The sequence below is a fragment of the Mandrillus leucophaeus genome, unplaced genomic scaffold, assembly GCF_000951045.1.
Source record: "Mandrillus leucophaeus isolate KB7577 unplaced genomic scaffold, Mleu.le_1.0 Scaffold1254, whole genome shotgun sequence".
NCBI lineage: Eukaryota > Metazoa > Chordata > Mammalia > Primates > Cercopithecidae > Mandrillus > Mandrillus leucophaeus.
The window spans coordinates 269,730-331,920 of NW_012100921.1; the positions used below are offsets into that span (position 1 = coordinate 269,730).

General features: G+C 36.4%; 2 protein-coding genes and 2 pseudogenes across 3 annotated transcripts in view; all 4 read left to right on the plus strand.

Moving 5' to 3' along the window:
• Positions 1–8,013, plus strand: part of TRIM22 (tripartite motif containing 22) — a 23,088-nt gene extending 15,075 nt beyond the window's left edge. Inside the window, exons 5-8 of one of the 2 annotated variants that reach the window (XM_011971979.1) lie at positions 3,873–3,895; positions 5,528–5,628; positions 5,930–5,956; positions 6,205–8,013. In XM_011971979.1, coding sequence (XP_011827369.1) covers positions 3,873–3,895; positions 5,528–5,628; positions 5,930–5,956; positions 6,205–6,800 — 747 coding nt within the window. In that variant the 3' untranslated portion in view covers positions 6,801–8,013. The remainder of the gene's footprint in view (positions 1–3,872; positions 3,896–5,527; positions 5,629–5,929; positions 5,957–6,204) is intronic. The other variant, XM_011971980.1, reaches the window with a different exon arrangement.
• An 11,043-nt stretch (positions 8,014–19,056) lies between these two features.
• Positions 19,057–19,998, plus strand: LOC105533504 (olfactory receptor 52H1-like). The gene has a single exon (XM_011971981.1). The coding sequence runs from the start codon at positions 19,057–19,059 to the stop codon at positions 19,996–19,998; it is 942 nt and encodes a 313-aa protein (XP_011827371.1).
• A 16,760-nt stretch (positions 19,999–36,758) lies between these two features.
• On the plus strand, positions 36,759–37,699 carry LOC105533511 (annotated as a pseudogene).
• Positions 37,700–47,101: 9,402 nt separating this feature from the next.
• On the plus strand, positions 47,102–48,020 carry LOC105533505 (annotated as a pseudogene).
• The last annotated feature ends 14,171 nt before the right edge of the window (positions 48,021–62,191 follow it).

The following is a 62,191-nucleotide window of genomic DNA, read 5'->3' on the forward strand; positions in this document are numbered from 1 at the left end:
CATATAACTAATATGCATAAAGGTATATATAAATATAAAACATACATATATATTGAAGTATAAAAATATTAAAAAATAAACATTTTATAAATATATAAAAATATATTTTAAAAATATAAATAACACCATACATATATATATAAAGGCTTAGTGCTTGCCCTGGAGTTTGTAATACGCATTTACAGCTAATCTAAGTCTACTTACAAATAACACTATACCCCTTCACATGTAGTGCAGGTACCTTAGAGCAGAGTATCCTCAATCTTGAGTAACATTGCTGTCATCCATTTCACTTATCCATAAGCTGTAATCACCTGCTACATTGTTGATATTATTACTTTAAACCATTATCTTATATATTAGTTGAGAATAAGAAAAATAAAATATTTTATTTTATTTTTATTTCTTTTTCAGTGCTCGTTCTCTCTTTGTGAAGATCTGAATTTCAGACATATAATCTTTTCTTCCCCCAAACGTCTTTTAACATTTATGGCAAAGTATTTCTTCATTATTGCAGGACAAAATTTCTGAATATAAAATTCTTGAATCATGGATTTTATTCTTTCAAAACTTTAATATTTATTCCACATGCTAAACTTTTACTAGTTTTAGTAGTTGTGTGTTTCTGTGTATATTCTTTGAGATCATTTACATACCTAATCATGCTATCTGTAAATAAATATAGTTAATTTTTAAATTTTCACTTTTATTTAAGATACAGGGAGTATATGTACAGGTTTGTTACATGCAAAGGGTTTGGGAGACAGATCCCATCACCCAGGTAATAAGCATAGTACCCAATCAGTAGTTTTTCAGCCCACACACCCTTCCTCCCTCCCCTAGTGTAGCCTGCAGTGTCTATTATTTCCATATTTATGTCCACGTATATTCAATATTTAGCTTCCACTTATAAGTGAGAACATGCAGTGCTTGATTTTCAGTTCCTGTGTTAATTTGCTTAGGATTATGGCCTCCTGCTGCATTGATGTTGCAAAGAACATGATTTTATTCTTTTTTATGGCTGTGTAGTATTCCATGGTGTATATGTACCACATTTTGTTTATCCGGTCTACCATTGATGGATACCTGGGTTGATTCCATGTCTTTGCAAGCAAAAAAACAAAGTGTCCCATTAAAAATGGGCAAAATAATGAACAGGCATTTATGAAAAGAAGACATACAGGCTGCCGACAAACATATGAAAAAATACTCATCATTGCTGATAACCAGAGAAATGCAAATCAAAATCACAGCAAGATACCATCTCACAACAGTCAGAATGGCTAGTATTATAAAGTCAAAAATTAACAGATGCTAGTGAGGCTACAGAGTAATGGGAGCATGTACTCTGTTGGTAGAAATGTAAATTATTTCAGCCATTGTAGAAAGCAGTCTGGAGATTTCTGAAAGAACTTAAAACAGAGCTACTGTTAGACCCAGCAATCCCACTACTGGTTATATACGCAAAGGAAAATAAATCATTCTACCAAACAAATATAGTTTTACTTCTCTTTCATGCTAGATGTCTTATTTCCTTTTATTTTTCCTTTTTTCTTTTTTATCTTTCTTTTTTGTTGTTATGTGTGTTTGTGTGTGTTTTTTTATTGCACTTGATAGAACTTCCACTACAATGTTGACCGTAGTGGTGAAACCACACACACTAGTCTTTTTCTTGATTTTAAGAGGAAGTAATTCAGACTTTCACTATTAATTATGATATTAGCTGTATATTACTTATACATGTTTCTTATCAGTTTTGAGGATGTTCTCTTTTATTACCAGTTTGTTGAGAAACCATCCATTTTATCTGAATGGATGTTGATTTTCTTGTTGAATTGTAGGAGTCATTTACAGATTCTAGATATTAATACCTTATTAGACATATGATTTGTAACTATGCTTTCCCATTCTATGGATTGGCTTTTCACTCTCTTCATAGTGTTTTTCATAACTTAAGAGTGATTTTTTTAAAGTTTGATATTGGTAAAGGTCTGTTTGTTTATTTTTTTCTCACATTGGCTTTACTTTTTATATCATAGCCAACAAATAGCTACCAAATCCAATGTCATACAATTTTCCCTTTTTCTTCTAGGAGTTTTATAGCTTTAGGTCTTTGATTTATTTTTAGTTATAGTGGTTATATGGTATAAATTACCTATTTTTAATGTTATTGTAGCCATTGTATTATATTGTGCCATTTTTTGGAAACAGTTTGGTAATAAGGGTGAAGAGGTGGCAGACAGCTGAGGAATGGACCATAGAGGACAACATTTGTTTGTCCAACCTCTATTCCTTTTGATTGTTTCTTTACAATAACTTTTGAGGAACCATCACTACCCTATCTCATTCCCTGTAGTTGGTTAAAGTAGACAAAATTAGTAGCATTAGGCATGTATGTTACTCAGTTCTGGTAAATCATTATAGCCAATTCTTATATTTTTTCCAAGCTTACAGTTATTATTTTACGATATATACTTGACTCAATTGGGGTCAATAGTTTGCATGCCTTAGAATTTTACTGTCATGAGTAAAAAGAGAATTTGTCTTTTCTGATGGGTATCATATCAGGGATAATAATTTAAACCAAGAAAATCAAGCTGATGCCATAATTAATCTGAAAATAAGTCAATATACTAGGTATAAAATATAATTTTTAGAAGAAAAACCAGATTCTGATGGCAAGATTTTAGTTTAAAAACCCAGCTATGAGTAAAATTATACTTAACCCCTTGAATTTGTTTTTTTAAAATTTAAACCAGTTTTAGTTGGGTTTTGTCAGACATTATAACAACAAAAAAGCTAATACAGGCAGTGAAACTATTTCTGAGGGTGTGAAGTCAACTGGAGGTCAATTCTTTGTTGGTATAAAGGAGGTCAGATCAGACAGCAGGGAGACCAAATACATTGGCACATATTTGTTCAAAAAAATAAAGGAAATAAAGGTCATGGTGAGAAAGAAAAGACAGCTAAAAACAGTTAAAAATGGAAACTAGTCTAGGTTAATAAAATGTTGGAATCCAGGATAAAATTTTATAGTTTCTAAGATGATGACTAAGTGGATATTGATACTATTCTGGACAGTGGGGTGTAAATAGTTGGGAAATAGTAAGTTACATTTAAGACCTACGCAGTTACTTGCTCCTGTGGCTTGTTTCATACTGAAAAATGGATGAGATCACCTACAGTAGAGTTTAGTCGCATGTAGAGTGAGTACATGGAGGCCAGACAAACTTTTACTTGAGATGCTTGCTTGCTTTTACTCTCATGGGAACAGCACACTTCTTAAGGACTTTGATTATTAATTTTCATCATTGAACCCCTAAAACCTGAAAAAATATCTGGCAAACATATTTCGCCATTTTGTGTCTGTTGATGTATAAAATAAAAACACAATGAATTAATGAGGTTATCTAATTAAAATGTATAAAAATATTAGAATTTCTCCCTCTTTTTTAAATATATTCCTTCTTGAGGTACTTGAAGCATCTTCCTAACTCCCTCATCTGAGTCCTCTGCAGTGGTCAGTCTGAATCTTATCTCCACACTTCGGCCCCAGTCTGTGACCATCTATTTATTCCCACCATATCCAGGGGTAGTAAGAGTGTGGGGAGGAAAGTGGATAAAACTTTGTAAGACAGGAGGGCTTATCACTCTTAAGCATTGCTAGACAAAATACAGGATGCTCAGTTTAAGTTTAATTTCAGATAAAAGAAACGTAATAGTTTTAGTATAAGAGTATCTTAAATATTGCAAGGGTCATATATATAAAACAAAAAAAGTATTGTTTATCCCAAATTCAAATTGAACTAGCCACTTTTATGTTCTAAATCTGGCAACCCTATCTTGACTTATGTTTTCTATCTTTTCCCCAGGATGTGATTGACGTCATGAAAAGGTATGTGTGGAAGAGAGATATGGTCTCATTTGTCTGAAAAGAGAATTATAGTCCTGAAAGATATCTTCCTTCAATCAGAACAACATAAAAAATCACAAGGCTGGGAAACTGTATTAAATTGTCCCAAACTGCTAATCACAGAGTGAAGTTTTCAACTGTAAGAAATTTAGGTGTTGCGAGGTCACAGAGTTAGGGCCAATGGAGGCCTTAGGAATAAGAGTTTGCAATATCAGAACCCCATGATTTCACTCACTTTATTCAAACCTTTGTCTCTGTTGTTTCCATATTGCATAGATGCCTGTCTTATTGCAGTGAGGGTCTGCCCTCTTTATATGCCAGACTCCAAATTTTCCAGAGACAGCGCCTTTATATTTATTTTCCTCCCTGAGAATAAAATAAACAATAACTTTCTAGGTGGTGCTTTTTAGATTTCTAAAAAAATATATTCGAGTCTTGAGGAATAGTGGCTTTGGTCCTGGTGCTAATATAACCTTTTCTTGTTCACATACTTTACTATCTTGTAGGAAAAAATAATATTCTTGTGTCTAAAATTGCCCACCTACTTGGCAGCATCAAAGTTTTTTTAAACACATGAAAATCAGACCACTATTAATTAATTTGGTCATCGTAATTTCTTCTCTCCCCAAAGAACTTGAAACCTCAGAGATTATTCTCTAGGTCTCATATTGGGATAACAGATTTTGGAAATCCTTTAGCTCTTCAATATAGGATTCCATTTTGATATCTCTCAAGCACTCAGTAGACAGATTCTATGGCCTCTTTAATGACCACCTGTCTAGGAACCCACATCTCTGGCCTCTTCCTGGTGGACCCACTGAGATGGCAATGACTTTTCTAAATATTAAATAAGTTTCTTAGAGGCACAGAATATCTTTTAAAAGCATTATTGGCTGGGTGTGGTGGCTCACGCCTATAATCCTAGCACTTTAGGAGACCGAGGTGGGCGGATCACTTGAAGTCAGGAGTTCAAAACTAGCCTGGCCAACATGGTGAAACCCTGTCTCTACCAAAAGTACAAAAAAAAGTACAAAAAAATTATGGTGGCAGGCACCTGTAATCCCAGCTACTCAGGAGGGTGAGGCAGGAGAATCGCTTGAACCTGGGAGGCAGAGGTTGCAGTGAACCGAGGTTGCTCCACTATACTTCAGCCTGGACGACAGAGTAAGACTGTCTCAAAACAGAAACAAACAAACAAACAAAAAGCATTATTATTTTATCCAATTTCATATTCATTTTTAAGAGGTCCAGACTGGGTGACAGAGCGAGACTCCGTCTCAAAAAAAAAAAAAAAAAAAGCATTATTATTTTATCTAATTTTATATTCATTTTTAAGAGGTAGAAAGCGTGGGGTTAATTACTACATTTTAAAAGTAAGAAAATGAACATCTTTGAGTGAAGACCTTCCCAAGGTTACACAGAGGGGAAGTGGGCAGACAGGTAGACCTGAGCACATTTCTCTGGGCTCCAGTGTCAGGTGTCTCCCCTCTACTGTCCTCAGGGAAGAGGGTCCAAGTGCATCAGTAAGTATGGTGAAAGGTGAGAGAGACAGTGATCTTGGATGGAGAGAAATAGGGCAAAGCTGTAAAGGTTATCAATTTTTGTTATCACTAGGAGTGAAAACTGGACACTGAAGAAGCCAAAACCTGTTTCCAAGAAACTGAAGAGTGTATTCAGAGCACCAGATCTCAGTAGGATGTTGCAAGTTCACAAAGGTAAGGGGATTCAGAGGAAGGCTGAGTGTGGATTTCTTAGTATCAGGGCTCAATAGGGAAGCAGGTGGTTTTTTTTAGGTTAGGACATAGGAGAGGAGGTGGGCCAGAGAAGGAGGAAAATCCTATGCGGTAGATGTGGTCCTATCTTAGGGGGAATGACCAGGTGTCTGATTCATCCTCTCATTCACCAGTGCATAGAATGCCAGTATTCCCCTTTCCTTTCCCTACTCTGGAGAAGAGACAAGTGTCAGTACTTACTCATTTGCTTCTAACAACATCACTGAAACTTTTGTCATTTCAGAGCTGACAGATGTCCAGTGCTACTGGGGTAAGATATGGGGTTTTCAAATCACCTCCTTTCAGAATTGTGGTTACTATTAGAACTCATAATCTGAGTCTCATGTGTTCCTTCCCAAACATGCTTATACCCTGTAGTTCTTAAACGTCCTACTAACCTCTATCAGCACAAGTTCCATTTGATATCGACACAAGTTCCACTTTCAATATGTCTCTCCTCAATGCCATAAGACACACCTATCCCATATTCTTCACTTGACTCTGTAATTTTTTCTACAGTGGACGTGATGCTGAATCCAGACAGTGCCATTTCGAATGTTGCTGTTTCTGTGGATCAGAGACAAGTGGCAACTGTATGCACCTTCACATTTACGAATTCAAATCCACGTGATTTTTCTGCTTTTGGTGTCTTGGGCTGCCAATATTTCTCTTCGGGGAAATATTACTGGGAAGTAGATGTGTCTGGAAAGATTGCCTGGATCCTGGGCGTACACAGTAAAATAAGTAGTCCTAATAAAAGGAAGAGCTCTGGGTTTGTTTTTGATCCGAGTGTAAATTATGCAAATGTTTATTCCAAATACAGACCTCAATATGGCTACTGGGTTATAGGATTACAGAATACATGTGAATATAATGCTTTTGAGGACTCCTCCTCGGCTGATCCCAAGGTTTTGACTCTCTTTATGGCTGTGCCTCCCTGCCGTGTTGGGGTTTTCCTAAACTATGAGGCAGGCATTGTCTCATTTTTCAATGTCACAAACCATGGAGCACTCATCTACAAGTTCTCTGGATGTCGCTTTTCTCAACCTGCTTATCCGTATTTTAATCCTTGGAACTGCCAAGTCCCCATGACCCTGTGCCAACCGAGCTCCTGAGTGTTCTCATTCCCTTACCTATTTCTGCATAGTAGCCCTTGTGCTGAGATTCAGATTCTGCACCTGAGTTCATCTCCACTGAGACCATCTCTTCCTTTCTTTCCCCTTCTTTTACTTAGAATGTCTTTGTATTCATTTGCTAGGGCTTCCAAAACAAAGCATCATAGACTGCTGATTTAAACTGTAATTGTATTGTTGTACTGTGGGCTGGAAATCCAAAATCTAGATTCCAGCAGAGTTGGTTCTTTCTGAAGTCTGCAAGGAAGGGCTTTGTTCCATGCCTCTCTCCTTGACTTGTAGACAGCATCTTCTCCCTATGACTCTTCACATTGTCTGTATGTACACCTCTGTGCCCAAGTTTTCCCTTTTCATTAAGATACCAGTCATACTGGCTCAGGGCCCACCGCTAATGCCTTAATGAAATCATTTTAACATTATATTCTCCACAAAGACCTTATTTCCAAATAAGGTAATATTTGGAGGTATTGGGAATAAAAACTCCAACATATAAATTTGAGGAAGTCACAGTTTAACTTGTAACAATCTTACCCTTTCTTGCAAGAGATGCTTGTACATTATTATTCCTAGTATCTTGGTTTCACTAGTAGTAAATAATATATATATTTTTTGTATTTGCAAGGGAAATACATCTAATCCCTCCTATAGAAAGAACAGTATTACTGTAATTCCTTTGCAATCTCTTTTCTTCCTCATTTACTCTGCCCCTTAAAAGATTGAAGAAAGAGAAACTTGTCAACTCATATCTAGCAAAGTACATAAGAATCCGTCACTAAATAATGTATCCTTGAGAATGTGTTGGTTTACCAGTGACACCCCATAATCATCACAAAATTAAAGCAAGAAGTCCGTAGTAATTTATTTACTAATAGTGGATTTTTAATGCTCAGAGTTTCTGAGGTCAAAGTTTATCTTTTCACTTACAAGCTCTATGATCTTAAATAGTTTACTTAATGCTTTTGGTGTATTTTCCTCAAATTAATATTGGTGTTCAAAACTGTATCTAATTCCTCTGATAACTTTGAGAAGCAAACTTTTATTAAATGTAAGGCACTTTTCTATGAATTTTAAGTATAAAAATAAATATTGTTCTGATTATTACTGAAAAAATGTCAGCTATTTCAATGTCTTGGGAAACAATTTTTTGTTTTTGTTCTGTTTTCTTTTTGCTTCAATAAAACAATACTTGGCTCTACTGAAGTCTCATTCTTCAGTTTCCAAAATCTGGCTGCAGGGAATATGAGTTTCCATATGTCCAGTAAAGAAGGTCATGTCTAGGCTCAGCTGTCCTTGATAAGAGATGACCTTATGCTGTTCAGATGTTTTTCTCATAATGAAGCACTTGAGTGCACCATTGCATTTACCATCCTATGTACTTTTCTTCTTTTTTTTTCTTTTTTTAAAGTCTTTTTTCAAACACAGGATGAGTAGTAGAACTACCTAGGATAGCAAAGACACAAAACATTCTTAAAGAAAAATATTGTATTAGTCGGGGTTCTCCAGAGACACAGAACAATAAGAGATACATATTTATGAGGAATTGACTCACTTGATTATGGAGGCTAAGACTTCACATTATCTGACATTTGGAAGCCAGAGACCCACAAAGTGATATAAGTCAGTGTGGCTCTGAAGTCTTAAGAACCAGGGAGCTGATGGTATAAATGCCAGTACAAAGGCAGAAAAAGATGAGGTGACATGTCTCAGTTCAAGCACTGAGGCAGGAAAAGAAGCAAATATCTTATTCCTCGACTCTTTCTCCTACTCAGGTCCTTTATGGATTAGATGATGTCCAGCAACTTGGGGGAAGGCAAGCTTTGGAGAGGCAGACATTACTGAGTCCAGCAATTCAGGTGCTAATCTTTTTCAGAAACACCCTTACAAATAAAACCAGACATACTCTTAAAAATAGAACCAGAAATAATGTTTAATCTGGACACTCTATGGCCAGTCAAATTAGCATGTAAAATTAACCATCAGGTATTCATTATAAATTAGGGCAGGTTATGCCACTGTACAGAATTCACATCAAGATTTGCAGGACTTTCAAGAAAGAGGAATAGTGTGAAAGTGCTTGGCTTGAGATTGATATTATCATGTATACACATTCATATATGTATACATACAAGTATAGATACATATAATATGTATAAATATATATACACATAGGAACATTATCCAAGATAGTCTGTACAAATATCATAAAAAAGAGATTTTTCTTTTTTTTCTTTTTTCTTTTTTTTTCTGAGATGGAGTTTTGCTGTTGTTGCCCAGGCTGGAATGCAATGGGATGATCTCGGCTCACTAAAACAGCACAATATCGACTCACTGCAACCTCTGCCTCCTGGGTTCAAGTGAATCTCCTGCCTCAGCCTCCCGAATAGCTGGGATTATAGGCACGTGCCACCATACCCGGCTAATTTTTTTTTTGTATTTTTAGTAGAGATAGGGCTTCTCCATGTTGGCTAGGCTGGTCTCGAACTGCTGACTTCAGGTGATTCGCATGCCTTGGCCTCCCAAAGTGCTGGGATTACAGGCGTGAGCTACCATGCCTGGCCAAGGATAAATTTATATAAAGGGGTTGAAGGAGTTGATAAACTGTTAGAGTTTTCCTGATGGTCTCAAAGATATTGAGTAGAAGAGGCAGGATTAATACCAGGCCTGTGTTACTAAGCACCTGTGCTCACTCTTCTGCACCACACCACCATGGAGAAGGCAGCAGCCGATTTCCCAGGAGATGGAGACAGAAGGGAGAGCCCAGGAAATGCTGATCTGCAGGAGTTTTAAGAAAAACTTTAGGTGCCATCAAATGTAAATTGATATTCTGAATACATATAGTCATAAAGAGGCACTTTATGACAAGTATGCTATTGCAGATGACATAAAGAAAATGTTCCCTCCTCTTGGTGTAGAGGGTGAACATTATAATTGAATGGTTACAAACTTGCATTCTGAAAACAGTTGGAATTTTACATAATGATGACACAGCCACCTAGTGGCCCTTATAAGACCTACCTGGCAGTGATATTATGAGAATTAAATAATAGTATATTTGTAATAACTTCTGCTATTTTATGGAACATATGAACTGACACAGAGTGGTATACATTATTTTTTTCTTGGATTCTTTTCTCTGACTTGAGATAAATAATTTTAAGAATGCATATTAATTTACTTTTGAAACAATTAACTCTGTTTTAAGAAATAGAATAATCTGAGTAAAGGATCACAGTCTTTAACATTTTCAATTCAATTATAAATAAATATTATATTATTGTACAGTATTTTACTCATGCACGTAAAAGGTGCATTAGCTTTCTTTGCTGCATAAAAATAGGCTATTGCAAATTTAGTAGCAAGATAATTGTAAGATAACATTTGTTATCTTACAGTATCTGCAGATCAGAAGTCTAGACCCAGCTTAAATGGGGTCTCTCCTTCACGATCTCTCCATAATGAACTCACAGTGCCAGCTGGGATGAGTCTTCATGTGAAGGTCAGAGTAGGGAAGGATCCATTTTCAAGCTAACTTAGGTTATTAGTAGAATTCAGTTCCTTGCTTGTGTAGGACCTAGGCCCTCTGATCCTGAAGACTGCCTGAAGTTTCTTGCTACATGAACCTCTTAATAGGTGGTTCACACTATGGTTGTTGCCTCTTCAAGGCCACAGGAGAAGGAGACTATTCCAGTGAGAAGGCCTCACATAATATTAGACAACCATGGTAGTAACATCCCATAACTTTTGCCACATATCATTGATTATAAGGAATTCAGAAATTTTGCCTACTCTAAAAGGGAAGAAATTGCATAAAGGCATGAGTATAAAGAGGTGGAAATTAGTGGGTGTCTGTTCGTTACGGAGGGGTTTGGAGAAAGCTAGTGAAACAGTTCTCTAGCCACTGCTTAGGGCCCTAAGGGAATAGGCAGTGGGCTTCTGCAAGCCATGTTAACTCTACTCAGGTCTCTCGCCCTGATAAATACTCTGTAGTGCAGCAAGTTGTTGCAACTTCAAAGGAACGAAAAGGAAAGAAAAGGTGAGATCACTTTGCCCAGCAGCCCTAATGAGACCTTAGAGACTTACTTAAATGCCCTCCAGAGATAATCTTGCTATAGTTAGTAAGCAAGACTAGCACAGTATAGGGTGACTTATTACAGACCTCATTCTTCAGAGTGCCCTGACAGTGGCTGCTGCCTTGATAACAGCACACAAGCAGCACAGCAGCAGCCACATCCTTCTGGGGGGCAGCGCCAGAAAGCTTGTGGGAAGCCTGAACTGAGCTCAAATCAGTTGTCTCTGCACGGTTCCCAGAAGTTCTGGCCATAAAACAGCCATCTACCTGGACCATGCTCTCTAATCCCTCCCTCTATCCCAGAAAACGTGTCTAAATCTTTATAGACAGCCTCTGTGACTCATCTAAGGTGCTTTCCCCCGCCTCTCTCGGTGGGTCTGGGGGTGAGTTAGAGGGCCCTGTTTTGCCCAGATTTCTCAGCTTTCAGAAATAAACAAAACTGGGACTTAAGGTGATGTTCCTCTCTTCCTAGGAGGTGCCAGAGGCTCTATGCCAAGGTTAACATTCAATAAACAGATAAAAGAAAATTGTACTTCTTGGACATTTTAGATACTGGTGCACAGTTGACTATGACCTGTGTGATCCCGAACACTAAGATGAGGGAAAAATAGATAATGCTTGCTGGTTTGGAGTCTGAGGCAACCACCACCGTTAAGAAAAAAATTTATGATACTTACTAAAGATGTACAGTAAGAAAGACTTTATTTAAAGAGTAGAAGAGATTGAACTCAACTGTAAATACAGCAAGTTCTCACTTAACATCACTGAGAGGTTTTTGGAAATGGTGACTTTAAGTGAAACAACATACAACAGATCCTCAATGTCATTTTGTTCAACTACGTTTTATTCTAACATTGATGAAAAAAAGAAAATTGTTTTTTTTAGATGTCATTTCACTTAGACCTGCAGTTTCCAAGAACCTATAAACAACCTTAAGTGAGGGCTTACTGCACAATAAACCAAGGTGCAGAGTAGGGGATCAGTGGATAAAAAACTACTAAGAGGTACGGTAATTTTTTGCTAAACTGACCTAATAGAATTTTTGCTGAAGGCAGGCCAGAGTGTTAAGATATCAAGGATGGTCAGACCAAGGGTGAGGAATTTTTGATAAACTGACTCAATAAGATTTTTTGTAAAACTGGATGATACAGAGAAGAACACAAAAGATCAAAAGTCAGGGCCCAGTTGAGAAAAGATTTCAGAGGAGCCTGACAGGAGTATGGTTAAGAAGAGAATATTTGTCACCACCCAGATTTGCCCAAGCTTGATTATGGGTGGATATCTTCACGCCCCTGTAGCCTTTACTGCTATGGCTCCTGCTGTTGAACGTATTATTGGTACTGGCTAATTGTCTATTTGCACCTCTGCTAGTCTTAACCCCTAAACCATAATGGGAATTGCCGCTGTTAGGTACATCATTTTAGCAGGGCATGTTGCAAGGCTGTAAACCTACCCGACTATAGCCAGGTATAGCCTGAGCTATAGCTAATGATGTGATCATTTTAGTAGGTCTTGGACTGGAATATAAAACGAGCTCCTTCAGTGGATATTTGGATAAAGCAAATTTGGATAAAATCAGTTCTCTTCCTAATAAATTTTATTACCCATGTAGATGCTCACTAGAGAGATCTCTACACTTGACAAAAAACAAAACAAAACAAAACAAACAAACAAACAAACAAAATCATCAACCAGCAGACCAGGCTTGTCAACCAAACATGGAGAATAAACTAAGTTTTTCTCCACTCCAGAATTAAAAAGCAAAAACTACATGATCATTTAAATAAATGCAGAAAAAGCTGTCAATAAAGTCTAACATTCCTTCATGATAAAAACCCTGAACAGATTTGGCATCAAAGAAACATATCTCAAAATAATGAGGGCCATCTATAGAAACCCCACAGCCAACATTATACTGAATGGGCAGAAGTTGGAAGCATTTCCTTTGAAAACTGGAACAAGATAAAGATGGCTATTTCAGGTCTCCTATTTGACGTTAATACTGGAAGTCCTAGCCAGAGAAGTCAGACAAGACAAAGAAATAAAATGAATTCAAATAGGAAAAGAAGTCAAATTATCTTTCTTCACTGATGATGTGATTGCATACTATGAAACCCTTAAGACTTGGCCAAAAGGCTACTGGAACTGACAAATAATCTTAGCAAGATTTCAGGATACAAAACCAATGTACAAAAATCAGTGACATTTCTATACGACAGCAATATCCAGGTTGAGAGTCACATTAATAACACAATCCCATTTACAACAGCCACAAAGAAAATAAAATACCTTGGAATACAGCTAAGCAAAGAGGTGAAAGATGTCCAGAAGGAGAGCTACAAAACATTGCTGATAGAAATCAGCAGATTTCAAGAGATGACACAAATAAATGGAAAAACATTCTATGCTCATGGATTGGAAGAATAATGTCATTGAAATTGCCACACTCCCCGAATAAATTTACAGATTTAACACTATTCCCATCAAACTACCAACATCTTTCTTCACAGAATAGCCAAAGAAATTCTAAGCAAAAAAAATAAAGTTGGAGGCATCACGTAATCTGACTTCTAACTATATAATAAGGCTGCAGTAACCAAAACAGCATGGTACTGGCACAAAAATGGATACATAGATCAATGGAACCAAATAGAAAACTCAGAAATAAAGCCACACACCAACAACCATCTGATCTTCAACAAAGGCTGACAGAAAAAACAAGTAATGAGAAAGAACTCCTTATTCAATAATGTGTTGGGATAACTGGCTAGCCATGTGCAGGAGAATGAAACTAGACACTTAACTTTTACCATATAAAAAATTAATTCAAGATGGATTAAAGGCTGGGTGCCATGGCTCTTGCTTATAATCCCAGCACTTTGGGAGGCTTAGGCAGGAGGATTGCTTGAGCCCAGGAGTTTCAGACCAGCCTGGGCAACATAACAAGACCCCATCTCTACAAAAAATTTAAAAATTAGTCAGAGTTGGTATCATGCACCTGTAGTCCAAGCTACTCGGGAAACTGAGGTAGGAGGATCACTCAAACCTGGGAGGTTGAGGCCGCAGAGAGCTGTAATTGTACCATTGAACTCTAGCCTGAGTGACAGAGAAAGACCCTGTCTCAAAAAAAGAGGAAATAAAGATTTAAATGTAAGATCTCAAACTATTAATATCCTAGAAGAAAACTAAAGAAATACCCTTGTTGACATCAGCGTTGGCAAAAAATTTTTGGCTAAGTCCCACAAAACAATTGTAACAAAACAAAAATTGACAAGTGGGACCTACAGAGCTTCTGCACAGCAAAAGAAACTGTCAATGGAGTAAGCAGGCAACCTGCAGAATGGGAGAAAATATTTGCAAACTATGCATCTGAGAAAGGTCTAGTACCCAAAATCCATAATGAATTTAAACAAATCAACAAGCAAAAAACAAATAACCAAAATAAAAAGGGGCAAAAGACGTGCACAGATACTTCTCAAAATAATACATACAAGCAGCCAACAAGCATATGAAAAAATGCTCAATATCACTAATTATCAGAGAAATACATATCAAAACCACAATGAGATACCACCTCACAGTCATCTGAATGGCTATTCTTAAAAAGTCCAAAAGCAAAAAACAAAAACAAAAACAAAACAAAACAAAACAAACAAACAAAAGCCCCAGCAGATCTGACAAGGCTGCAGAGAAAGGAGAACATTTGTATGCTGTTGGTGGGAATGTAAATTAGTTCAGCCACTGTGGAAAGCAGCTTGGAGATTTCTCAAAGAATTTAAAACAGAGCTACCATCGGACCCAGCAATCCCATTACTGTGTATACACTCAAAAGAAAAAAAAACAATAAAACAAAAAGACACATGCATTCAAATGTTCATTGCTGTGCTATTTATAATAGCAGACATGTAATCAACCTAGGTACCTATCAATGGTAGATTAGATAAAGAAAATGTGGAACATTATGCAGCCGTAAGAAATAATGATATCATGTCCTTTGCAGCAACATGAGCTGGATGCTATACTCCGAAGCAAATTAATGCAAGAACAGAAAACTAAATGCTGCATGTTCTTCCTTATAAGTGGGAGGCCAGCACTGAGCACACATTTACATAAACAAGGAAACAATAGACACTGTGGACTACTAGAGGGGGCAGGGAGCGGGGGAGATATGAGCTGAAAAACTACCTGTTGGGTACTACACTCCCACCTGGGTGCAATATGCCAAGTAGCAAACCTGCATATGTGTCCCCTTTATCTAAAATAAATGTTTAATTAAAAAAAATTAGAGCAATAAGTGTGGAAAATATATTTTACAAATGATGAAACTATGCAGAATAATGTCCTCCAGTAGAAATTCTCATCTAAAACCCCAGAACCTGTGATTATGTTGGGTTACATGGCAAAAGAGAATCATCAGATGAAATTTAGATGAAAGTAATTGATAAACCTTAAACTAATGTATAAACCAGAGATTATCCTGGTTTATTGGATGGCTCAGATACAATCATAAGAGTTTTTAAAAGCAGAAGAGGCCTGTAGTCCCAGCTACTCAGGAGGCTGAAGCAGGAGAATCACTTAAACCCTGGAGGTAGAGGTTGCAGCGAGCCGAGATCACACCACTGCACTCCAGCCTGGGCGACAGAGCGAGACTCCGTCACCAAAAAAAAAAAAAAACCAGCAGAAGAGGAAGTGGGAATGAGGAAATAAGTGGAAAATATGACTTAAAATGTGGCAGAAATGTAGAAGTAACATTGCTGACTTTGAAGAAGAAAGAAAGGAGCTTCTAGAGGCTGGAAAAGCAAGGAATCAAATTTTCTTCTAGTGTTTTCCAAAAGACATACAGTTTTCCATACACCTTGCTTTTAGTCCAATGAGACTCATGCCAGACTCCTGAACTACAAAACTATAGTTCATGATACATTTGTGTCATTTTAAGCTGTGAAGTTTGTGGTAATTTTTTATAGTGAGTATAGAACGCTAATATATTCTGCTTCTAAAAACGGGAGGTATTTGTATGTTTTAAGAACATATGAACATTTTAATCCATTATTGAGGAAACCAAAAGAGGCTATATTAATGAGAAGATATATGATATTTAAAATATTTATACTATGAATATACAGTATTATAAACATATCAAATATTTCTATATTGACAAAAAGATTGAATGCAATCTAAAAGCGTGTGTGTGTGTGTGTGTGTGTGTGTGTGTGTGTTGCCAATTAAGAACTGCTTATGAAACTTTCTTGGCAATGCTAAGTACCAAGAATGGCTAAAAAATAAATAAAAATAAATAATTGGAGGGTTTACCTTCCAAAATCAAGTATATAGAAAATCTCAGTTGTATTTGTATAGTATTGGTGCAAGTTTACACAAATACACTAATTAAAGAATACTGAACATACAGAAAACTTCTTATGCTTTTGAGAATTCTATCTGAACTGACTGAGTTTGATTTGTCTTAGGCTGAATCCCCTAGGAATCTGATATCCACAGGTTACTACTGAAACCCCAAGATACATTCCATCTCAAGGGAAAATAGTTAATACGGTTAGTCCTATCCCTTTTGTGGGAATAGAAAATAAAGGGGCTCTGATAACCTATCATCTTCTGGGAACATGAGAAAATGCATAAATATTTTCATTTTACCCCTTAATAGAATTTTCATCAGCCTAAAGCTTTTACTTGCATCCTTCTAAATAGATACTTCCTACTAACCCTGTGAACCAGAAGAGAAGAGAGCCCAGTAAGTAGAAAACTGCCGGCAATTAACAAGAAGAAAAACCCTACACTGGCTCTTTGATTTTATAAAATAACAGAGACTTTATCTTAATCAATGTTCAAATAGAGGTTGTGTCCTAGAGGACATGGCCCCGGGAGAAATAGGTTTTTATGACACCAATGATTCTATAATAAGGAGATAAATAATGGTAAGAGAATATTGATTTCACGTGTAGACCAGCTAATGTGACCAGTGCTGCAAAAGGGAACTCAGAAGAAAAGAGGGACTGGGTGTTGTGGTGTATCCCTTTAATCCCAGCATTTTGGGAGGTTGAGGTGGGTGGATTGCACCAGCTCAGGAGTTTGAGACTAGCCTGGGCCACATGGTGAGACCTCGTCTCTAAAAAAATACAACAATTTTCTAGGCATAGTGATACATATCTGTAACCCCAGCTACTCGGGAGGCTGAGATGGGAGGATCGCTTGAGCCTGGGAGACAGAGGCTGCAGTGAGCTAAAAGAGCTCTTTGGGTACAAGAAATGAGATCAGAGTAGGATTTGACTGAACCAACAAACCTTAGTTTGGATGTTTTCTTTTGGCTTTCCTTCATAGTTTTAATAACTAGTTATTAATTTTTCTCACCTTTAAATGTATTCCCTGTAACCCCAGTGAAAGGTGCTTCCTGTCTGGAGGCAGTGAATCAGTGCTCCAAGAATCTGAGCTGCAAATTAGCATAAATTATAGAGACATTTTGTTTTTTTTCACAGTTTGTTTTAGTCTACTACTTTTTAGACCACAAGAGATCATGTGACCACCAATTTAGGGAGGACTTCATGAAGACTCCGCTGCTATGGGTTATCCCCATAAGCTGCATGCCAGTAGGAGTTCAGTCTGAATCAGACCAGGAGATGTAACTTGGAACAGACTTTCATTCAGAGGATTGACTTTTGGCAGTGAGAGCTAGTCACATGTCTCCTAGGAAAATATAATACGCCCACTTCAGCTAATTAATGACTGTCAGGGACAAAATTAAGGGAGGGAAGCTCACCTATGTAAAGCTTTGACTAGGGACTTGGCAGATGTCACTAAATCCTACTTGGGTTGATCTACTCTTCCTTATGAAGAAGGCTACAGATCCTCACCAAACAATAATACAGAGCTGGCGTGATATTGCACAAAATCCACTCTTTCCTTAAAAGCTTTTTGAAGGACTTTGTAAATTTGTTGGGGAAGGTAAGACCCAAACCATGGCTTATGTTCTGGGGTGCCTCTCTAATGTTGCAGTTGCCGGTATCATGACCCTGATTCTCTTTCCTTTTCAAAAGTACTCTATAAAATAGGTCACACTAGCAAAGTTAAAACTCAAAGGGTGTTTTCAATGCAAAAGCTGCCTTCAAGAGTGGGCTCTGTTTAGTACAAAGCTGGAGATTCTCACAGATGAGGTCCAAGCACTGGCAAGCGAGAACTGAAAACACTGGGGTAAAACTTCTTTTATTATTCTTTATTTCATCTTTAGAAGGTATGAATCTGCTCTGCTAGACTTTGCCTAGGACTAATTCCCTTGGTGTTTTCTGTTATGAAGGCATTGTCAGACTCATGGAGAGGTAAAGTGGTCTCCTTTACTAACATCAGAGATCCTCCAGAGTTTAGGACATTGACTTTGAAGTCATAAATTATGCTTTGAACTCACTGCTCTCTGCTTGAGTCAGTGTAATGTTGTTCACTTGTCCCTTGTGTTTTCTGATACATACATTTTCTCATATTAACGTTCCAGTAAACATGCGCTCTGAACCATATTTCAATCCCTCTGAAATGAAACTCTACCAAAACACACAGCGTTGGAATCTGCCTTTTCTTTTTTCTTCCCTTTTAATTGATTTTTCTTTTGTTTTATGCACATTCTTCAGTTTATCAGACCCATTGTCTGAAACATATTTGCTCTATAAAAGTCAATTGCTCCCCTTTTCTCATAGCTCATCGTCATCCAGCTTGATATTTTAAATATTTTTATTATTCTCTCTCTCCCTTCCGTGTCTCCCTACTCCTTTTCCTTATACTTGTTTTTTTCCTGTCTTTAAAACCTGAATCTATCCTTAATAATCTGCATTGAAAAAGAAAACCGATTAATTATGTTTAATCATATGAAATTGCTGACCTACAAAAATAAAACTATTTCATAGATTTATTAGTAAATATCTAAAGAAATGAGGTGGGTCATATGCCAAAGAGAAGGGCAAATGAAGGGTCTGAGGCCAAGAGAAGGGTTAGTTTTAGAGGTGCCAGCTCTTCCTGGGACAGGAGGTGCTTCAGTGTGGTTACACTGGATGTGACAGTTGCAGCCCCCAACAATGTTCAACACCGGCGGGGAACTGTAGGTTTTGCAGCCCATTCTGACAGTTGGTTTGTCCTCAGGGCTCAAGAACCAGTGGATCCCAGACTGAAGAGACCATGTATAACTTGAGTTGTTATAACCCCAGTTCCTTTACCTTTGTTGGAATACCTGGCCTGGAGAAGTTCCACATATGGATTGGGATTCCCTTTTGTGTCATCTATGCTGTGGCTGTTGTGGGCAATTGCATCCTTCTCTACCTCATTGCAGTTGAACACAGCCTTCGTGAGCCCATGTTTTTCTTCCTCTCTATGCTGGCCACCACAGACCTCATCTTGTCCACTGCCACAGTGCCCAAACTGCTCAGTAACTTCTGGATTGGCTCCCAAGAAATAACCTTTTCTGGTTGTCTAACTCAAATGTTCTTCCTCCACTTCAGCTTTGTGGTGGACTCAGCCATCCTGCTGGCCATGGCATTTGATCGCTATGTGGCCATCTGCTTCCCCTTGAGATATACCAAAATCCTGACTCCGCAAGTGATCATCAAGCTTATGGTGAGCATTGTTGTGAGAAGCTTCTCCATCATCCTACCAGATGTTTCTCTGCTAAAACGGTTACCCTTTTGCAGGACACATATCATCCCTCACACCTACTGTGAGCACATAGGTGTTGCTCAGCTTTCATCTGCAGACATCTCCATCAACATCTGGTATGGGTTTGCTGTACCTCTCATGACTGTCATCTCAGATGTGATCTTCATTGCTGTTTCCTATGCCTTCATCCTTTGTGCTGTATTCCAACTCTCATCCCAGGGTGCCCGCCAAAAAGCCCTCAGCACCTGTGGTTCCCATGTCTGTGTCATCCTCATGTTTTACACCCCGGCCTTCTTCTCCATCCTTGCTCATCGCTTTGGGCACAGTGTTCCTCAAAATGTGCTTATCCTGTTTGCCAACCTCTATGTGGCCATCCCTCCTGCTCTAAATCCTATTGTTTATGGAGTGAAGACAAAGCAGACACAGGACAAATTTATTCTCCTCTTCTCTTTGAAGAAGTCACAATGAGTGGACACTGAAGGAGAAATGTATGTAAAATTGATTTGGTGAAATTTTGTGTAACATAGGGCAACATAAAGATAAAGCTGTAACTCTTATTAATTTGAAATTTCAACATTCTACCTATGTGCAAAGTATAGGCAAGACGGAGAGGGGAGAGAGAAAAATCTTATAAACTTCTAGAAAATAAAGGACTTCTTTGGTTTAGTTTTTTTCACCACTTGTGTGAAGAAGCTGACGACGAATACAGTAGAGCACTAAAACTAAAGCTTGTATCTTTCCTAATGCTAATCTTAGTATATTTGAAGGATGCATATTTTCTAACATGGAAATGTACCCCCGTGTTTCTCAGCTTATGAATTAAAGGTAAAGCCTCTTGCCTTCCCTTGTTAAGTAGTTATCAATCCTCTCTACTATAATTCTCAAACATATGGCTTCACACTTCTTTAGTCCAGATTCTATACATTATTAATGCTTCCTTCTGTGCCCTTTACTTTCTCCCCTTATCCATCTCTTATTACATAGAGTTGCTTATATTTTGTGTATTTAATTGTATGCTCCGAGAAAATTCCAACCTTGGTTTTTCATAACCCTAGACCTGTATTTTATAAGTATTTATATATTTAATTAAGAAAATAATTATGAGAGGGTAATATTAGTTAATTTGGTTTACAGATGAGGAAGCCAAAACATAAAGATTGCAGAAAGGTAATTAATAGATCTACAGGATCTAAATCCAGGTCTGAATGATTCCAGACTCTAAACTCCTTAGCCAATAACTTCCTGGGTATCTACTCACAAAAATGGTTTTCAAGCTTCTTAAACTTAATTTCTCCAAAATTTGCATAGAAACGTACTATCTTCCTCTCTCTAAAAAAAAATAAAAATAAAAATAATAAAAAAAACCTCTTTCTTTTCTGTCTTCCTAAATGACACTATCAAAAACAGAAATTTCCAAGCAAGAAATCTATCATTTATTCTTTATTTCTCCTAAATTACTCTCAAAGAAAATTAAGTCAACGTTAGGTTTATTATTTGAGTCTGAGGTGGTTATAAGTTATTCCAGTGGATACATTCATAACATTCTTACCTTTATTATGGCTGTTGAGCTTGACTGGGCTCTAATCTATTATCTGTCTCTCCAAAAGTATTCCAAAATCTTTTTGAAGGGGTTCCACTCTTGCTCCATCCAATCCACTTTCTCTATAAAAGCCAGAGGGATCATTTTACAATTCACATATGATTATGACACTTTGTACCTTGAAACTCTTCAATGGTTCCATTGTCCTCAGTGTCATGCATAAGTACTGTCCTTCCTTAGGGTCATTGTAGGGAATGCAAGACTTGAATGAAAAGAGCGACCTTCTGTAAAACTAACATCTTTGCACTTTATTTACATTTATTTATATTTTATTTATGTTTATTTACACTTTATTTGCACTCCCCTGACTCTTAGAGAGAATAATTCCAGAAGTGATATTTTTCTTTTATGTTATCATATTCAGTGTCCTGTTTTTGTTTTTGTTTTGTTTTACATAAAATAAAACTTGGTGTGGGTGGAGAATGTGTTGGGTGGAGTTGGGTAGGATTTATTCAAGCTCTTGTTAGGAAACTATCCCAAGATAACAACACCTATTTCTTAAGATCTCCACTGCAAAAGAAGACATACATTGAATCAAGATGAACATATTAAATTACTTGAGAGGAAGAAGTAAAGAGTAAAATGGGCATTCTGAGATAAGATCCTGTGTGTATGTGAGTGTATGGTATGTGTGTGTGTGTGGTATATGTTGATATTTTCTTTGCTTCTGTAATGCCCTGTAGCCAGAAAAGACACATGTAGAGGCTGCTTCATTTATGCCACTATTAAAAATTGGCATATTTATTTGCTTATATCTTTATCTGCCCACAGCTATGTTATTGATGCAGAATTTTTCTCAGCCACTTTTGCCAGCTGGAGACCTCTGGATGGTGATGCCCCTGCCCAGGCCTTGCTCAGGCCAAGGTTTGCCGCAGAAGATGCCCCATATATTCAGTCTGCTGGGCCATTCCCGGCCTACACTCTGGTGCAGATCCCACAGTGGTTGTGACTGTGCACTCAGTCCCTGGCAGGAGAGGGTGGGTGAGCGAGAAAGTGTGGGGTCTGGCCAGCTGTTCTGAGTGCCAGCACAGTAGCAGGGTCTGTGCAGGGCTTGCAGCCAGACCAGGGACCAGGAGTGTCACAAGCCACTCTTGTGGTGGACTTTAGCGTCCAGACAAAGGGAATGTGGTGGCAACTAGGCAAGGGTGTCCATGACCCTGAAGCCTCAGAGGGGATGTTATAGTGTGCTAATTAGCTCTTTTAGTACTGTTATCTGCAGCCTGATGAATGGCAGCACTTTAACAGCTCTGTCAGCCCCTTACCTTGCTCCAGCCCACGACTCTGGGTCTAATTTGGCCCTGCTACTGCTTCCTGTTGCATGGGGTGGCTGCCCTCTGCCAGCAGAGGGCAGAGGGCCACAGTTCTTAGAGCCTCCAATATACCTACATTCAGTGGGTCCCAAGTTTTTGTACCATGTCCAAGAAGAATGAGATCACACTGACAATAAATGGGTGAAGAGGTCAGGGAAGAATTTTACTGAGCAACAAAATAGCTCTCAGCAGAGCAGGGACATAAGGGTGGTCTCCCACCAGAAGTCACATGGTTTCTCTCTCGGTGTGGCTGGATCTGAGGCTTTTATGGGATCAGAATGGGCAGTGCATGCTGATTGGTTTGTGAGTATGCAGAAAAGGCTAAAACAAAAGCACCACTCAAAGGTGGGCACAACAGTGTAAAAAACTAATTAGGGAAGGGAAGGTATATGTAAAATAGGTGAAGGGTGAGGATCAATCAGAGGAAAGTGTGCCATATGGAAAGAGAGGTTCTCAATCCAGTTGTGGACTTACCCAGGATTTTTAGCTTGGCTTTCAGGCTTTAAGCTGTCTTTGGTTTGAAGGTAGGGTTTCACCAGGGACCTGCCCCTGTCTGTCTAGGATTTGTCTGCCTCCTGCTGCCATCATTATGAGCTCCTCGAAGGCAGAAACTTAGTCTTAGGCACCTTCTTACACCCTGTCCAATGGAAATACCTGCCAAACCATGTGATTTCAGTATGTTTCATACATATTCAAACTACATCAGAAATGTATTCCTTCAAGCTGTCATCCTAACTTTTTCTTTCTTCCTTTTCTAGCCAGCTTAGATTCCAGAATGCATTGAGTCATTGTCTTATGTCCTAAACTTCCCTGTCTCTTCTACACACTCAGTTGAAAAAGTATTCCTAGAATCTTGATAAAGTTAGTTCTGTGTTTTGGAGAAGATGGCAAAAGTGACCACAAACTGTTACTACTGCAAGTGAATTACAATAGTACAGCTGTCATACTTGCCTGGTTTCAGCTTCTCAAATAAACCAAATGTTTCCTTGCTTATTCTCTTTACTATTCTTTGCTTGACAACTCATGTTTAGGCTTCAGTTAAAATTCCTTCCTCAGATATTCCTTCTTTAATCCTGCACACTAGATTAGTATCACTTGCATATGTTTTCATGACACAATGTAGTTTTTATTTTAGGACTATTCACAACTTGAATAAGGTGATAACTTATATTCTTAGTTTTTAGTGTTTATCCCTTTCATTAGGTCATTGAAGACCAGTTTAGTGTCCACCTTGTTTATCACTGTTTTCTCATCACCTGTAAAGTTTTTAGCACATATAAGTGCTCAATAAGTACTTGCTGAATAGATGGGTTGAAACAAATGAGTTTTAATTAATTCATGAAATCTCTATTTTCCATGGTAAGAATCTGCCTGAATTTGTAACTCAGCCTAATCAGAAAGATAATTCTGAAGAGTCAACGAGAAAGGTTTATTTTCTTCATAGAAAGTTGATAATTGTTATTTCACTTATTCCTTGATCCTTGTCTATAATCATTTCCAAGTAATTTTCTTTTTCACAGTTGTGGAAACTAGTTTTCAAAACAGTTAAGTATTTTGCTATAGCACAAGTGAAGGGATAAGGAAAACAAGGAAAAAATTCTAGATTTTTTGCCACTTGACTTGGAAATTAGATTCCTCGTTGGACTTATGGGAGGCTGTGTTTAGAGTTTTCCTAAGTACTCATGTTGGATCTATAATTTTTAGTCCTGTATGTAATTTACCCCACACCAATAGACTACTAATCTGTACTCTAAATAATGGATTAAAAACAAAGTTGATGTTGATTCAGCACTGAAGAAAGAGAATTACCAAGCAAGTCTGGCCATTGAGGAAAGTATCAGAAAAGGGAGGCCTCTGAATACCTTGGGGGATGGCAGCCTCAATGAGAAATATTTTCAGGATTTTGTCGTCTAAGGTTAGAGGGGGATTCCTTTTAATTCAACAGGCATTTGTTCATTACCCACTATGAAGTAATCTCTTCCAAGGATTGAGAAAATAAAACATTCCCTTCACAAGAAGTTTTAGGAGCGTTAGCCTAAGTCCAGGGACATGACAAACCCAATTCTTGCAAAGTTTCTTTATCAAGTTGCTGATCGAGCTAGATAAAAACCTTGCTGAGATTCAGTATGCTACTGTTGTGGCTCAGAACATGATAACCCAAAGTATGGTATCTTGGCACCCTGAGTGCTTTGAACTGAAGGAGATCGAGATTGGAAGGGCCTCCCAAGCAAGACATCTTGTCTCACTTTCTTCCACCCTCTTTTCTCCTTCTCTCTTTCTCCCTCAAAGCAGGTCATGGAAACTAGACTTACCTACTTATTCCCCAAGGCATGTCATAGAAACTAGAACTCATCTCCCTCAAAGCAAGCCATAAAACCTAGAGAAGTCACTCTCTTGATCTACCTCCACTGAAAGTAGTCTATAGACCCATATTCCAGAGGGTCTTGCCCCATAACTGGAGTGAAGGAGGGAAAGGGCTTCTCTACACAGAGAAGCCAAGAAGAATCTGAACAAATAGATCTTGCTAAGTTCTCCTTAGTTTGTTACCATTAGATCATACCCTTTTAGTCCAATCACATTTCTACACAGCCCTCCATCTTTCTTTGAACCTAAGCATTAAAAAAAACCCTGGGTTTTGGGGTTTTTATATTTGATGTCTCCTGTGTCATGTAAAACTTTGATTAAATAAATTTATTATACTTTTGTTAATCAGTCTTTTGTCATAGGGGTGTTGGCCATGGACCTTGAATAGACGAGGAAAGGGTATAACACCTTTTTACCCTTACACTACTTTCTTAGATTCAAAAATTCCCAACTCACCACTAATAAGAGCAGAAGTATAGATTTTTAAGATGAGAAAGTGTTAATTTGGTTGAATCCTTGCTCATATCCTAGACTAACTTGGGGCCTTGGGACCTATAGATCCCCTGGCTCAGAGGCCCTCTGACCTAACCTGTCTCTAATCCCTGGAGAACATGAGGGGTGTACTTTTGTATGCCATTCCTGTAGGCTCTGTGTTAGTTCTTCCCTACTACAAGCATGATCCTATGTCTGTCCCTTTGGTTCTGTGTCTGTCCTTCCTGAGCCTGGGACTACTTCTCCTGTCCTTTGGTCTGTATACTACCAGCTGTGCTTCCACACACCCTACTTTTTATCCTGCTTTTTGCAAAATACAGTTCCAGCACCAAGGCCTCCAAGGTATCAGTTGGTGGAGAATAGTGAGGAACTATTTGGTAGTGAAGCTGGTGGGGAGTAGAGCAGATGAGAAATAGATCCGGTGAAGAGGACAGAAGGAGTTGGGAAAAGGGTGGGCTCCAAAAAAAGGAAAGGCCAAGATTAAAACTTTGAATGTAGTTTTTAGATCCTACAGTTATTGTAAGAGACTACAGAAAAAGAGAAGTATCTATTTGGAGCTTCCTTCTGAGCCTCCCCCTCTGCTCTCTTCAAAATGTTTTCAAGTTGGCAGGGTGAGGTGGCTCATGCCTGTAATCCCAGCACTTTGGGAGGCTGAGGTGGGCGGATCATGAGGTCAGGAGTTCAAGACCAGCCTGGCCAAGATGGTGAAACCCCCATCTCTACTAAAAATACAAAAAAATTAGCCAGGCATGGTGGCGGGCACCTGTAATCCCAGCTACTTGGGAGGCTGAGGCAGAGAATTGCTTGAACCCAGGAGGCAGACATTGCAGTGAGCCAAGGTCACGCCACTGCACTCTAGCCTGGGCGACAGAGTGAAACTCCGTCTCAAAAAAAAAAAAAAAAACAAAACCAAAAAAGCTATAATTGTTTAATAATAGATATAATTGTCCCATATAAGCACCATTTAGAGGGAGGTAGTCTCTGACAAGTTTTTCTTTTTGTTTCATATATAGGTCTATTTAGGTTTTCTTATTATTCATAAATTTTATTTGTTATTTTTAAGTTTCCTTAATATCACTAATTTTAATTCAATTGTTAAAACATTAAAATTGCTTTGTAAAATACCATCGTTAGAAAATATATTTTTCATTATTAGAAATTATATTTTTGTCCTTTTATCTGAATTTTAGTCATTGTGTTTATGTAATTTACTTGTGACATTAGAGATTCAATTCCACTAATTACAATTGATACTTTTTTCTTTTTAAAACAATTGATTTTCATTTTTGGATATTTAGTATATTTATGTTATTTATTATTAAATCAGTAATGTGATTAAGATTACAATTTTGCATCTTATGCAGCTTCTATTAATTTTTGAAGTAATGCCATTTAGTGTGATAATTCGGGCTTTTTTTCAGTCTATATTTACAGTTCTGCCTTTCTACCTAACTTAGCATTTGTTACTTATTTATTTACCTGAACATATTTCTTAAAAACCTTATCCTCATATAGCTCTCAGATAGATACTCTTTTTTAATACAATGTGAAAGTTTCCTTGTGATTTGATTTACATGTTTTTTTGATTCATGAGGAATTTTATGGTATTTAGCATAAACTATGGATCTAGCTACATTTTTTCTATAAACAATACTGAATTATTTCTATGCTATTTGTAGAATAATCCATTACTTTAAAATTTTTACAATTTAATTTTGATTCTTTCAATTACTACAGTATGATAAAAATTACAGCTAATTTTGGAGCTATATATTTTGCTCTTTGAGTATATTTATTCTTTTTCTCACACTTCACCTTCTTTAATGAACTTGTGGCTTTCATTTCTTTCTCTGATTGTGTTAGGGTGCTATAACCTTTAATCATCTTCCAGCATTTCTTACTAAATGTTTACATGGACTCATTTTTTTTTTGATTCTCTATATTGAATCTGCTATTATAATCTAATGCTTCTTATTCACATTTTTAGAGTAATGACACTTTTATTATATATTTAAGATGTACAACATATTGTTTTCTCATTTTTTAGTTGGCACAATAATTGTGTAATACTATTCATGAGGACAGAATAATAATATTCTGATACAATGTATAATGATGTAATCCGGGTGATTGGAGTATCTAGAACCTTAAATATTTAAAATTCACTTGTGTAGGAAACATTCAAAATCCTCTCTTCTAGCTTTTTCAACTGTACAATAAATTATTGTTAATATATTCACCCTACAGTGATGTAGGACTCTAGAATTTATTCCTTTTATCTAGCTGTAATTTTGTAACTGTTAACCAATCTCTCCTTATCTTCCCCTTCCTTTGTCTACCCTTCCCAGTTTCTGATAACCATAATTCTACTCTCTGCTTCTGTGAGCTCTTTGTGCTTAGCTGCCACATGTGGATGAGAACATGCAGGATTTACCTTTTTATGCCTGACTTATTTTACTTAACATAGTAATGTGCAGGTTCACCCATGTTGCCATAAATGACAAGATTTCATTTTTTTATGATTGAATAGTTTTTCATTGTACATACATACACAATTTTAAAAATCTTTGTTGTTAGGAACTTAGGTTGATTACCTATCTTGGCTATTATGAACAGTGCTGCAATAAACATGAGGGTGCAAATGTCTCTTCGATATACTGATTTCCTTTCCTTTGGATAAATACCCAGTAGTGAGATTACTCAATCATATGATAGTTCTATTTTTAGTTTTTTGAGGACCCTCCACAGTTTTCTATAATGGCTATATTAATTTACAGTCTTACCAACATCTTCACCAGCATTTGTTATTTTTGATTTTTTGATAATAGCCATTCGAACTAGGGTAAGATTATACCTCGTTGTAGTTTTGATTTGCATGTCCCTTATGATTAATCATGTTGAGGATTTTTTTCATATACTTGTTGGCTTTTTTTTCTTTTTAATCTTTTTTTTTTTTTTTTTTTTTTTTTTTTTAGGTGGAGTCTCACTTTGTCACTCAGGCTGGAGTGCAATGAGGCGTTCTTGGTTCACTGCAACTGCCACCTCCTGGGTTCAAGTGATTCTTCTGCTTCAGTCTCCAGAGTAGCTGGAACTACAGGTGACTGCCACCACACTCAGCTAATTTTTTTGCATATTTAGTAGAGACAGGTTTCTACACGTTGGTCAGGCTTGTCTCAAGCTCTCAAGTTCACTTGTCTTGACCTCAAGTGATCTGCCCACCTTGGTCTCTCAAAGTGCTGGCATTACAGGCATGAGCCACCGTATCAGGCCATATTGTTTTTTTGAAAGAAAAAAAGTACAATTATTTTATTTGCACTTGATATGATCTTAGGTTCAGAAGATTATAAGAAATTTACTAAAAGTTATTAGGAATAATAAATAAGTTCCGTACAGTAACAGGATACAAAGTCAATTGTATTGCTGAACACAAAAAATAAATAATAAAAATAGCCTTAAAAATTCTAGTTACAACAGCATCAAAAGCAAAATACTTAAGAATAACCTCAACAAAAGTGTCAACTTGAACACTGAAAATTCCAGCATGAACTTGTGGCTTTCGTTTCTTTCTCTCATAGTGTTAGCGTGCTATAACCTGGCTAGTGTTAGAAACACCGGATATCATCCCTGAGACTCCCTTCTTTCACTTTGGCAACTTGGCATTCCTAGGGGAAAAAAAGGAATTGCATTCTAGGCCTTTATATTATTAGAGGTGGGTTTTTTTAAAAAAAATCTTAACCTGTTCTTTGTTCTTCAGACGTAATAAAGACCATGCAGTTTGTGTGTATGCCTCAGATTGCAATTCTTTCTTCTCAAATAAAATGTTACATTTAGAGATTCATTTCTACATTTCAATTTTGACTTTGGTGTATGTGGTGTCAGAAGTAGGATGCAGCTGGGTGTGGTGGCTCACACCTGTAATCCCAGCCATTTGGGAGGCTGAGGAGGAAGGATTGCTTGAGGATAGGAGTTCAAGACTACCCTGGGCAACATAGAGAGACACTTTCTCTGTAAATTTTTTAAAAAAGTTAGCTGGGTGTAATGGGACACACTTGCTGTTCTAGCTACTCACTGAGGTGGGAGGATCACTTGAGGCTAGGAGTCTGAGGGTACAGTGAGCTATGAGTGTTCCACTGTACTCTAGCCTAAATTACAGAGTGAGACCCTGTCTCAAAACAAAAACAAAAACAAAAAAACAAAAAAGTGGAAATTCAAAGCAAATTCAACTTCAGGAGAAACACCAGTCCCTGCAACTGTGGCATGAGATACACATGTTGGGCTCCACAGGCTGCCTGTTCTACCCACAGAGAGTCTTGGACAGAACTTCTAAATTTGGTTTAAGTTATGTTTTATTTGGCATTTGTTTGGGGAGGGGTCTTGCCCTCTTTTGTTTGAAGAGAGATTGTTCCCCCACCTGTTTAGAAAATCACTTACTGGGGACTTGTTGATTATTTGTATATCTTCTTTTGAGAAATGTTTATTCGGATCTTTTGCCCATTTATACTTGTTATTTATTATTTTACCATTAAGCTATTATTTTACCATTAAGTTGTTACCATTAAGCAGTTTTATTATTTTACCATTAAGTTGTTTATTATTTTACCATTAAGTTGTTTTATTATTTTACCATTAAGTTGTTTGTGTATATTGTCCCTTGTCAGATGAATAATTTGCAAATAAATTTTCCCGTTTTACAGGTTGTTTCTTCCCTCTATTTTTGCTGTGCAGAAGCTTTTTAGTTTAATCAAGTCCAAGCTGTCTATGTTTCTTTCTGATACCTGTGCCTTTGTAGTTTTACCCTTAAATTCTTTGCCTAAACCAGTATCCCAGAGCACTTCCCTTATATTTTCACCTAGTAGTTTTATAGCTTTGGGTCTTAATACATTTAAGTCTTTAATCCATTTTGAGTAGATTTATATACATGGTGAAAAATAGAGGTCAAGTTTTATTCTTCTGCATGTGGATATCCAGTTTTCCCAGTATCATTTATTGAAGAGGTGTTCTTTCTCCAGTGTATGTTCTTGGTACCTTTGTCACAAGTCAGTTGGCTGTAAATATGCATTTACTTCTGAGCTTTCTGTTTTGTTCAGTTTATGTGTGTCTTTACATGTGAGGTAAGATTCTTGTAGGCAGCACAGAGTTGAGTCTTCTTGTTGTTGTTATTGTTCATTCACCCAGTCACATCTGGAGAGATCCAGTGTAACTTCCCTCTCTGGGACGATGCAGTCACATGGAGTCTAGACAGCCGTCTATTCTAGGCTCTCCTGTAGCTAGGATTGCAGACATCTGTATTGTGATCTGCTGGGAATCTTTCCGTTACCTTTTCCCTGCAATGGTTAGTCCCTCTTGTCTCTAAGCCTATCCTGGTTGGCTGCTTTGCTTTCCCTTTTAAGGTGCCATCTTGAGTTCTGTGTCTCAGGGGTCTTTGTCCCTTTCTTGCTGATTATGGTACAGTTTTTCCCTTTGATGCTCTCTTCAATGTGTGGTTATCTATTTTCTATATTTTCGTCTTTCTTTGTGGACGGAGCCAGTGCTGGGCATAGTCAGCCATCTTGATACGTATTTATTCTTGAGTCAGCAATAAGCTATGTTATATATATTTTTAATTAATTTTATGTATTTATGCATTTAATAAATATATTTAAATTAATTATGCCATTTATCTTCAACACATAAAAGGGATAATCTTCTTCAATATCATTAAAAATATTTTCTTACATATTTTAACTTTTATTTAAATATATATGTATATGAAAATATATTCTAAAATTGTGTTACCAGTTAAATTTAAATTCTAGGTGGATTTTGATTAATGTTGCATTACATATATAATGTAATAAAATGACATATCAGTAATTATTAATATTTTAACAAATGCTCATTTTTTATTTTTGGGAATTTGTAATGTTTTTACTTATTTAATTTTTCCATTTCAACTTTTTTGTTTTGCTTTGTTTTTAAATTTAATTTAATTTAATTTAATTTCAAATTCTGAGATACATGTGGAGAATGTGCAGGTTTGTTACATATGTAAATGTGTGCCATGGTGGTTTGCTGCACTTATCAACTTATCACATAAGTGTTAAGTACCACATGACTTAGCTATTTTCCTAATGCTACCACTCCTCTTACCCAACTCCCCAACAGGTCCCTGTGTCCATATGTTCTCATTGTTCAGCTTCCACTTATAAGTGAGAACATGAGGTGTTTACTTTTCTGTTCCTGTGTTAGTTTGTTGAGGATAATGGTTTCCAACTCCATCCATGTCCCTGCAAAGGACATGATCTCACTCCTTTTTATGGCTGCATAACATTCCATGGAGTATATGTACCACATTTTCTTTATGCAGTCTATCATCAATGGGCATTTGGGCTAATTCCTTGTCTTTGCTATTGTGAATAGTGCCACAATGAACATATGAGTGCGTATATCTTTATAATAGAAGGATTAATCCCAGTAACAGGATTGCTGGGTCAAATAATATTTCTGGTTCTAGGTCTTTGAGGAATTCCACACAGTCTCCCACAATGGTTGAACTAATTTACATTCCCAACAACAATGTAAAACCATTCCTATTTCTCCACAGCCTTGCCAGCATCTGTTGCTCCTTGACGTTTTAATAATCACTATTCTGACTGGCGTGAGATGGTATCTCATTGAGGTTTTGATTCGCATTTCTCCAGTGATCAGTGATGTTGAACTTTTTTACATTTGTTTGTTGGTTGTATAAATGTCTTCTTTTGAGAAGTGTCTGTTCATGTCCTTTGTGCACTTTTTAATGGAGTTGTTTTATTTATTTTTGGAAATTTGTTTAAGTTCCTTGTAGATTCTGACTATTAGACCTTCGTCCAATTGCAAAATTTTTCTCGCATTCTGTAGGTTATCTGTTCACTCTGATGATAGCTTCTTTTGTTGTGCGGAAGCTCTTTGGTTTAATTAGATCTCATTTGTCAATTTTTGCTTTTGTGCTTTTGTTACAATTGCTTTTGATGTTTTTGTCATGAAATCTTTGCCTGTGCCTATGTCCTGCATAGTATTGCCTATATTTTCTTCTAGGGTTTTTATAGTTTTGGGTTTTACGTTTAAATCTTTAATCCATCTTGGATTAATTTCTGTATTAGGTGTAAGGAAGTGGTCCAGTTTCAATTTTCTGCATATGGCTAGCCAGCTTTCCCAGCACCATTATTAAATACAGAATTCTTTCCCCATTGCTTGTTCTTGTCAGGTTTGTAGAAGATCAGATGGTTGTAGATGTGTGGTCATATTTCTGAGATCTCTATTCTGTTCCATTGGTCTGTGTCTGTTTTTGTACAAGTATCATGCTGTTTTTGTTACTGTAGTCTTGTAGTATAGTTTGAAGTTGGGTAGCCTGGTGCCTCTAGCTTTGTTCTTTTTGCTTAGGATTGTCTTAACTATATGGGCTCTTTTTTGGTTTTCTGTAAATTTTAAAGTAATGTTTTTCTAATTCTGTGAAGAATGTCAATGTAAATCTGTGAAGAATCTCAAAGTTTTTTAAACAAAAGCTTATTTTTTAAACAAATAAATTACATATATATGAAGTTAAATGTTAAATTATATACTGTATATATTAAAGTTACCAAAAATTTAAACTCTCTCTATAAATATACTTAGAATAGTTGATGCATATTGTTCTAGGCCTTTAAATGCAAATAAAAACATAAACAACAAATCAACACTAATAACAAATACTAGCACTGCGCTAATTTGTCTCTTTTTATTTAACAAATATATTTTGGCATCTTTTGATTTCTATACACATAGGTTTACCTCATTCTTTTAAAAGGGGAAGTATTTTATTATAGAAATATACTGTAAATTTAAAAATCATTCCCCTATTAAAATTTAAATGGATGACAACTTTTCAATTTTTATTATCCACATTATAATTTTACTGAAATTTTCTATTTCAAAGATTGCAGCAATGGCTATTTACATACCTTTTCTATTTGCATAACTATCTTTGGAAGCATTTCTACATTTGGAACTTCTGTGACAATGGATATACTCATTTTATATTTTGATGCATATTGTCAAATTAAACTCTAAGAATATTTTATAGTAAACCCTTCTAAAATAGCTATAACAGTTCTTAATTCCTCAGACCCTTCACAGAATTAGAGAGTTGATAGTACGTAGGATAGAATTGGATATCATCAATGAGATCATCGATCTTTAAAAATATTTGCTAATCTGGTAAATAATATCCTTTATTCATGTTTTATACGGAATTTATTTAAGATATTTAGAATACTCTATATATGTACTAAATATTAGAATTTATTTTTATATAAATTGCAAAATTTATTTTTATATAAATTTATTTTATATAAATTTTTATATGGTTGTTTGTATTCATTGCCAATTTTTCTACTTGACTCAAGGGCTTCATCTAAGTGATTTGTAAGAATACTTTAAATATTAATGGAATCATACATTTTTTATTTGAATTAGTTTTTAATTATGATACTTTTAAAATGGGATTTATTGTCTCCTGTTTAATTATTATCTCTGTGTAACAGTTATCCTTCCAATTTCCATTTTGACTTCTTTTTTCCCCAGATATATCTATATGTGTATGTGATATGGGACATAGGATGTGGGATAGCTTATGTACAATTTTGTGATACTGAATAGAATATCTTAGATCTGGTATGCTAAACCTTAATTGAGGCTTCTCTATGCATTGACCTCTTCTGTAATTGAATCCATTGGTAATGAAATGAACCTTATCTAGACTTTAGCACAGACAAAATCCACTGCGGCTGACTACCAGTGTTGCCATTTTGTTCTATCTGGAAGTGACAGGCTTTCCACTTTCTGTTTCTCTTAATTTGGGATACACCCTATATCACATCTTTCCTTCTCCAGGAGAAATAATCTTGTACATCTGAGGTCAGCTTTAATAGCAGGAAAATCACAAAAAGTACATCAGAAAATATTTTTAAAATATTCTTTCCATTATATGTATATAATTTTGTTTCCTTTATCAACTTTTAATTGCTCAATCAAAATGAATGCGTTTAAGTTAGAAAAAATATGCAGAGGTCTTGATGAGAATTGGTGGCATGTAGGATAGAGCAGTCATTGTAGGAGTAGCAATAAGTGGATGTAACATGAATATTTACTAATTGAATACTTACTTATAATACAATAATTATTTAGAAGATGAGGATGATGATTATGTGTGAGAAAGATTTAATTTAGGCAGCTTCAAGGTTTCTAGATTGAGAAATTGATTGTGTTGTACTGCCATTTGTTGAGTTGAAAACCATTGTAGGAGAAATGGTCTGGGGCAATAGAAAGACAAATGGGATAGTTTGGAACATACTGACTTGGATGCACCTGTAGGATTTCTAAGTAAAGATTACAAGCATAAGATAACTAATTTTTTTTAAAATTATTATTATTATACTTTAAGTTCTAGGGTACATGTGCATAACGTGCAGGTTTGTTACATATGTATACTTGTGTCATGTTGGTGTGCTGCACCCATCAACTCGTCAGCACCTATCAACTCATCATTTACATCAGGTATAACTCCCAATGCCATCCTTCCCCCCACCCCCTCCCCATGATAGGCCCCGGTATGTGATGTTCCCCTTCCCGAGTCCAAGTGATCTCATTGTTCAGTTCCCACCTATGAGTGAGAACATGCGGTGTTTGGTTTTCTGTTCTTGTGATAGTTTGCTAAGAATGATGGTTTCCAGCTGCATCCATGTCCCTACAAAGGACACAAACTCATCCTTTTTTATGGCTGCATAGTATTCCATGGTGTATATGTGCCACATTTTCTTAATCCAGTCTGTCACTGATGGACATTTGGGTTGATTCCAAGTCTTTGCTATTGTGAATAGTGCCGCAATAAACATACGTGTGCATGTGTCTTTATAGCAGCATGATTTATAATCCTTTGGGTATATACCCAGTAATGGGATGGCTGGGTCATATGGTACATCTAGTTCTAGATCCTTGAGGAATCGCCATACTGTTTTCCATAATGGTTGAACTAGCTGATCAGATAACTAATTTTTAAACTGAGAAGAGAGGAATTTTTTGTTTGTTTGTTTTGAGATGGAGTCTCGCTCTGTCACCCAGACTGGAGTGCAGTGGCGCGATCTCGGCTCACTGCAAGCTCCATCTCCGGAGTTCACGCCATTCTCTTGCCTCGACCTTCCGAGTAGCTGGGACTACAGGCACCCGCCACCACGCCCGGCTAATTTTTTGTATTTTTAGTAGAGACTGGGTTTCACCGTGTTCGCCAGGATGGTCTCGATCTCCTGACCTCGTGATCCGCCCGCCTCGGCCTCCCAAAGTGCTGGGATCACAGGCGTGAGCCACCGTGCCCGGTCAAGAGGAATTTTTTAAAAATTATACACTTCATAATCTTCAACATAGGGGCCACAGTTCAAACCATGACATTTGTGGAAATCTTCCGGGTACAGTTTTTCCGCCAAGAAAGCAGCAGGCATGGATGCTTGGATAGAGCACTGTGGAATTCCAACCCTCGAAGGACAGATAGAAAAAAATAAGAGTGAATACTGAGGTTGGAGGAAAATAGTCATCTATCATGTCATGAAATAGAAGAGTTTTGGAAGAAAGATTCAACTGTTTCTATGAAGTCTCAAAAAATGAATCATTAAACGGATTAAGCAGGGATAAGAATGCTATTGCACAATACTGCCAGGAGAGTGGGCTTCCCCTGCTGATATATGCCTTCTTTGTTGGATAAGAGGAGGCTTCTACCTTCTTTTCATGAGACAAATCTGACATAGTAAATTATTGGGGGCTGTCTTTTCTTGAAAATTTCTCCAACCTAGGAATGTCTGAAGGGGCAGATTAAACCACCTAAACCTTTTCATGGAGGAATGTTCTCCATTTCCTCTTTATGTTGGTGAGCTTTTCTGTAAGAGTAATGGCAACCCAGGCAGATGTTTTAGTGGTTGGGGGAGAAGCAAGGAAGTAAGAGATAGCGTTGTCTACTTAGGTTTTAGAAACTGAGCCTGCTTTTGTTAAACCCCTTGTGATCCTCTAGAGTTGTTATTTCAGTTTCCCAGGAACAGGAGATTTCACAATGAGTTTTGCTTCAAATCTCTGACTAGTAACAATGTTTCTCTGCCTAATGTTATTTTATGCATATGTTTTCTTAGAAAACTTGCTGGGTTGCTGAGAGGTAGAAAAGACTGGTCTAAATTATATGATGTATTTCTGCGAAATATTGCAATAACATTTTTATTATGGCTTAAAATTATAACTGAAAATTTGACAGATCTTTATTGTAAAGAGAAGAGAAGAGGGATAAGTTGTCATTTCCTAGAACTGAAAGTGAGGGGATAATATTGGAGAAGGGTCCTTCCGATCAGAGGCAGATTTTTGTAGATCACAGTAACAATCAGCCATACAACTTTTATTTTCAGTTCACGAGACACATCTAATTGATGACCATAATGACAACATTCAACTTGAGCGGCTTCAATCCAGGCCCATTCATCCTACTGGGGATTCCATGGCTGGAGCAGTTTCACATCTGGATAGGGATTCCCTTCTTTATTACCTACCCTGTGGCACTTGCAGGCAATAGCGTCCTTCTCTACCTCATTTCTATGGAGCAGAGCCTCCATGAACCCATGTTCTTTTTCCTTTCCATGCTAGCTGCTATAGATCTCATGCTGTCTAATACATGTTTACCAAAAACATTCAGCATCTTCTGGCTGGGTCCTCAGGAAATCACCTTTCCTGGATGTCTTACTTAGATGTTTTTTCTCCACTACAGCTTTGCCATGGATTCTGCCATCCTTCTGGCCATGGCGTTTGATCATTATGTTGCTATTTGCTTCCCTATAAGATACACCACTATTGTCACTCATGAAATTATTACTAAGATTGTGGTGGGTATTAGCAGCAGGAGCTTTTTCTTCCCATGTGTGTTCCTGTTAAAGCGACTACCGTTCTGTAAAACACTCATCATTCCCAACACATACTGTGAGCACATAGGCATTGCCCAGCTTGCCTGTGCGGACATATCCATCAACATCTGGTATGGCTTTGCTGTGCCTATAATGACTGTCATATCAGACTGATTCTCACTGGCATCTCCTACACTCTTATTCTTCATGCTATCTTTAACCTTCCATCCTTAGATACCCGCCAGAAAGCCCTCAGCACATCTGGTTCCCACATTTGTGTCATTCTTACATTCTACACACCAGCCATATTCTCCGTCCTTGCCCACCGTTTTGGTCACAATATTCCTCATTCCTTCCACATACTATTTGCCAACCTCTACGTAGCTATCCCCCCTGCACTCAATCCAATCATCTATGGAGTGAAGACCAAGCAGATTTGAGACAAAATCATCCTCCTCTTTTTCTCTAAAGGGAACCAGTGACAGGAAGCTGACAGCTTGGGAAAGAAATCAGGTAATTACATTGATTTTCTAGTATTTCTTATTTTTTAAAAGCTGGAATCCTTACAACATTGACTTAAATGTATATGAAATACTGTAAATCCACTATGTGTTATAGGAAACAGTGAGAGAAAATGAATAGGTAGAGAAGCCAAATAAAAGTTGAAGAAAAATTTCATGTATAAAAGGATCAGAGAGAAATTTATATCTCATTTTCAGATAAGATTTCTTAGCTATCAGAATCACCAGAACTGTTGAAGAATGTATAGTAAGCCCATTAAGGTAGGATAGAGCTTACTTGCATTTTTGCATTTGCATTTTTACCAAGTTCCCCAGGGGACTGTGATGACCACTAAAGTTTGAGAACCACTGTCTCTTAGAAGATTTATTTTCCTGAAGGATTCTTAAAAGAGGGTAATTATTTGCTCTATCTTTACTGAATCTCATCTGGAAAGTGTCCTACAAAGGTATCCCAAATTGTGAGGATTTTACTTATGTCTTTTAACCTCTTTATAAGACTAATCTGTCTAGTTATATATGATCAACACGCTATCTTCTAAGTCTTGGAATTCTTAAATGTTCATAAACAATTTGGAAATCATATTTAAATATTCTAGTGGGTAGCCCCAGTGGAGATCCCAGCCAACAGCTAACAACAGCTAGCTATGTCAGTAAGCCATCTTGGATATTCAGTCCAATTGAGACTTCAGACATCTGTAGCAATAATATGAAAAATTGTAAAGTATACTTAATAAACATATGTGTTTGGCTAAGGAGATTTTAAAGCAAAGTACTGGAAGTACCAACACTATTTTTATGCTACATATGGTAATGTACGTATAAAGAAATATGAAGTAATAAATGAAATTGTTTAAGGTTCAAACAACATTTAGAGTAAATACAAAGGTGACATATCTGGCTAGGTTCAAATAAAAAATTAACTCTCTCCACCCCTGGCTTCTCCAAATGACAAAAAATTCTCACAGTGAAAAATGGTCCCAGGGTGTAGTATCATCTCCAGAAAAAGGTTGTAAGATCCTTTGCTAACAATAGAGAAATATGTAAGTTTGCATCTTATAGAGGTTTTCAATTAAAGAAGCTTCTAAGAATCTTTAGAATTTTTTTTCAGAGTACTGTAACTCTCAGACAAAATCAGAAAGGCAAAAATCTAAAAGGTATATGTGGATATGACTTTTGTCTAATAGAGTAAACTCAAATTTTTATAGAGAACTCAGATTTTAAGAAAAATGTGCAGTTACAAGTACCATGAGCTTTGGTGGAAAATGACATAGTCATTGCAAAATAAAAAGAAGTCCTTAGATTTTTAACTTTATTAAGCAGGAAGCAGACTGAGAAAGCTGCTCACATATATATACAAGTCATTCTTTACAAAAAAAAAAAAAAAAAAGAAAGATGACATAGAATATAGAATTAATTTCCCCGCGGTTGTAGTCAAGCCATGGAGAATTACTCCCAGGGAAGAGGAGCGGGATTGGGTCCTTATTAGGAAAGTGGTGGTGTTTTTCTGGCTGTACTTTAGAATTAAAATAGACAAGTGGCTGTTATATGCCTTTGCCACTATTTCACATGTGAGTATCTATTGCAGTTATTCTATCTCTGTATCACAAATGTATGTTGGCTGTAAAGGAGACAGATAACTCATTTGATTTACTTCACAAATCTTCGGATTGAGAGAAGCTGCACTCATGGAGCTGTACAAAAGGAACTGAATCCAAGGGGTCTTATTCATACTTTGTCCTGATTTTCAGGCTGGGATTCTGGGCTTCGAACTAATCCCATAATGAGAATGAGACTTTGGGGTCTTCAAGAAGAGGTGAATGCATTTTGTATGTATGAGGATATGTGTATTATGGCCAGAGGACAGAATGTTGTAGGTGTTATTTTTCAAAGATGGCAAGACAACATCTTGCATCACATACAGTTTTCTGCAATATTACCTCACCATTCTTCTAATAAGTAAAATCAATTTTCTTTCCCTATTTTTCTGGTCTGTCCTTAGCAATGTTTTTGAAAAATAGATGTGACATTTGGGGATATTTGAGGCAAGGATATAAGAAATCTTACAGCTTTGTCATTGGTGTCTTTGAACATGTACTTTTTGGATACTCTAGAAGACAGACATCATGCTGTGATAATCTAAAGCCAAACGGAGAGGTCATGTGGTTGATAGCTTTGGCTGAGCTCCTGGTTAACAGCATCAGTACTAGTCAAGCTGAGTGATGACTACACATGCATAAAATATCTGATTATAGCCACATGAGAGAGATATCCCAAGTGAGAAATGCCCAAATGATCTCAGTAAACCTATAGCATTATAAGAGATAAAAATAAATTGTTTTAAAGCTATTGTTTGGGAGTGGTTTGTTATGCAACAATAGTTAACTGGAATAATTAGAGTCTTAGGTACTCTGATCTTTCTTCCAGAGATCTTGACTACCCTACTTCATCTACTTAATTCCTTGGAAATACTTTTGAATTTGTATTTTTAAAAAATATGGAAATTATTAATAATCTAAAACTCAGGCAATTTGCTTCTCACAAATCACCTGCTATTTTTCAGCTCATTTTCTCTTGAATCCTGATTCAACAATCTTTCAACTTAAGGACATTGATAACAAATTAATCTTAATATTTTTTCACATTTCATCATTTTCTTTATTTCTTAATTTCCCCCTTCCCATTATTAATTTTATGCTCCATTCCTTTAATTACTTTTTAAATACAAATATTCTCTCTCTCTCCCTCTTTTCTCTTTCCTTTCCTCCCTAACACACACATACACTTTATTGTGCTTGTTCAGCCACACAGTAACTCTACCTAAATGTAACTCTCCACCAATTTGTACCTGCAGCCATTGGCTCAGCAGTTTTTTTCTCTCATCTTGAATTATCAATTTTCACTCTCTTTTGCATCTTTCTCTATTATTACAAGCACTTGATAATATTTATCTCATCTTAAAATTGTTTCTTGACTCCAGTTTCCTTCCAGCTATTACTCCCAATTCTCTACTTTATTTTGCAGTGTAACTCCTTGAAACAGTTGTCTATATTTACTGTTTCTAGTTCTTCTCTCCCATTTTCTCTTTAACTCAGTCCTACCCAAATTTCATATTAATATTGCATAATTCTCTTCTTGTCGAAATCTATCATAGCTACAATTTCTAAAAGCAGTGGTCTCAGTCCTTATTCCTTGACATATCTGCAGTATTTCATATACCTTTAAAACTCTCTCTCTATATATATCTTTAAAAAATTACTTTATTCACTAGCCTACAGTGGTTTTTCGTCTACCCTAAAAGTGCTACTTATTTGTGTCCTTAACTTGTTCTTCTTAATCATATGACCTCTAATGTTAGCGTTTAGTCCCAGTGCTCTTGTAGGCATTCATTTTCTTTTAATCTCATTTAGATATTGTCATTATAATGATGATTAGCAAATGTGTATCTCCACTGTGGATCTTTTCTTTAATCTCCTGACTTGTATATCAACAACTGCCAATATATCATTTCCTCAGTGGATTATGGGAAAAGCATGCATCCTCACACTAAACTGTAACTAGCAGTACCTTTGATTAAGTAGCTTATCATCTGGTATAATTAGATGAAGAAAAAAAGACAACGACTTACCCTAGTAAACACATAATGTTAAAGTGAAATAAAGAATCAGGCTCAAGATCAACCTGGAGGAATTCAGATTAGACACAGTGATGCCTTTTTTTGATAATAGGCAACATGTGATACTGGATTAGGCAACAACAATAAAACAACAACAACAACAACAACAACAACAACAAAAGCTGTGGAAATTCTAATCCAAGATACATGTCTTCCGACACTATTCTTCTTCCGTGTTTCCTTCCTTCTCCCTGAATTGCTCTCCCCAAGAATCTGGCACAATTTGGTTACAAATTTTGTCTAAAGGTTAGGCAGCTATGAACCCCTTAGTACAAGACCATGGTGACCGCTTCTCCTGCCTTAAAAAAAGTCTAGCCTTTAAAAGAAGACCCTGACATGACTGGTGTGTCTCCCCAGAGATCTTATTTGCAAATTAATCACTGTTTTTAGCAGTTTGGACCATCAGTGCTCTGAGCCATGCCACAGCCTCTCTTGACCAAAAAAGCCTTCCCAGGGTGGGAGTAAATGCAACAAGAAGACCTCAGATTCAGGAACTATGCTCTTGTGTTCAGTCCAGTCTTCTCCATGACTGCTGACTAATGAGTCTGGGGTGAGCATTATATGGATGAGGTAGGCGCAAAATAAGGCTGAAGACTGTTCTGTGAAGCCAGGAGCAGAGGTAGGTAAAGAGAGAATTGACAATCCAGATGTTCTGATGTATTTGGCTACTCTGGAGATCATCCAGACTTTCCCCTGGCTCCATTATAGAAACTAGTTCCTTGAATTTCTCAGGTTTTTTTTTTTTTTTTTGAGATGGAGTCTTGCTCTGTCACCCAGGCTAGAGTGCAGTGGCACGATCTTGGCTCACTGCAACCTCTACCTCCTGGGTTCGTGCGGTTCTCCTGTCTCAGCCTCCTGAGTAGCTGGGAATTACAACAAACGTGGGCCGCCACGCCTGGTTAATTTTTTTGTATTTTAGTAGAGACGGGGTTTCACCATGTTGGCCAGGCTGGTCTCAAACTCCTGACCTCAGGTGATCCGCCTGCCTCAGCCTCCCAAAGTGGTGGGATTACAGGCATGAGCCACCATTTCTGGCCACTCAGGTGTTTGAGTAGACTTAATGTGTACCAAATTATCATTAATAAATCCTTTGCTTTGCGCTTGAATCCCTCTTCTTGCAGTTAGAGATTTTAGTCTCTTGCTGTTTCATTATGGGTTCAAGGCAAGCCAGTCAGATCTCTGGAGCAGACTTTCTTAAAACAATGATGGAGTGTGATTTTTTTTTTTTAATAATTTTTATGCCTATGTTTAAGGTATAAAACATGATGTTATAAGACACATATAAATAATAAAATGGTTACTGTAGTGAAGCACGATAGTTGCATCTTAATCTCACTTGTATCTGTCAGGCTAGCCAGGCAGAAGTGAAGTTATATGTATTTGTTAGTAACTTTATACCTGAACAGATAGGACCCTAGTGGTGTTTTCCGAAAATGTATCTGTCTGATTTCTTGTCTTCTCAGTTTCTGAGCATACCTGGTATCCCCCAAATCTCATTTCCTCCACGTAAGTAATCCTGGAATTTTGTGTGCAGAAACTTTTGATGACTGCTAAGCTAGAAATCCTTGCTGCAGCATTCCTAGGTTTGTTTCTATCCAGGGCAAAGTCAGGTGACTGCCTCATTAAACACACTAACAGAACTTCTTCCTTTAATTAGATAAGCATTCCTTCATCCTTACTCTGCTCTTAATGGCAGCATAGAACACACTGGCTCCTTTTGTGTTGAAGAACCTCACAATGTCACAATAGTTCCTTGACCTCACAGGAAATTAAAGAGTGGACATCAATGTAGTACTATATTGGTGTGATTGGGATTACTGGGGAGCCATCTCATTTCATATCCTGCGAGAATGCACCTCATTCAGCTGAGGACCAGTCTCGGATCTTCGAAGAGAGTATTTGACTTAGAAGAGACTGAAACCACACTGTCTTCACCCTTGTATTATGGACTCAAGCCTATGTGTTTTTCAACTTGAGGAACTAAATGCAGTTTCCTCTTTTGAGAGGTGAGTACATAGTTAGAGAAAGGGACTCAGAGATTTCAAAATCATGAGAAATCACAGCGAATATTTTAGTTAGTGCTTATGAAGTTACAGAGACTGTATTATACACTTCACATGCTTTTTCTCAATTAAATCTCCATTAAACTCTATCAAGTATTGTCTGAATTTTATAATAGGAAATTGAGGACTATGGGGAATAAGGAAATTGCTCAAAGTAATACAGTTGGCAAGTTAATGTAATAGAGCAATATTTTGAACCTAGGAGGTCTGAACATAGGCCCTGATCTCGTATTTTTCAGACTAGACTACAGAAGGAGAGCTTCAGGAGTCAAGTCATACAAGAGTTGCTTGAAGCATTTGGGGAAGACTCAGATTTAGAGATGAATTTCATTTTCGCAGGGAAGCCTGCCCTAAGTAGAAACTGTCTCATGCAACTCTTCATCATAGTATATATCAATTTGGCATTTTATGCATGTATTGGGAATTATTTGATTAATTTTGTCTTCTTATTAGACTATAAACTTAGTAGATCATAGAATATGTATGTTCTTACTCTTCAATGTGTATTTCAAACATCTAGAAGAATAACTGGTACATAATAATATTTCTTTGTCAAAAATGTTTTGACAAGTAAATGAAAGGAAAAAGCAGCCTTTGAAAGAACATAAAATTGGAAGCTTAAGACAATGAAGAGAAATCATAGTGTTTAATGTGGGTTGTGGTTATAGACATTGACTCAATAAAAAGAAAAGCATTCTTAAGCTCAGAAAGTCTAAAGTTGAGAATGGCTGCCTCAAAAAAGGCAGACTTATACATCACTAAATGATTCCCTGTCATTGGAGATGTATAAGCAACTTCCATGTAATCACTTTTCACAAGATACTACATTTGGGAGTCAACACCATATAATTAGTGAACTACATATGCTTTGTAATTTACTTCCCAACTGGGTGACAATATTATGTTCCATTGGTTTATCAATAAAGTAAAATAAATAAAAAGAAAATATAAAAAACTTAGATATTGCCAGAAACCAAAAGCATTCATATTTTTAAAAAATTTTTGAGGATGTATCAAGTTAAAGTAAACAAAATAACTTTATAAGTAATTAAAACTTGTAATAATGTTATTATGTGTCCAATTTACAGTGACCATTAATATAAAGTTAGTATAAACTTGCAGTAGTATACGAGAAATGCTTACTACAGTTACTAAAACAAAATTTATAATGCTATATGAATTTATTCATATGAATAAATACTATATGAGTTCAAATGCTATATGAGTTTATTTTCACTATATTCAATTGAGCAGGAGATTAAAAGAAAAATATTCTTTTCTGAAAATTTTTAAATTTTAGCTTCAGGGGTACATGCACAGTTTTGTTATATAGGTAAGTTTGTGTCTCAGGGGTTTGCTGTACAGATTATTTCCTTACTCAGGTACTAAGCCTGGTGCCCAATACTTATTTTTTCTACTTCTCTCCCTCCTCCCACTCTTCACCCTCAAGCAAGTCCCAGTGTCTGTTGTTTCCTAAAACAAGGATATTCTTTATAATTATTATAGAACTCTTTAATCCTATCTTAGGTTCTTCCACATTCTAAAATTCTTTTTAGGTGAGAATGACTGGATGAAGTTAACATTAATATCCCTTCTAGAATCAAGAATCTTTGAACCTCTAAGACTGGCCTTCAACAAGATAAGAGTGATGGTTCTGACTTCACCTACAGGAGTCCAGATTTTTTTTCTTATTTTTCTTTCCTATTTTCTTATTTTTCTTTCTATTGGCATAACCTCAAACCACAGAGCAGGCACTCTGAGAAACTCCCTGATTTAAGTCACCTGTAAATCCCCAGTCTCTCCTTTTCTTCTTTCCTTCCCATGGCATGCTTTATCTGCTTAAGTATTTCCTGCAGCACACACTGTGTGGCTATTGGACTTACTGGTCCCAAAGTATCATTACCCTAAAGTATTATATTCTAAAGCTGGGAAAACAGATTAGGATTAATTAAAAAACAGATAGAAATCTATTATACAGATTAGGTCATAAATCTGTATAAATGTATTATACAGATTAGGTTAAGTACTGAATCAGAGGTGATAAGGAGCACCTATTAGAACATACAGGATGAACAGAACATGGGAGGAATCACAGATCCAGCAAGGGAAGATCTGGTCTGATTCATAAAGAAGGCCCCCAAGAGGGAACACTATTTTGCAGACATGGTCACTTACCCAAGTTTGTTAAGAAATTCAATTATTACCAGCCTGGCCAATATGGTGAAACCCCTCCTCTACTAAAAATACAAAAATTAGCGGGGCATGGTGGTGCACGCTTGTAGTTCCAGCTATTCCAGAGACTGAGGCACGAGACTTGCTTCAAACCGGGAGGCAGAGGTTGCAGTAAGCCAAGATCACACCACTGAACTCTAGACGACAGAGCAAGACTCTGTCTCCAGAAAAAAAAGAAAAGAAATTTAATTACTGCATTTAATCTTTTATTAATTGTATATTAAATGTTATTTGTTGGCCTAATGTGTATAAGGCATAGATGTTGAATACAGAGAACAAAAAACGAGACTCAGAGATTTCACAGTGTAATGGGAAGAGAGATATATACATACTTATTAAACAATTTTATATTTCCAAAGTGAGACACTCTGAAGACGCACAGTTCACTCTTCATAGGAGAAGGGATTATAGAAGGACTTCAAAGAGAAAAATGTATTCAGCTGGTTTTTGAAAGACTGTTAGGAACTATCCAGGTGACCAAATGAAAACAGCCCTTCTATGCAGAAAAAACACCAAATAAAAATGAATACTGGTGTAAGAAAGCATGTTTTTAGACACTTCATGATGCATATATAATTGGAACATGAAATATATGGTGAAATGTGGTGCTAAAAAATGCTAGTTAGCAAGAGCAATTGTATCAGACCCCCAGAAAGAGACAGATTACACACTGAAATAATTTGAGGCGAATGTAATACAGAAACCATTTACAAAGGTGTGGTTATGTGTAAGAAAACCAGAAGTGCTTGTGATATTGGTTAAGTAGCAGTAGGCACTATTACAACCATTGGATTGAAGACACAAGAGGAAGATATGATTGCCAGAGAGAACCAGAGCCAGAGAAGACTTAGATAGGGATGACATTAGCTTGCAACAGCTTTCTTGGGAGAATACTGGAGGAATAAACATCTGACTGTTTTCTTCCTCCCTCCTATCTCTTGTTGGTGTTTTCTATTGCCAAATTCAGCCAGAAGTGAGAAGGCAAGGGAACCTGTTCATGTAGTCCATAGAGGTCAATGTTTCAGAGCTCAGAACATGATAGAAAGTGGTGGAGGGTAGAACAGAGGAGGTTAATGTAAGGTAGTCTGCACAACATAAATGTAGAGAGATCATATTTATATTACAGTTGGTTATATTCACATGATAGAATATTTAGGCAGCAATGCAGAGGCTCCACTCGAAGATGGAAATCCTGGAAGTGAACATATTAGTGACAAAGCTATTTTAATAACAGAGACAATAAGTGAGGAGGGCATGAATTTGAGTAAAATTGGTGGGAATGAAGAAAGGCAAGAAATTGAATGAATAATTAAGAGGAAGAAATGGCTTCTAGGATGACGTTATTTTATTTTTAACCACTTTTAGGAAAATAAGGCCTCTGTTCTCTGCATTATTATGTTCTCTGCATCTATCCCCAATGACACTGCCCTCAACCCTTCAACATTTATTCTGTTTGAAATCCCAGGGATGCAAGACCAACATGTTTGTATGTCCTTGCTCTGATGGGAAATGGTACCATCCTGTACATCATTATGACAGACAGAACTTTGCACGAGCCAGTGTACCTTTTCCTGTGCCTGCTTTCCATCACTGACCTGGTACTTTGTTTGTCTACATTGCCCAAAATGCTAACAATCTTCTGACTTAGGTCTCACATGATTTCCTACTATGGCTGCCTCACCCAGATGTTTTTTGTTCATGGAGTCTTTGCCACAGAGTCAGCTGTTCTGTTGGCCATGGCTTTTGATAGCTATGTGGCCATCTGCTGTCCACTTCATTATGCATCCATCCTCAATGCCACCATGATTGGGAAGGTTGGTGTAGCATGTGTGATTCATGGTCTTCTCTTTGTTTTCCCCTTTGTCATCTTCACTGAACGCTTACCCTTCTGTGGACATCACATCATTCCCCACACCTACTGTGAGCACACGGGCATAGCCAAGCTTGCCTGTGCCAGCATCAAGCCCAACACCATTTATGGTCTCACTGTGGCACTTTCAATCACTGGCATGGATGTGGTCCTCATTGCCTCCTCTTGCCTCCTGATCCTGCTGACTGTGCTGCGCCTGCACTCTAAGGATGCTCAGCTCTGAGCATTTAGTACTTGCAGAGCCCACATTTGTGTGATTCTTATTTTCTATATTCCTGCCCTTATTTTCCCTTTTTCACTCACCGTTTTGGCCACCAAGTACCCCCTCACGTCCACACTGTACTTGCAAATCTCTATCTCCTTGTGCCTCCTGTTCTCAACCGCCTGGTCTAAGGCATCAACACTAGACAGATTCACCTGAGACTATTTGGCTTTTTTTTATGAGGAGGAGGTAACTATACTCTCTACATGCACAGAGGATTAATGGAAAAAGTTATAATTAATCTTTTACTTTCTTTAGCACCTCTTATCCTTGGACTAGAGGTTTCTACTTCTGCTAATTCTAGCACACCAGTATCATGTATTATTGGAGAGTTTTTGAAGTATTTGTGAGAAACTATCTATACCTGCTAAATATGCAGAATATCATTTTTCTATAAAATTATCCTGTGACCTGTTAATGGGCCTATAGGTATTGAATATTTCCAGGGAAAGGTTATGTAGTTCACTTGAAAGTAAAAGGCAAGGAGAGTTATTCTCTCCATGTACTGAAATCTCATATGCTAGAGTTGAGGAATTGAGAACACACACACACACACACACACACACACACAATTAATTAATTATTGCCAGCATTTTCTTAGACCAGGAGAGTCTTCAGTGAGAGTTTCAGCCTAGACCAGAGATTGCTGTGAGAACTCAACACCAAGGATTAGGTTGACAATACATGAGGAGGACTACAGGGGGAGAAGTCTGAAAGCACATAATTCCATGGGAACCCCATCATATTAGTTTCTCAAGGAAGTAGTCCAAAATATGTCACTTTTGGCCAGATGTGGTGGCTTCTATCTGTAATCCTAGCATTTTGAGAGGCCAAGGTGGGAGGATTGCTTGAGCTTAGGAATTCAAGACTAGCCTGGGCATCATGGCTAGACCCTGTCTTGGCAAAAAATTAAAAATTTAGCCAGGCGTGGTATCATGTGTCTGTAGTCCTAGCTACTTGGGAGGCTGAGGCGGGGGATCACTTGAGCCTAGGAGGTTGAGGCTGCAGTGAGCCATGTTTGTGCTACTACATTCCAGCACAGGGAACAGAGTGAGACCCTATCTTAAAATAAAATAGTAATAAAAATGTCACTTTGTAGCTAATGTAGTCACCTCCTGACTGATGACCTTTGCATTTTTCCTGGCATTTTAAGTGTGATGGACTTATCATGTAAATTATTCTGAGAGGCACTGTGAACTTGATCTAACCTTTTGTTTCCTCCATTAGTCTATAGCACTTTGGGTATACAAGGGTGCCTAGGACATTGAGTTTCCTGTTAATGCTATCCAGACTAATTGGATGACAGTAAACCTTCCCCAAACAGCTGGCTGGCATGTTTTTAGCACAGGCTTAACTTGCACAAGAATTGATGTTCCCCCACTTGGAAAAAATAAATGCGAGTAACCAGTCTATTCTCCTATATAACGCAATAATATTCTCCAGCATCAATTTTTCATCATATAGTGCTTTTACCAGAAACTCTTGATCTTTTAAGGCATTAATTCTACTTTTCAACTTCAGTATCTAAGTTTCTTTTTTTTTTTAAGAGTCTGAGATTGATCCCACCCACAGTTAACTTAGTTTGTAATGTGGTGTTTGATAAATAGGATCCTATAAACAGAGACCACAGTTTCTTTTATTATATTATAGTAAAATATATATAACATAAACTTTGTTATTTTAACCATTTTTAAGTGTATGGTTTGTGACATTAATTACATTTAAAATATTGTGTGACTATTACCATTATGTCCAAGACTTTTTATCACCTCAAACAGAAACTCTGTAACCACTAAGCAATAACTTCCCATTTCTCCTTCTACTCATGCCTGGAAATTTCTAATCTTCTTCTTGAAGAGAAAAACCTTATGCAGAAACTTTAGAAATACTCTTCATTTATTTTTTCTTATAGTTGAACATCTGTTCAGAAATATTTCTTGAGGATCAACTATATTCTAGACAATAATATAATTTCACAGGTGACTAAGGCCCAGTGTCAGACTTTAGAAAACCCACAATCTAGAAAGAGAGGAAATAATGTAATAACAACAAAATATGGCATTTTCAGTGATATAGTATAAAAGATACCATGGGAATGAAGAGGAAAGTATGCATATGTTAAATAATGATATTTTGGACACTGAAGTAATTATCATTTTATGGATTCATCTTAATTCTAGACCCTTTTTTCCACTGGGCTGAAGCAAAAAGGTGCCATGTGTCCATAACGTGAGTTAATTTTTTTTTTTTTTGAGACTGAGTCTCCCTCTATTGCCCAGGAGTGCCCTCTATTGCTGGAGTGCAGTGGCGCTATCTCTGCTCACTGCAAACTCCACCTCCCGGGTTCAAACCATCCTTGTGCCTCAGCCTCCTGCGTAGCTGGGATTACAGGTGCCCGCCACCACGCCTAGCTAATTTTTGTATTTTTAGTAGAGACAGGTTTCACCATGTTGGCCAGGCTCGTCTTGAACTCCTGACCTCAAGTGATCCACCTGCCTTGGCCTCCCAAAGTGCTGGGATTATAGATGTGAGCCACTGCTCCCGGTGAGAGAATATTTTTTCATCTTCTCATGGTTCTCATGTTGACTAAGTAAGCCATTTCTATGGAAAATTTTGTATCAAAAATTAATTATAAAAAGCTGCTGCTTACATATTAAGGAAAGAAAAATTAAACAACTATGAAGACTATCTCCTCTGTTGGAAGTTATTAAAACTCACTTACTTAAGACAACAGGAAATATATCTATACTCAAAACTTAGGTTTATTAATCCTGCTACAGCAAGCAAGAAAGCATTCCAAAAGAGCCCCTGGGTAACTCAAAAGAGTTGGGAGGGGATTCTTATATGATATGAACTTGTTGTGCTTGATCACTTTAAGGAGAGATCTTGGAAGTTTGGGAGGATTCCAGTTTGGATGTGGTCAAGCAATATGGGTAATTTGGAATTGTATATCAATATTTTCTAAATCTAGGAAATGTGAGAACAAAAGTGGGCTAGAATTAACATTGGTAAAGCAAAAGCAGTTACCCATGTTAGCAAGAAGAGTAATTCTGATTGGCTTTCTCTCAGTCTTCTTCTAGACTTTGTCACAGAATGGCCTGTCTGTATTGTTCACATTCTTCAGGCTTTGTTTATGTTCAACAGGGAACAACATGTACTAAATTCTGGTGGATTTATTTTTTTAATATTTCATTGTCCCCTTTTGGCCAAAAACAGATGAAAACAGCCTTCAACACATTAATTTGTGCATTCCGGTTAACCATTGTCGGAATTGTACTGATAGAAGGTTGCTCAGAAAACAGCCTGTAGTCCTGCATGTTTCTTTTGTTAAATGATAATCGTTGAATAACGTAATATGACAATGACTATGCAGCAGTATTTAAGACTTCAGACTGGTCTTGTATTGTACTGAACAAATGCCATACAGACTATGACCAGCAAATCAATGATTCATAGTTTATGTAGTAGGCTATGGAACCAGAGACCTAGATCACCAAACTCAGGCCACATAAAAACATAATCAAATTCCATTTCAGTTTATTTTTGAGATCCAGGAGGCTTTCCTTTAGCTTAACCACACTGTTTCACCTAAAAGGTGGTATTCGCATGGGTACTACAGAAGGTCTTAAATGTGCCAAATGTCTCCTTGGCTAGCTAAGAAGAAAATGGTTAGTGTTTTTCTGACTATGGGAGGAGCAGTCTGAGACAGTGGACAGGAAGAGGGAGTTAGCTCCCTTTCCAGGAGCTTCCTGACTAACCCATACCTACTCATTTTGGAAGTCCATCTAGATGTTCTTCTCGGGAAAATACAGTTCACTAGAAGGTTACAGGTTTTAAATATTTGAAAATCTGTAGGCATTACTCCTTTGTTACAAGAGAGATTTATGTGTGTCAGGTACACAGAAGTCCACCTTTAGAACACAAACATCATTGTCATTGTATCATTTATTACCACAAGATTGGAACAATTTTTTATTTTTTTCAAAAGGAGGAAATTATCTTTGGAATGACATCGAACCTATAAAACAGACTAGAGAGTACATGAAAATACTCACTACTGTAATAAAAATTGTCCCAATATTTGTCACTACCCCTACTGACCTTGAATATACTGCAAATGATGAAATAAATTTAGCTTATGTATTGTGTTGACTCTAGGTCCGGCCTAATATTTAAAATATTAACGATTGAGGTCAGTGACGTGAGGAAAGTATGATACCAAAAGGAACTTGAGGAAAAAAAGTTGTATTCTTGAATATTTGAAGGAAGAGTTAATAATTGTTTGGGGGATGACAAATCCAGCATTCAGAGGACTAGCTGTGGTCACGCAGCTGTGGTCACACATGCCCCCCAACCCCAGCCCTATCCAGGTATTATTTTGCTTTAAATAGCAGAGAAACACATTATGAGATTAGGCTGTGATTACAGTTAAAACATGTTTAAATGCATTTAGAAACCCTTAGGCAACCACTAAGATATATCAAATTAAGATGATAAAAAATTTTAGCAATAAGACAAAAACAAGAACAGAGATACAAAAAGTTAATCTTGTTCTGTTGTCTTGGCATGAGAAAGTACACTTCACACCATTATCTGCTAATTAGAAAATTTCGGGTTAACCTTGCCGTGTGAGGGTCATCTGCTTCTGGAAGATCCTGAAAAATCTTCAGTTTAAGGTTCCAATAAGTATGTACTTACTAACAGTTTTCATTGAAAAGGGCCAATTACATTGTGAGCTGGAAACATGTATGTAATAATCAATCCTTTGAGGCTTTACTGCTTTGCTGGTTGTTAACAGTACTTGAGAAATTTTCTCCAGTGTGAATCAATGTTACTATTTTTCTGGTGTTTCTAAAATATCTAGTTTCCTCTTTTACCATTATTTGTAGAAAATAAATAAGTGGCAGGTGAGGAAAAGTGGTTCTTATATGTCAATGATAAGCTTAAACAACTCCAGTCAGTGTATCATGTTAACCCGCATTATCAAAATCAAGAAGTAAATTCCCAATTGATACAAAACACGTAATTAACTTTTAAGAATTTTTAATCTGTAATCATTCTGGCAATAAGAATATATTATTGAAAATGAAGCCACTAATATTTAGGCCTCTTATTTATTCCATGATGTATATCATAAATACAGCTTCTGTGTCTATATTTGAACATAAACATAAATATGTTTTATTTAATGTGAAAAGTAAACAGTCATCAAAATATGTAAATCCTAATTTGGAAAGAGAAAAACACTTTCACAATAGAATTAATTGAAATTTCGGGAAGTCTTCAGGATTTTCTAGGTATAGAATCACATTGTCAACAAAGGGAGAATTTGACTTCTTCTTTCCCTATTTGGATGCCTTTTATTTCTTTCTCTTGCCTAATTCCTCTGGCTAGAACTTTCAGTACTAAGGGAATGATGAGAGTGAATAGGAATGATGAATGTGGGCATCCTTGTCTTGTTTCAGTTTCAAGGGGAGTGGTTTCAGCTTTAGCCTGCTTAGTATGATGCTGGCTGTGGATTTGTCATTGATGACTCTTAATATTTTGAGGTGTGTTCTCCCATGCCTATTTGATTGAGGGGTTTTAGCATGGAGGAATGTGGGATTTTATTAAAATCTTTTTCTGCACCTATTGAGATAATTATGTCATTTTCTTTTTAAATTCTGTTTATGTGGCAAATCACATTTATTTATATGTATATGTTGAACCAACCTAGCATCCTAGGAATGAAGTCTACTTGATCATGATGAACTAATTTTTTGATGTGCTGCTGGATTTGGTTTGCTAGTATTTTCTAGAGGATTTTGGCATCAGTGTTCATCAGGAGTATTAGCCTATAGTTTTCCTTTTTCATTGTGTCTTTGCCAGGTTTTGTTGTCACGGTGATCGAGGCTTCATAGAATCAGTTAGGAAGGAGTCCCTCCTTGATTTTTTTAGAATATTTTCAGTAGAATTGATACCAGCTCTTCTTTGTATGTCTGGTAAAATTCAGCTGTAAATCTCTCTGGTCTGGAGGTATTTTTGGTTTGTAGGTTTTTTGTTTGTTTGTTTGTTTTGTTTTTTTATTAGTGGTTCCATTTGGAACTCAATTTTGGTGTGTTTCAATTTCTTCCTGATTCAATCTTGGTATGTTATCTGTTTCCAGGAATTTATTCATTTTTTCTATGTTTTCCAGTTTTTGTACATAGAGGTGTTCATAATATTCTCCGAGGATCTTTTGCATTTCTATGATATCAATTGTAATGTTGCTTTTGTCATTTCTGATTGCATTTGTATCTACATATGGTTTGGCTGTATCACCACCCAAATCTCATCTTGAATTGTAGCTCTCATAATCTCCACATGTCGTGAGAGGGACCCAGTGGGAGGTAATTGAATCATAGGGGTGGTTACCTCCATGCTGTTCACTTGATAATGAGTGAGTTCTCACGAGATCTGTTGGTTTTTATAAGGGGCTTTTTCCCCCTCGTTGCTCTCATTCTTCTCTTTGCTGCTGCCATGAGAAGAAGGACATGTTTGCTTCCCCTTCCACCATGATTGTAAGTTTCCTGAGGCCTCCCCAGCCATGCTGAACTGTGAGCCAATTAAACCTTTTTCCTTTATAAATTACCCAATCTGGGGTATGTCTCTATTAGCAGCATGAGAATGAACTAATACAGATCTTTATTTTTTCTTTGCTAATCTAGCTAGTGGTCCATCCATCTTATTCAGCCTTTCAGAGAATCAACTTTTGGTTTTGTTTGTTCCTTTTATGAATTTTTCTGTCTCGCTTTCACTCAGTTTTGCTTTGAAAATATATTTCTTTACTTTTGGTAACTTTAGGGGGATTAATTTGTTTTTATTTTTATAGCTCCTCTTGGTTTTGGCTTGTTAATTTGAAATCTAAATATGTGAGGTAGGCATTTAGCACCATAAACTTTTAACACTGCTTTTGCTGTATCACAGATTTTTGTATGTTTTGTCTCTGTTTTCACTTACTTCACAGATTTTTAAAATTTCTACCTTAATTTTACTCTTTACTCAGAAGCCATTCAGGAACAAGTTGTTTAATTTCAACTTAATTATGTGGTTTTGAAAAATCTTCCTGGTATTTATTTCCATTTTTATCCACTGTGATCCAAGTGTATGGTTAATATAATTTTGATTTTTTTGAATTTATTCAGACTTGATTTATGGCCCAGCATGTGGCTGATCTTGTGGTATATTCCTTGTGCAGATCAGAAGAACGCATATTCTGTGGTTATTGGGCGGACCAATCTGTAGATGTGTATTAGATCCAATTGGTTAAGTGTCAAATTTAAGTCCAGAATTCTTTTGTTAGTTTTCTGTCCTGATGATCTAACACTGCCAATGAGGTATTGAAGTCCCCCACTATTATTATGTGGCTGAGAAGTAGACCCTAATCCAATAGTAGGGAGCTTCAACACCCCACTTTCAGCATTGGACAGATTAGGCACAATATCAATAACAAAACATAGAACTTAAACTGCAATATCAACCAAGTGTAACTAACAAACATTTGAAGAATATTTTGTCCAATAACTTCAACTGTTCATTCTTTTTATCAGGACATGGAACACATGTTTTAGGATATACCATATTGTAGGGCACAAAACATGTTAAAATTTTTAAAAATTCAAAATCATATCAAGCATCTTTTCATACTACAATGGAATAAAGGTAGACGTAAATAACAAGAGGAAAATCAGAAACTGTACATACACATAGAAATAAACAATGTACTCTTGAATGACCAGTTAATTTCTTTATTGAAAATGAAACTTTATTGAATATGAAACAAAACTAGAAGAAAAATATACTAAAACCTATGGGATATAACAACAGCTGTACTGAGAAGAAAGTTTATAGCAATAAATACTTACCATTAGAAAAGTAGAAAGATTTTAAATAAACAACTAATAATGCACCTCAAGAAAGGAGGAAAGCAAGAACAAACAAAATCCAAAATTAGTAGAAATAAGAAGTAATGAAGAGCAGAGCAAAAATAAACAAAATAGAGAATAAAAATACAGTACTAAAGATCAACCAAATGAAATGTTGGTGTTTTGAAAAAATAAAATTGACAAACCATTAGCTAGACACAGAAAAAGAGAGAAGATGCAATTAATAAAATTAGAAACAAAAAAGTAGACATTGCAACGGATATCACAGACATACAAAAGATTATTAGAGACTACTATAAACAACTCTAAACCAACAAATTGGAAAACCTAGGGAAAACTGATAAATTCTTTGGCATATATAACTTACCAAAAGTGAACTGGGAAGAAATAGAAAACCTGAATAGATCAGTAACAGGAAATGAGATTAAAAAAAATTTTTTTTTGTTATTATACTTTAAGTTTTAGGGTACACGTGCACAATGTGCAGGTTTGTTACATATGTATACATGTGCCATGTTGGTGTGCTGCACCCATCAACTCGTCATTTACATTAGATATATCTCCTAATGCTATCCTTCTCCCCTCCCCCGACCTCATGACAGGCCTCAATAACAGGGAATAAGATTTACTCAGTAATACAAGTCTACCAATGAAGGAAAGCCCAAGACAAGATGACAACATTATTAAATTCTACAAAACGTTCAAAGAAGAACTGACACCAATTCTTCTCATACAATTTCAAAAATTTGAAAAGGAGAGACTTCTTCCTAACTCATTCTACCAAGCCAGCATTACCATAATAGCAAAATCAGATTAGCACACAACTAAATAAACAAGCAAAAACCAACAGGCCAGAATCCTGATGAACATAGACAGAAAAACTCCCAAGAAAGTACTAGAAAATTGAGTACAGCAGTACATCAAATAGATTGAACAACATGATAAAGTGGTATTTACTTCAGAGATGCAAAGGTAGTTCAACATATCAATAAATACAAGAAATCAATAAACATAATCTATCACATCAATAGAATAAAAAACATAGAATTATCTCAATAGAGAAAGAAAAGCATTTCATAAAATTTAATATCTTCCCATGATAAGAACTCTCAACATATGTATACCAGAAATGTACCTCTATGCAATAAGGGCCATATATGACAGTCCTACAGATAACACCATACTTGATGTGGAAAAGCTGAAAGTTCTTCCTCTATGAAATGTAACAAGACAAATATGCTCACTTCCACCTCTCCTATTCAACATAGTGCTGAAAGTTCTAACCAGAGAAATCAGGCAAGAAAAAAAAACAAAGGGCATCCATAATGGAAAAGAGAAAATCAAATTTTCCCTCTTTGCAGATGGCATGATCTCATATAGAAAAACTTAAAAACTCCACTGAAAAACTCCTAGAACTGACAAATTCAGTAAAGTTGCAGGGTATAAAATCAGCATAAAACAATCAGTAATGTTTTTATAAATCAATAGTGCACAAACTAAAAAAAAAATCAAGACAGCAATCTCATATAGAGTAGCTACAAAAAAACAACTTTTTTGATCTTTTAATAATACCCATTCTGGCTGCTGTTAGAGAATATCTCATTGTGATTTTGATTTGCATTTCTCTAATGATTAATAATATTGAACATTTTTATATGCTTGCTGGCCACATGTATGTCTTCTTTTGAAAAATGACTGTTCATGGTTCTTGCCCTACTTTTTAATGGGGTTGTTTGGTTTTTACTTGTTAATTTAAGTTTCTTAGAGATTCTAGATATTAGACCTTTGTCAGATGCAGATGCTGGAGAGGTTGTAGAGAAAAAGAAATGCTCATATGCTGCCGGTGGGAATGTAAATTAGTTCAGCCATTGTGGAAAGCACTGTGGCAATTTCTCAAAAAACTGGAAAAAGAAGTACCATTCGACCTAGCAATCACATTACTAGGTACATACCCAAAGAAATATACATTGTTCTACCTTAAAGACACACACACACGTACGTTCTTCACAGCACTTCTTACAATAGCAAAGTCCTGGAGTCAACCTACATGGCCATCAATGGTAGACTGGATAAATGTGCTAAACATACACCATGGAATACTATACACTCATAAAAAAATGAAATCATATCCTTTGCAGCAACATGGATGCAGCTGGAGGCCATAATCCTAAGCAAACTAACACAGAAACAGAAAAATAAATACTGCATATTCTCATTTATAAGTGGGTGCTGAACATTGAGTACATGTGGACACAAATAAGGGAACAACAGATACTGGGGCCTACTTGAGGGTGGAGGATGGGAGGAGGGAGAGGATACAAAAGCTACCCATCAGGTACTATGCTTATTACCTGGGTGGCAAAATAGTCAGCACACCAAATCCCTGTGACATGCCATTTACCTGTATAAGAAACCAGCATGTGTATCCCTGCACGTAAAATAAAAGTTAAAAAGTTTTTTTTTTTTCTTAAAGAAAAAGGAAGAGAGAAAGAGCAGAGAAAATGCTTTGAGATATTTGGAATTTGGCTAACTACACTTGTGAGTTCTAAAAGGGCAAACTGAAGAGGTTTGATTTGAGAGATGAAAGAGATTGGGAAAGGAAGCAAGATAGACATTGTATTACAGAATATGTGGAAAGTTCTCTTGAGTTTTAGTTTCATTAAAAAAAGTGGAGAATTGAAACCATTAGCTAAATGATTCTGCTCAAAATTTCAGATTATTATATTAATTTTACTGTTTAGCTTGTATTGTGCAGTTATAATTTCATATGTTATCAAAGATGAAACATACAATAATAAAGAGAAGAGATAAAAACTGAAAAAATAATAAAATAACTAGGATTAAATTTAACCAAGCAGGTGAAAACTTCTACAATGAAAACTGCAACACATGGATAAAATAAATTAAAATGGGAAAAACGGGAAAGGTATCTCATGTTCATGGATTGAAAAAATTACTATAGTAAGTAGTATAGCATAGTTATACTATCCAATGTAATTGACAGACTCAGTGCAATCACTGTCAAATACCAAAGGCATTCTTCCCATAAATAGAAAAAACAATCCTAAAATTTGTATGGAACAAAAGGCCGTGAATAATCAAAGCAATCCTAAGAGGGTGAAAGAAGCTAGAAGTATCATACTACCTGACTTCAAAATACAAGTCTAGATTAACCAAAATATCATGGCAGTGGTATTAAAACAGACACATGGACCAATGGAACTGCATAGAGAACTCAATAATAAATTCCCAAACTTACAGCCAAGTGATTTTCAACTAAGGCACCAAGAATACACATTGGGAAAAGGAAATTCTCTTCAATTAATGGTGCTGAATAAACTGGATATTCATATGCTGAAGAAAGAAACTAGACCCTATCTGTCATCGTATATTAAAATCAACTCAAAGTGAATTAAAGACTCAAATGTAACACTAAAATCTATAAAAATACTAGAACAATATGTAAGGAAAAAGCTTCATGACATTGGAATGGGTGAAGATTTTATGGGAAAGACTTTAAAGCACAGGTAATGAAAACAAAAATAGGCAAATGAGATTATATCAAGTGAAAGAGCTTCTGCACAACAAAGGAACTAACAGAATGAAGAGACAACTTGTAGAATGGAAGGAGGTATTTGCAAACTATCGATCCCACGAGAGATTAATATTAAGAAAGTACAGGGAACTCAACAGCAAAAAACTAATAATTTGATTAAAAATAAGCAAAGGATCTGAGCAGACTTTTTTTTTTTTTTTTTAAAAAGACATACAAATAGCCAAGTATGGGAAAAAAAATGTTCAACATCGCTAATCGTCAGGGAAATGCAAGTGAAAACCACAAAGAGAGATAATCTCATTCCAGTTAGAATGACTACTATTAAAAAGGCAAAAAGCAACAAGTGCAGGCAAGGATTTGGAGGAAAGAGAACTCTTTAATTTTTTTTTTTTTTAAATTTTACTTTAAGTTCTGGAATACATGTGCAGAATGTGCAGGTTTGTTACGTAGGTATAAATGTGCCATGGTAGTTTGCTGCACCTATCAACCCATCGTCTAGGTTTTAAGGCCCACATGGATTATGTTATTTGTCCTAATGCTTTCCCTCTCCTTGACTCCCATCCCCCGGCAGGCCCTAGTGTGTGATGTTCCCCTCCCTGTGTCCGTGTCCATCTCATTGTTCAGCTCCCACTTATGAGTGAGAACATGTGGTGTTTGGTTTTCTGTTCCTGTGTTAGTTTGCTGAGAATGATGGTTTCCAGTTTCATCCATGTCCCTGCAAAGGACATGAACTCATCCTTTTTTGGTGTATATGTGCCACATTTTCTTTATCCAGTCTATCATTCATGGGCATTTGGGTTGGTTCCAAGTCTTTGCTATTGTAAATAGTGCTACAATAAACATACATATGCATGTGTCTTTACAGTAGAATGATTTATAATCCTTTGGGTATATACCCAGTAATGGGATTGCTGGGTCAAATGGTATTTCTGGTTCTAGATCCTTGAAGAATTGCCACACTGTCTTCCACAATGGTTGAACTAATTTACACTCCCACCAACAGTATAAAAGCATTCCTATTTCGGAGGAAAGAGAACTCTTACATGCCATTGGTGGGAATGTAAATACATAGAGGCATTATGGAAAACAGTAAGGCATTTTCTCAAAAAACTAAAAACTAGAAGTACCAGATATGACCTAGCAATTATAGTGCTGAGTATCGAAAAGAAAAAAATCAGTATGTCAAAAACATTAATACATCTGAACTCCCATGTTTTTTGCAGAATTATTCACAATAGCTAAAATATGGAATCAACCTAAGTGTCTATCAACAGATGAATGGATAAAGAAAAGATGGTATATAGACAAAATGAAATACTGTTTAGCCGTAAAAGTAAATGAAATTCTGTCATTCATGGCAACATAGATGAGATTGGAGGACATTATCTTAAGTGAGATAAACCAGGCACAGAAAGATAAAAATCACGTTTTCATTCGTATTTTGCAGCTAGAAATGTTGCTCTCAAGCAGAGTAGAAAGATGACTATAAGGGGCTATGAATAATCAGTGGAGCATGAGATAGGAATATGTTGGTTAACAGATACAAACTTACAATTTGATAGAAGAAATACATTCTATTGTTCTATAGCACTGTAGGGTGACTATAGTTAACTCTAATTTATTGTATATTTTCAAATAGCTAGAAGAGATTTTTGAATGTTCTCAATGCAAAGACATAATAAATGATTGAGGTGATGGATATAATAATTACCTTAATTTGATTAATATACATTGTATACATGCATTGAAATGTTACTTTCTACTGCATAAATATGTACAGTCATTGTACATCAATTAAATATAAAATAAAAATTAAAAATATGGAGGTATTTAAATATCATTTTTAACTCAATTTGGTATTTATGTAAGGTTTTAATGATAACTAAAATATGTAAATTATTATTTAATTTGTTACATGAAGACCCTATCATTTGAAATAGTGTAAGACTTTGGCAAGTAAGATCCTTTAAAAAGATATCAGTTATTAGAATTTTATGGAATTAAACATCACTTTATATTTTTATAATATTTAAAATAAAATATTGATGTATTAAAAAATGTAGGACATTTAGAAAGTTTAAATTATGAGAACTTAACTCAGATTTGTATAAACTAGTATATTGTGTTATTATCATGGCTTAGTAAAATCAAAGAGAAAATGTAGAGTTGAGGTTTTTAAACAATTAATAATTTAATGTATCCCCAATTTATCTAGTCAACAGAAATATTGACCAACATTTTAAAAACAAAATTCATAAACCACTATGTTTATGAAACAATGTTAAGACCTCTTTAACTCATGTAGAAAATCTGCATCTTGCTGCAGAAAAGGCCTTTGACAAAATTCAACAGCCCTTCATGCTAAAAACTCTCAATAAATTCGGTATTGATGGAACATATCTCAAAATAATAAAAGCTATTTATGACAAACCTACAGTCAATATTATACTGAATGGGCAAAAACTGGAAGCATTCCTTTTGAAAACTGGCACAAGACAGGGATGCCCTCTCTCACCACTCCTATTCACATAGTGTTGGAAGTTCTGGTCAGGGCAATCGGGCAGGAGAAAGAAAGAAAAGGTATTCAGTCAGGAAAAGGGGAAGTCAAATTGTCTGTGTTTGCAGATGACATGATTGTACATTTAGAAAACCCCACTGTCTCAGCCCAAAATCTCCTTAAGTTGATAAGCAATTTCAGCAAATTCTCATGATACAAAATCAATGTGCAAAAATCACAAGCATTTCTATATACCAATAACAGACAAACAGAGAGCCAAATCATGAGTGAGCTTCCATTCACAATTGCTACTAAGAGAATAATATACCTAGGAATACAACATACAAGGGATGTGAAGGACCTCGTCAAGGAGAACTACAAACGACTGCTCAATGA

What these genes read in the sequence shown, in the direction of transcription:
- LOC105533504 (XM_011971981.1), top strand. Translation starts at nt 19,057, where the DNA reads ATGTATAACTTGAGTTGTTATAACCCCAGTTCCTTTACCTTTGTTGGA.